Consider the following 72089-nt stretch of genomic DNA (forward strand, 5'->3'; position numbering starts at 1 on the left):
CTCTTCTACAAAATGCAAAGCTCAGAGTTGCAATGCTTAAATTTCTTTCTGAAGCTGTCCTTCAAATAAAATAAAAAGTAAATGATGAGACCAGAGACTAAAAAGAAAAAAATACGAAAAAAAAAACAAACTGAGCTATGGACCCAGCACCACAGACATTCTCCTAGTTGGAATACAGGAAGTAAAAGTATTGAATTTGTCAGGTGACTGTAAAAATGTAACATAGCTTCTGCAAAATGTTTGCATAAATGCCAATGTAGTTCCTATCTTTGTGCTCAAGTCTTCAGTGTGTCTTCTATTCCCTGTTCTACTCAGTAAGCTATCTTTACTCAATGTGTTGCAAGCATTCTGATCTATCCATGAAGGCTTTATTCTGTACCATGGTATATGTAAAAATTGAGGGTAGATTAGTGCCTTTCAGACAACGACAGATATGCAGGAACATCTCCATTCTTTGCCTTTCTTTGAGGTAAGTCATCCACTATCTCTGTTCTTATGATAACCATAACCTCCACTCTTATCATTCAAACTATGATAAAAATGTTGGCCTAACTGGTTAGAAGCATCAGTTAAAATGACACACAACTGTGGAAGTATTTAAATGTACCAAATGAAAAGAAAAGTTTTTGAACATTTACTTTTCTGAATGTTACAAAAATCAAGTCCTGCACCTATATATAAAATATAATATTTATTTATTTATTTATATTATATTCTCCCCATTTTTCATGCTGGGACTTTAAAAAGCTCCTGTGGGTATATTATGTGTCATTCTCACTGAATTTAATGACATAGTTGGTAAAAGAATTAATTAATTATTAATCACTCCTGTAATTTAATGGTATTATCTGGTGAGAAGTCAAGACTAGTTAAAGTAGCTTTCTATTGTACATTTACTACATATATTTCAAAAGACTATTTATTTTCTACTACACTTCGATAAATCAGAAGATAGGTATTAGAGATATATGCCTATCATAGCATATTTAAACTTAAGTATATGCTTTTTTTGTTGATATTGTGTCAACAAATCTCAGCTGAAAGTTACGTACAATAAGAATACTGTGCAAAATGTTGCATTCAGTAGCAAAAGCATAAAACGTGATTTGTTCCTCTGAAGAAAGAATCTGTTCATCAAACTGAACATCTCTACATGCTCTTAATACCAAAAACACTTCATCGCTCATCAGCCGTTATTTTAACCTTGTCCTTACTGAAGTAACAAACATGAACTTGTGCAAATCTCAACAGTTTAGAAGGAAATAAACTGCACCACCAGTGCAAATATAAACATTCTTTGTTGAACTATGCAATATAAGAACATACAGAAACAAAGGACATTAAACACAAAGATTAGTAATAAAATAATTGCAAAGTTAAGCTGGACTTGTTAGAAGAAATGGCTTCTTTAATACATTAGTTGTCAAGGTATTTTGGAAACATAGCAGGATCCAATTATTGTAAATTTTTCTTGCTCAATACAGCTGCTACATATGTGTTTTAGAACAGATATGAAACACAACCTTTTAGAACAGATATGAAACACAACCTTTAATCAGCTTTCTTTTAATGTGTATTTTCTTTTATTTTTTGTTAAAGTGGTGAACTAGTATTTAAAGATCATAACATAATAATCTTTCCCCAATAGATTAAGCATTTGACTGATATGCACAGACAAAGTTATTTTTGTAGTATTTTCCAAGTAGGCAATTCTTAACTGAAGAGAAGCTTTGTCTTATAGCCAAGCTGCTTTATTATTCCTCACCTTAAAAAATATATACCCGTCTATCACCAGTAAGACCAGAATGACCTTTGTCATAACATTACTATGCAAGTTCAGACCTGCTTGCTTAAACTAAGGCCTTAGCTTTGTTCTTGAATATAATTCCTACTATTATCAATAGATGTTACAGTGTCTCACGTAAATGCTCAACCTTGTTCAGTTTCAAGGTTTCACCACATTATGCAAAATTACCACACAACATGAGCAAGTGAGGTGAAGATTCTGAAGCACAGTAAAACTAAATCATAGTTTTATTTAAGGCCTGGTACCGTATGCAGCAGATATCAAAAAAATAATAACGTAAGACTTTCCATTGAAACTCTATCCACAAATCACTTACCCTAACTCAGACACAATGTACTAAATATTATTGCATCAATGATGCACTAAGTAGGAGCAGACCATAGCTATGCACAGTGTTTGGAAGACAAAGCATCTCTTACAGATCTATTGAGACCTACCTTATATGAAAGGTTACAAGTCAGTCTCACACATTTATATTCCTACCATTAGCTTTTAAAAAAATACCCAGAAAAAAAGCTACGAAAATCTGATTGCTCAAGATTCTAACAAACAAGTTTGGAATAGCAGCAAAGAAAGGGACATAGAGTGTAAATAGAACTTAGGCTGGGGACCTCAGGGCATCAAAGCACTACAGAGTATATTGCAGGTTTTTGTGGATATGCCTGTTCTCTGCATGAGTGCAAAAAGGCAAATCCTGAAAGAGACAAAGAAAACTAACATACACAGGGTGTGATATTGACTTTGGAAGGTTGAGCTGATGAAAACAAAATTCTTTTTTACCTTTGTAGTCAGTACTATTAGCAGTGAAAAAAGTATAGCGCTACATTTTTTTACTAGACTTTCAAAAAGTCAGTTTCTAAGAAAGCTCATTTTTTATTTTTTGCTAATTTTGATTGCTATTCTGAATCACCCATAAAATAATAAATACAAGACACTACACAATGACAAGATATCAGAGACTATTTCATGCTCCATCCTGAGTCAGTAGTCCCTGATCTAATCCTTTAGTGGAGTGAATTATTATATGAAACACAAACTATAGAAGTTCCACCAGCTACTGTTTTCACCACCTTTCAGAAGAAAATGAAGTGGTCCCATTTGATTTTTGTAATCCAATAATCAGACTGAATCACAAATAATCCTAAATTGAACACATAAATATACAAATAGGCCAATAAAACATTGTCTGAAAATATAACATACAGAAATTTATTTTTGCTGCCTGTCATTTATGATCAGGTATGCATAAAAGGGCTAGGAGTCGGAGAAGTCAGGTGGTGGCATATGTTAGTCTTCGGTGATGTTTTTTTTTGAAAAAAATAAAACTCTTACTTTACCTGCATTTATATGCAACTAAATCACTCATTTATAAAGTCATAAAAGACATAAAAGAAGGCTGTGTTCTTAGTCATCTATAGCATTTACATTAGATTGACTGATTAATTAGAAATTTTACTGTCACTCATTTACTGAAGATAGGCTTTTCACCTATTTCTTTTGTTCCATTTTCTCTGGGGTGGCAGTTGAGGACAGAGAACCACATACAGGAGTGTAATTACTATGAATTTACCATGGGAAGCAAATATAATAGATTTATTAAAGTATGGAGATTGGCAGGTTTTGCAAAACACTTGTGACTGAACAGTAGAATAGAATAGAATAGAATAGAATAGAATAGAATAGAATAGAATAGAATAGAATAGAATAGAATAGAATAGAATAGAATAGAATAGAATAGAATAGAATAGAACCGAACCGAACCGAACCGGTTTGGTTGGAAGGGATGTACACAAAGACCAAGTCCAACGGCCTGACCTCTTCAGGGCTAACCAAAAGTTGAAGCATACTTTTAAGGGCACTGTCCAAATGCCTCTTGAACACTGAGAGGCATGGAGCATCAACTACCTCTGGAAACCTTCCCAAGTGTTTGGTATATCAAACATATTCTTAGTTATGAATAAATCACTAGCAAAACCTGCAGAAGTATTAATAATGAATTGGGAAACTAAATCTGATAGTGCTGTCCACATATTAAAGGGAAAACAAAACATATAGAAATGTATAAATATATGTATTTTCCTACATACTTTTTGGTAGAAAGCTATGGTTAGAATATGCACATTTTTTAAACTCATTTAGTATATTTTAACACATTTTTTAAGTTTAAGAGTGGATTCAGTTTTGATACACAATTTGCATCAATATCAGTTACTCCTATAGATGAGGAAAATAATTAAATTCTGCAAGTTTTAATTTGTTTTGGTTGGACGCCAAGAACCAAGATGACTAACATGAGACAGTCTTCAAATTAAAAGACTGCTTTAAAAAAGGAAAAGAACAAGCCATTCCCCACATCCATGACAGGGAAGATAGGAAGTAGGTTTCAGTTGTGCCAATAATTATTTGGGGTAACTACCAGAAAAAAAAATCCAAGTAGAAATAATAAAAGCACTGGGAAACACTGCTTGTGTAAGTTACAAAACCCCTCTCAATGGAAGCTTTTGTTTTGTTTTGTTTTGTTTTGTTTTGGTTGTTTTAGTCTGTTTGCTTTTTGGTTATTAAACAATTTAAACAAGTACCTGTGAGGAATAGCATAAGGCTTGATTCTGCCTTAGGGCAGTAACATACATGTAGAATAGATGACCTTGTAATGTCCCTAGAACCCTGCTTCTCTGTTACTGAGACATGTCCCCTGTGACCTCTTATTTCAAGTGAAATAGAGCTGCAGAGATTTTACACCTGTAGCCCTGCTTAACATTACCTTGAAAGATACAATAAAAATATTGCACTTCAGACAAATTCATTTTGTTCCCAAAATGAAATTAAGTCAAAGATGATGATTTTTTTTTCCTCTGGAACACAAATTTCAGAATATGGTATGCCAAATATGGGTGAAGGTTATCCACTGCCATTGCATTGTTGTTCCAGAGGCAAAAAGGTCTCAAGTGTACTGCAGAAAATCAAACCTTCACAAAAGGCTGAAATTATCACAAGTTCCACTGCATAGCCAGCATCTGATTTCATATAAAAAATAAAGTGTTTGAATTAAACTTTATTGCACCATCAACTGTTTTTTAAATATCCCCCATCAAGTCAAATATTAAATTATTTTTATCAAACAAAATATAATGTATTATTTAAAGTATCAAGTAGATATAGTATATGAGCCATACAGAAAAAGAACAGTCAAAAGGAATGACATACATCAAATCAGAGATGACAGAAAATAATCATTATTGTTTCTTTTCAAAGATTTAAAAAAGATTGCAAAAACATTGTGTAGACTATTGTATGCATTGTGTGCATGAAAAGCATCCCTCCTCATTCAAGGTGTTGAAGCAGGCGACACTTTCAAGCTGTCAAGTGCTGCATGAATCCTGAAGTGCAACCTGGACTCCATGGAGTATTCTTTGTAGTTGTTTCTGCGAACAATAAAGTTACTTTATCAGCTAGAAAGCTCTAAGAAAAACATTTTTGACCTGGGCTATTTCTATTTCACACATTCACTGAAGTACCAGAGTTAACAGTCTTTACTCATTCCACAGAAAAGAGAAGTTGATACAGAGATGAATTAAAGTGTTCTGATGCCATTTAAAGTCTTCTCCATCAACAGAGCAGAGATCTATACCAGTAATAAGTTACATATCCTGCTAAACTACAACCATGTCTTAATGTCTCTTTCACTTATTTTGATCCTTCAACAATCCTTTCAGAAGTTTGCTGTGAAAAGACAAACTAAAAAACTATTGAAAAGAATGTTAGCTCCAAATATAATCTCAACTTCAGAACAGAACTCAGCTGGTGTAATAAAACAACAAAGAAACTAAAGCATGTGAGACAAACAAACAAACAAAAAAAGCAAAAAGCTACTATGTTTCTAAAAAGCATTTTAGGAGGCTGTTCTTTCTAATCTATATTTAGAACATTACTGCATGATTGGTATATTTCTCTATTGCATGACTGGTATATTTCTGTATACATAACAAGGGTCAAATTACATCTCCTTCTACAATGTACTTGCTGCAGTACAGTAAAATTTGCTCTCTACCACTCTTCTGCAACAGGATGTAAAAGGAAAATGGGAGGTGGTCAGAACTATACTAGCTTTTAACCTATTCTCATCAACATTTTTATTGCAGCATATATAAGCCCCACAGCTGCTCTCTGACACACAGGTGCTATTAATCCATTCTCTGGATTCTCCAGCTCCATCCCACACCTGCAAAGGAGCCCAGCCTTTTCCTGTCATACAAAGAGCCTCAGCATTTCCAAACACTAATATAAAACAAAATATTTTCCTTTCATAGTCTCTGTTGTTTGATATTGTCTATTCCTCCATGCCTGAAGTAGTACCATAGACTGTAAAACTGAACTTTCTTTTTTTTAACTCAAGAATAAAGATTTATAATTAATTTTATTTTGACAAGGGGCTGGCAGGGAAAAAAAAAGTCCTCATTGCTAAACTTACCCAGTTATTCTTAATTGTTGAAACAACAACAACAACAAAAATCCACTTACTTTGCAGTTTCTATGTATCTTACTGCTTTTTCTCTCTCACCCTGTTGTTTGTACAGAAGACCCAGTTCGTACATGGTGAATGGCACCAAATAGCTATCATATTTTATTTGTTTCTCACTAGGAAATCATAAAAATAAAGAATGGTTAATTACAACATTTTCTCAAGTGAACATTTAACTTTTAAATGCAATCACTACCTGTAGAAGCACATGATCATAGAAAACACTCTGGAACTTCTTTACCAGTTGACACTGTGCATATCAATTAAACTTGTAAGCCATGGGCATAAAATACTACCAATGTGATGTTATGCAAGCAAAGATTTATTCATTCCCAGTTATTATTTGTACTGTGTTGTGTTACCCAAGCTACCATGAACATATTCTCAGGACAGGAGCCCTATTATGTAACTTACAGTTCAAAAAAAAAAGGAACAAAAAGCTGACACAAGATTAAAAACATAGTTAAGTCTTGCAGTGTAATACAAATGCTTTGTCCCTGCAAACAAAATTGAGATCTTCATTCCTAAGCTTGCCTGAACAGAATCAGGCAAAGAAATACAGAAATTCAGTTTTTCTTCAATAGAAGAAATACTTAGAATCACAGTGACTGGAAGGCACCTCTGGAGATCATCTAGTCCAATACTGTCCTCAAAGCAGGGTCAACAACAGAAACCTGCTCAGGACTGTGTCCAGTTAGGTTCTAAATATCTCCATTGTCTAATCAAGTTGGGTCAGTGATTGACCAACTTCACAATAAAGGAAATTTCTTCTTATGTTTAAACAGTATTTCCTGTGTTTCAGTTCACACCTATTACACCTCTTCCTGCCACTGTACCACTGGGAAAAGTTTGGTTCCTTTTTCTTTTTTTTAACAAATAAAATAAATAAATAAAAACACATTCCCTTCAGGTATTGATAATTAATTAATTTATGGTCTACTGGGCAAGATGCATGAGGCCTAGCTGAGGTCCCTTGGTTTGCTCAGCCCCGAGCAGAGCAGGCTGAGGGGAGGCCTCATGGCGGCCTGCAGCTCCCTCAGGGGGGGAGCGTTGGGGCAGGCGCTGAGCTCTGCTCTCTGGGGACAGCGACAGGACCCGAGGGAACGGCATGGAGCTGGGACAGGGGAGGGTCAGGCTGGGGGTTAGGGAAAGGGTCTGCACCCAGAGGTGGGTCGGGCACTGGGACAGGCTGTAGTGGTTTTAACGTGCTATGCAGCTAAACTCCACAACTGCTCTCTCACTCCCCCTGCTTAGATGAGGAGAGGAAAAAGTAAAGTAAAGAACAACTCACAGGTTGAGATAAGGATAATTTAATCAAAGGGAAAAAAATAATTATTAAGGAAAGATTATTATTTAAACAATTTAACTAAAGTAAATAAAGGGGGAAAGGGGAAAAGGGAGGGGGAAAGGGAAAAAAAGGGAAATAAAAAACAAACAAACAAACAAAAAAAAAGGCTATGTGGAAGTGCAGAGGAAAGAAATTACTCTCTATTTCCCACAAATGAGCGATGATTGACCACGTCCTTGAAGCAGGGCCTCAACACACGTAGCCTGTGTTCGGGAGAAGGACCGAGGTTTTCACAATGAGAGCCCACCCCTCCCCTCTTCTTCCTGTTTCCACCTTTTATTGCTGAGTGTGACACCACATGGTACGGAATATCCCTTTGGTTGGTTTAGGTCAGCTGCCCTGGTGATGTTTCTCTTCTCTCTTTTTTGCCCACCTGCTAGGAGAGTTAAAGAGAGGCCTGATGCTGTGCCAGCACTGCTCAGCAGTGGACACAACACTGGTGTGATAACACTGCTGTTCTAGCTACAAGTGCAGAGCACAGCACTGTATGGGCAGGGAAAGTTAACATCCCAGCCAGACCTAGTACACAGGCTCCCCAGGGCAGTGGACTCAGCACCAAGCTGCCTGAGTTCAAGAACTGTTTGGACAATGCTCTTAGACACATGGTCTGATTTTTGGGTGGTCCTGGGTGGAGGTAGGAATTGGACTCAATGATCCTTGCAGGTCCTTTCCAATTTAGGATATTCTATGATTATGTGATTCATACAGATGACCCTTCCAAGCCCCTGCTCTGCACCTTCTCTTCTCCAGGTTGAACAGTCTCAGCTCTTTCAGCCTCTTCTCATATGACAGACACTCCCATCTCTTAACTGTGTTTGTAGTCCTTTGCTGGACTTGGTCTGGTATGATCATGTCTCTCTTGTACTGGGAAGCCCTGAACTGGACTCAGTAATCTAGATGTGGCCTCACCAGCACTAAGCAGGAAGGAGGTATCACCTGCTGATGACACTCCTCCTAATTCAACCCATTGATAAGGCACATTGCTGGCTCACTGTCAACTTGGGGTTGACCATGATGTGCAGGATCCCTAGGGCTTTTTCTGACAATCTGCTTTCCAGTCATGCTGCCCCCAGCCTGAGCTCTGTCACAGAGTTATTCCTCACCAGGGGCAGAGCTTGTCACTTCCCTTTGCTGAACTTCATGAGGTTGCTGTCAGCCCATTTGTCTAGCCTGTCATTGTGTTTTCACATTGGTAGACAGCCAAGCTGGCTATATCGCTCTCTCACTCCACCTCCACAAAAGAATGGGGAGAAAATATGATGAAAAAAAGGCTTATGAGTTGAGATAAGGAGCAGTTTAATGGAAGGAAGGGAAAAAGAAAAAAAAAAAAAAAAAAAAAAAAAAAAGGCAGGGCAAAAGCAAAGGGAGAAAACAGTTATTTTCTAATTTCCTTCAGCTAGCACTGTTCTGCTGTCCCTTAGGAAACAGTAAATGAAACAGTAAATGTAGTGGTTGCTCAGGCCACAAATGTTTTCACAACAAGAGCCCCACCTTCTGTTTTCTCTGCTTTTACTGCTAGGCATGATGCCATACACTATGGAACATCCCTTTGGTCATTTTAGGTCAGCTGTCCCAGTGATGTCCTCCCAACACCTACAGCCTAATGCCTTTTGGTAGGGCCAGCAATGGAGAGCCAGTCTTAATGTTGTGGAGCACTGCTAAGTAACAATAAAAACATTGGTGCGGCATCAACACTGTTCTAGCTGTAAGCACAAAGCACAACACTACATAGGCTGCTGTGGGAAAAGGAAACTACATCCCAGTCAGACCCAGTACACCTATCCAGGTTGCTCAAAATGGCAGCATACTTTTGTATCATCTACATATTTGCAGAGGGTGCACTCTGTCCCATCATCCAGGTCCTTAAGAAATATGTTAAACAGTGCTGGCTCCAGTGTTGAACCCTGCAATATTCTAATGGTGACTCATCTCCAGCTGACTTCATGCTGCTGTTTGCAGCCTGTTTTTAATCCACCCCTCGTTGCAGTTCAGCCAGTTTTCAATCCATCTTGCTGCTCCCTTGTCCAATCCAGACTTCAACAGCTTCTCTACGATGCTATTATGGTAGACTGTTGAAAGCCTTTCTAAACTGGAGATAACCATGCACTGCTTTCCCTTCATCTACTGAGCCAGTAATCACACTGTAGAAGACTATAAGAATGGTTAAGCATGATTCATAAACCTATGCTGACCACTCCTGATCACCTTCATGCATTTGAAATGGTTTCCAGAATTTTCTTCTCCAGCTTTCCAGGGCCTGATGTGAAACTGACTAGTCTGTAGTTACCCCAAGCTTCCGCCTTTGCCTTCTTGAATATAGGGTTGACCTTTGCTTTCTTATGGTCCTCAGGAACCTCCCCCAGTTGCCATAAATAATATGTATCTTTGAATAATATATACCCTGCTTGAGCAGGGGGGTTGGACTAGATTATGTTTGTAGGTCCCTTTTAACCTCAACCATTCTGTGATTCTTTGAACATTGGCCAATTCCCTCATCACTCACGAATATGTACCAGTAGATCCCACTGGGTATATTCAGCTGAGATGGTCACATGCGTGTCTGGCTTGTTTAATGTTTCCTAACCTGACCTTCCTCCACCAAGAGGAAGAGGAAGATTCACAGAATGATGTGAATAAGGCATTGAGTACCTTGGCCTTTCCTATGTCCTTTACAATCAACTCTTCAATTCTTATCTAGATAAAATAGTATCAAACAATTCTTCAGAACAAAAAAGTTTGCAATGAACAAGTGTCAACATTTTGAGAACAACACTTCTAGAGGTATTTTGTCCAACAAGGCAAGTTTTGATGCATAGAAAGCATGTCTTTAAAGCAGGGAGACTGCTTATATGACAAACAGTCTTAATGTGTCGTAGTAGCCCAACAAATGTTGAGACTGAAGCTAACTGAAACTCAGATCTTTAATTTACCAGAAAACTCCTCCTCCCCATCCAAAACATCTTTTTAAAGAACTGTTGTCTGACGGTTTTTGAAGTGTCTCAACCCTAGAAGTCTCTACAGTGTCAATTGCCTTTGGAGAGAGATTTTCAGAAAACATGTAACCATCAAAAGCACCTATACTCTAACTTGCAAAGTGTTTGACCAAACTCTCCTGTAATCTTAGAAATGGCAAGACAAGGCCTGCTGGCAGGAAAGCTGCAACAGGTACTAGAATCATAGATAACATATTCCTTTGAAAGAAAATATTTTTTTTAGATCATTATTGATTAGAAAAATTGTATGAAAATTGTAAAATAACACTTTTTCAGGCTAACTACTTTAAAAATTCCAAGTTCACAATCAATATATGACTTAAAGTTAAAAAATATATATTATAGTAGAAATTGACCTGACATCTAAAATGTTTAATAAGTCCATAACACAAGAAACTAAAATTTTCAACTGAAAATAGCAACAACTTCAATAATTTCTCATCTAAATGTAGTGTTAACTCATGAAGCACTAAATACTGAAACAAACAATAAATCCACATGAATTACCTTCACTTCTATTGATAGTTCTGCAAATATAAAAATACTAATTACAAATGTATATATATAAATGCATTATCCATCAGTCTTACTTGTGTGGTCTAAAACACATCCTATTTATATAAAAGCTATATAATGTCAAATTACTATAGAAAAACAATGGTAAAGTTTTGTGGTCCTCCAACTACTTTCAGAACTATTTTAATTCCAGCTCCCTAGCAGGATGTTAAAGTTTAATTATTTAAAATTCTAATGTGAAGGCTTCTGCAAGAATATCATGTTTCACTCAAACCTACAAAATAAAAGTGAAAAGTCTATTTCTATTATTCTTACCTTTGAATTACTTGATTGAAACACAGTTCAGCTTGCATGAGTCTTCCCAAGTGTTTAAGGCAGAGACCCTTCAGTAGCTGCAACATGCACATGTCATCCGTATAGTATTCATTGTGGTCTAAAGGCAAAAGCAAAATACATCAACCAATTTGAAGACATCATCATGAAAAGGTAACATTTTTCAGTAGTGAATATATACTCAGACTCTGAGGTTTGCTTCTCAGAGTTCTGTATCTCAACACATAATCCACAGGCACAATTTTAAACATTGCTTACTAGAGAGGATATGTTCATAGCTTCTGTATCTTTCTCTTTAAGGATAGAGACTGAGGAAAAGAAGAAATCTAAACATCTAGTTGTTCCCCAGTCTTCTAAATCAGGAAGTCAGTACAAAGTGGGCATAATCTGGCACAAGTTAAAGACTTCTATACATTTAACATCTAAAACAGAACAGAAAACCTGGATTGAGACTGAAACCTTTACATCTTAAAAGCTTCCACTGTTCCAAAGTACTGGCAGAACTCCAGCAGCACCGGTAATGTGAAAAGCCCAAGAATACCCTACAATTCATTCCTACATATCTCTGAGGAAACATAATACTACAACAGAAATTCAAGAAACCATCTTTGTTAGTATTTGCATCATCTCCAACAATTATGAATGTTCACTTGGAAAATTCAAGGAAGTTTTATGTTCAATAGGACTGAAAATATGTGATGAAAAGGCTTCTATAAAGTAATTAAGAAATGTAGCCTTAACCAATGTGGTCCTTTTTTGTAGCATCGGTTTATATCCTTTGCTAGGTGCAGGGAAGAAAAAGAAAGGAAAGAAAACACATATGGATAGACAGATGGCTGCACATACATTAACAATTCAGGAAGCAAAACAACCTCCCTTCAGATCATGTTGTTTACAACTAATTACCAGATCTCTATGGTCACTTTTTTTTTTTCTTAATAGTCTGCCAAAAAATCCTACATAAACAGTTCTGAAAGATGCAAGACTAGAGTATCTTAGGACTCCATGAAGTGCTTTCCCACTACTTTCAGGCATATTTCTGTCTGTGTTTAAACCCAGAAATTCTCTACAGATAACAACTAACAGACTGTGCTTTTAGTGACAGGTAAAACTAGAAGGGATGAGTATTTTGCATTCCTCTAGCCCATTTTACTAGATAAGGTACTAGATTTATGTGGTTATCTCCTAAAAGTCTCATTCCCCAAAATTACTGGAGATAAGCATTGATGTCAATAAAAGAAATAACTGATAGTATCTCCCTGGCATGTCCCAGAGGAAGAAAAGACAGTGAGCTAAATTACTGTAACAATGACAGTAAATGAACAGGCCAACTTAAAACAGAGATCCTTAGCAATAAATGTGTAAGGCACATATTCCTGCAGTACCCTGTACCAGAGGAAATATTATCATGCTGATGAAACACACAAGATAACCATAGGAATATTTTTTTCTTAACATTAAAAATCTTTTTTATATTTTGGAAATGACACAACTGTGGAAAAATACAATACACAGAAATCCTGAGGAAAAGATTATTTCTAAAGTGTCCTTCTGTCATCAATATTTTCAGTATTCTCTACAACCATTTTCAGTCCCTGACAGATTCCTTGCTGTGCCTGTTTACATGAACCAAATGTAGCATCAACAGCTCTCTCTGAGAAGTCTCAATCCCTACATGACCTCTGTGTATAATTAACCTACTTTTTTTTTTTTTTTTTTTTTGTGATGACACCTTAGGAGTCCTTTAAAGCTATCTAGTACTGACAATTGTCTTTAAAAAAAAATACTGTATCCTTGCCTCATTTTGGCTTTGGGTGTACATTCAGCAGCAATTCTGATAATCAGTGCCTTTATTTTGTTTGACTCCGTATCTTTAAAAGTTAACCAGGCTCACAGATAGAAAGTACAGAACAAAACTGTATTTCATTGTAGTTATTACAAAAAAAGCATAAAAAACAACTTTGTATCAGAATTACATTGTATCTGTAATCTGCATGTTTCCATGAGAAAAACATAATGTTTTTAAAAAGGAATACTATTTTGAAACACTAATAAGTTACTTATTCTAGCCACTGTTAACTACAGATTTCCAAGTGCTGATTAAATATTTCATACCACAATCTAAGGCCAAAATACTACAGTTTAGTCCAAGCAGAATGAAATTCAGATTTATATATTTTCATAATACTATAATACAGACACTCATTTTTATCTACATAAAAACATATGCTTTTTACAGTAAATTAAACCATCATCTAAATGCTATAGAGACATATCTCAGCAACTCAGAAAAGCAGCCCTGAATACTCAATCTGATTCCTTTGGACTTCTTGGTTTGTTTGTCTGGATAGTGTAAATAAACTCATTTTGCCATGCAGGAATGTATCTCACTGACAGAAAGCAACCTCATCCTGAATGACCTATTCACTTGAGGTATATTCATAAAAGGGATCCTCACCCATGATTCTCTACCATCCAGTTGTTTACGAATAAGTCACACCAGTGATTTCAAGAATTTTAAAGTAACAAAGACACCACAACTGAACAGACCATTCAGTTTCTCCTCTGCCTTTGTGGGTGTGTAGATCCTAAAGTATTTTTCAGCTACTTTCTCTTTTGAAAGGAATTTACCAATTCCTTTAGTAATAAATATCTTCTATACCTTCTCCAATCATCTACCTATTTCTATTTCAGTCCTCTTGCAATTGCTTTATTCTACTCCTTTTATGTTGATATCTTGAGCATCTCTGCCTAGGACAGTAAATTTACTTCACTGTTCTAACTGATTAGATAGTCATAACACAAACATCTGGATAAAAGATCTCTAGATTCCCTACAGCTTCTGCCAGCATTCTTTGCATTCATGGCAGCATAATTTATTTGGTGCCTTGCCTTTTGCTACATCTTGGTTTTAATGAGGCAAAAAAAAAAAAGAAAAAACAGAGCACCTCTCCTCCCACTGCAATCCAGTTGTCATGTTTGCTTTATAGCTAAATATGTAGTTTTCAGATGAGACAATGGTAGCATATTTCACACCATTTTGTCATTTACTTAAAAGATGCTTCTCTTTTCCTGTGTATCTTTGGAATAAAATAAAATTGTAACATTTAAGATTACCATTACTATCAGTTTTTTTGTGTGCTTACTTCTCATTTTCTTTACTAGCAAGTACATTTCATTGCTTCTATTTCCTGCCTTGCACAAAACACCTCATACTGTACCAGGCCTGCAGCACAGAGCTCAGGGGAATATTTGTAATTCTGCAGTTCAAAATTCAATTTCCAACTGCTTTGGCCTTACTGGAATACTATGTTTTGGGGAAAGCTATACTTCAGCAAAAATGTTTAATGGGCATTTTTATTTGCTAATAACAAACTGAATGAGTTTTGATACTCAGTCATGAATATTGCTCTTATCGATGTAAACAGGGGAAATTAATACTATATTTAGTGCTTCCAAAACTCATTACATGTTTTAATAATGTGGGTAAACTAAGTTTCTAAATTATTGATAAGTATGACTAAAATCTGGGTTCAATAGAAACTGCTCTTGTGAATTGCCATTACTAACAAGCTAATAATTATTCATTTTAGAAGAATTCAAAGGAGAAATATACTGAGAAGCTCACATAATAGATAACAGGAGCAGCCTGATAAAGCCTGATTTAAGGAACAGTAAATAATGCCATGTACTTACCCAGCACAACTTTCTTATTCCTCAAGAAAATTAAGTTCCAGTATGAAGTTATGGACTGATACACTGCATATTACCTTGAATATCTATGCTTCTTATACTTCAAGATCTAAATCCATGGTCAAAGCTTATTAATTAAAAATACATTTTATTTTATAGCTGCCAGACATTAGATTTTGGCAGACGTTAAAAAAAAAAAAAAAAAAAAAAACACAGAATCATGCTTAATACTTTGTCTTCTCTTTCATACTTATATTCTGCTCAGTATGTGTCCTCTGTAGTACAGCTGAAGTATGGCATAAACTGGTTCAGCAAAAGTATTTTTCAGGCATTTAAAAAATCAGTGGGTTATGGTCTAAGGACATTCTTTGAGACTGTAATGTCTTAACAAGATTCAGTTAAGTTATGTAAGTAATAGTCTCAAATTCTTGAGTTTTGTATAATCTAGCCCCTAGCATTAATCAAGCTTGATAAAGGGCATACCGAGGAATCAGCACTAAAGTTTAAGCAGCTCCAAAATTTTCATACCAGATTTAACAGCACATTGCCTAAGTTGGCAACAGAACATTTCTAAGACAGAAGCAAAGCAAAATGTCAACATTTCTTACTACCTTGTTATTTCCATCTTGATCAACTACTTACTAGTTTCATTTTGTAGAGCAGTTTCTTCTTTTTCAATTGTTACCAATAAATTTTCAGTAAGGTCCACTCTTTTGCCCACAATTGCAAAGCCATTCCAGACATACATCATTTCCTGACAAAAAAGCAAAGACATCCACAGAATTGCATAAATATTTAACTGAAGAGTATCCCTTTGAAGGCTGTTATTCAATAGTTTGAGTAAATAAAAATACTGCCTACAAAAACTTTTTTTAAACAATATGAAAGGTTTCAAAGTTTAACACTCACTGTTAAGAAGCCCAAGAACAAAAGTATCCATGTTACTTCAAATAACCTCCCCACAATGTGTACTGGACACTTAGTCAGTTACATGGGAGTTTACAAAGACAATCACATTTGTCTTTAAAGTCATTTAATTACAGTTGCAGTAGAATACCTGTGCATAGGAGAGGCAAATTAACATTGGTCATGTATGGTGTTTTTAGGCTTTTTTTTAGTTTCACTGCTCTAGTCTGTTAGCAATAGGCGATAAATTACATTGATCTTCCTTACGCTAAGTCTGTTTTGCCCATGATGGTAATTGGTGAGCAACCTCCCTGTCCTTATCTCAACCCACATGCTTTACTTTTTTCATCATATTTTCTCTCCCTAACTTTCTGAGGAGAGGAAGTGGTGTGGTCCAGTTTAGCTGCCCATCTATGTGAAACCACCACAGTCCTTTCTGGCACCTAATGTGGGACTCAAGGAATTAGAGATACAGACTGAATGCTGTTAGAGAGAGTAATAACTGCAGTGAATTTGTGTTCTTGTAACGTGGTGAAGGAGTAAGGGGTGAGGTTGTGTAAACTGTCCATCTTTGTCAGTGTTGTGATGATGTTGAGTTTGGTGTAGGGAATTATTTTTGTTGACATGAGCAAAGTTTGTGGAGATTGTGTGATGAATGTTGAGTAATGTGTGTTTTAATGGCCATTCTGAAAAAAGTTTTTCACAAAGGATGGAATATATATTATAAATGTATATATGTGTGTGCACGCACACATACATACATGTGTTTATATAGAGAGATGTTATAATTAATTGGCTTCTATATTCCAGGTGGAACAGCAGTAAAGTAGACAAAACTTCCCAGATAAAAAACGTTTCCAGCATATACATCCAACTGCTTCTAATATATTCCTCCAAATCTTATTAAAAAAAAAAATCAAGATAAATCCTAGAAAAAGCTTCCCAGCTGTTTTAGTGCAATAGTAACCAAAACAATTGTTTAATGTATTACTTAATGTACTATGTGATAAAATTTAAAGAGAATGAGAATACTTATGCAGATTTAATTCCAAACAAGAAAAATCTTTGCTAGTATCTCCACTCAATCATCACAAACACTACAGTATAATTTTGTTTATCACTTTGAATTGTAATTGCACCTATGAAATATGAAATGATGTCATTCTGAAACAGATACATCACTGAAATGTTTCTGCTGTAGCTATGTGTTGTTTCAGAGAGAAAAAAAATGGTTCTATTGAAGTCTAAAAGAAAGTGTTATTGACACTACCAACTAACTACATTACGCTGGACTCATTTCAATTCTTTAGTCCTGTCTAATTTGCATTTATTATAGTAATACCCTGCGTTTTCTTTTACTTAACCCATGGTGGAAAAACTCTTATATTTAAAGATACTAGATTTGACAGCAAGACCAAAAATACATATTCACACCTGAATAGCACTGTGCTGTAGAAGCCCAGGACAACCTTATTACTTAGGTCTTTAAACATAAATGAGTAAACAAAATCAAATACATGAACCACCAAATTTTAAACTGTTGGATGAACTTTCTTTGGACTTCTCTTTCTATGAGCTTTAACGTAAGAAATTCCTTCTCAAATGTGTTTTTTTTTTTTTCCACTTCCAGTAGTTGCTATATTACCCATATTCCAAAATCTCAGCATAAGTGTATATGAAGTATCATTATGGTGTACATGCAAACAGGTTGTGCACTACTAATGCCTTCTGAAGTGAAAAGCATATGAAATTAGAACAGAATTTGTATAGTATCAACTTCTATACCTTTTACTCAGATTCAACACAAAAAAAATGCTTTTCATTTTCACCAGAAGAACAGATGATGATATAGAAAGAACTGAAGTTGTTGTCAATTTCCTAGTGAATCTGTGGGATAATGACTGAGAACCTGTCACAGTAAATAGCATGTGCTTACACATGATAGAAACCAATGTAGATCCGAAGATGACTTTCAGCCCCATGTACTAACAACAAATTATGCTCTATGGGTTTGAATTTTCACATAGAAAATCTGGCCTTGGTTTTGTACTGCTAGTTGATAGCATTACTCAGCCCTTAACTCCATTTTACAAAAATCCCAAGGCTATTCCGTTTGCATGAATGCCAATAATTCTTTAAAAATAAAAAATAAATAAAAATGCAACTATTGGACACATAGTACCCAACGATAATATTCTTTCACTATGTAAGAAATCATAGTCATTTTTCCCCATTTGTCCCTCAAAAAGGACAAAAAGAAAGCAAGTGTAAGTACCAAGGCAGGTAATATCAACTTCACTGGTTGAGAACATGAATAGCGCCGCGCTTTCCTTACTGCAAACTTCTCTGTTGGGATAGATTTTCCCGCAATTCTCTGTTTTAGACCTTCCACTTGTCTAAAAGGAGACAAAAATGGATATGACAGTTCACTTTATGTAGTTTTTCCTCTTATTTCATTTAGTAAAATATTAAGTATTTCCTAAATACTTAGTGATTGCCTAAATACATAATTTCCTTAATATTAGTAAAATATGAAATATTTGCTCTTATTTCAGTTAGTAAAATATTACGTTCTCCACACCACACAGCCTGCATATGCAGGATATATGTTGCTAATAAAGGCAGTGTTTTAAACAATGTGATGCTAAAAAATAATGAGAAAAGCTGAAAAGGTGCTGGTTTTAAGTAGGGAGTAAATGATACAAGACAAAGATATTTAAGTCAAAAATATTTGCAGGGCAGGAATGGGGATGGGACATGACAACTGCATTTTTAGTTATTCTATAAATGTTTACCTGAACAAAGACACAATGTCCTCGCCAGTCTTTTTCAAATCTTCCTCTGGAAGCATACATAAAATTGCTGCTTTCTGGAATACATATATTGCCTGTTTCAAACAAAAAATTCATATTTTACTGCATCTAATTTGTTGTGTTCAATCAATACAATAAGGACTGAAATATCTTACCCCAATTGTTACAGTGAAGTGTTTCCAGTAGTTCTCATGCAAGTGGAACTACTGAAGTTTAGCTACGCATCTCTTTTTTCACATAATTTATAATTTAATTTTCAGTATATTTGCTAATATTCTTAATAAGTTAGTCAATATTAAAGGTCTTTTCTGCAAAGAATATGACAATATACTATCTAAATAACTGATAAAAAAGTTAGGTTAATGGCAGATAAAAGTATTCTGAAGTCCAGAAATGTCATCTGATCTGTTATGTGCAGAGATAAGCTAAAAACAAACAAACAAAACAAACAAACAAGCAAACAAAAATATATCTGAGAATTGAATCAAGGAAAATTCAGTAACTGGACTTTTCAGAAAAGAAAAGAAACTTTTATAACTCTGTTCAAGACATTTACACTTCACACTGAATATACTATTCTCTTCCTCTTTTTTCAAAAACTGGCCATATTCCCTTTTCCACTAAGCATAAAAGAACAACATAGAAAAGAACAGACAAAGGATGCACATTGTATGTTGTGCTGGGGTCATACTGTGAGAACAGTTTTTACAAGGAGAAGGTAGATTACCCTGCATGTCTCCAGCAGCCTTTTATTTCATGTCACAAAGCATCTGCTGACTATGCTTTCTTTTGTCTTTTTATAATTAACAAACACACACAGTTTCTTCTGCCAAGTTTTATTAGCAAATATTAGAAATTACAACTGCAAGTTAACCGCTTTCCTCTCCCTTTTCTTTCTCTTAATTCTGATAAGCACCCCAAGACTGAAGCATTTCTCGTAATGGTACCATAAGAAAAATTCCCCCTTGTCTACACAATATACCATTTGGTTCCATTGTCCCTTTGCTTTTGAGTTCATAAGAAAGGAAAAATTCCACTGATTCCACACACTGAAATGCATATTTAACTGTGGAGCGGCTACTGGTATAACACAGTAATATCTGCCTGCTCATTTACCTTAGACCACCTGTTCTCTTTGCTGAGGAGGTCTGCATACCGATACGCTTGAAGCCAGTTCTGCTGGAATGTGTAGCACCACATTAGTTCCCAGTAACAGAGATGATGAATCTGCTTCCATTCTTGCTGGGCTGCTATGCATTCCTGGAACGTTAACTGTGCCTAGGATTTAGAAAAGTAAGAATAATGAAAATTGGTTCAATTACAGGTTAAATCTCTATGACAGAGCCACATTTAATTACAGAACAAATTCCTTTGTAGCACCCAAGCAGAGAACACTCTTGACTAGAAAAATGAAATAATCTTCTCTCTCAGCTTATCTTAGAATAAAAGCTGGAATCAATATTAACACTAAACACAAACAGGAAAATAAGCATAATTATCAGTCCAACTAAATAGTTACCAAGATGAAACATACATATTTTTTCACCCCAAGCTGAACACTGTACAAATAAAAATCTTAAAAAGAAAACAATTGATTTACCTTTTCAAAATTTCCTTTCAGTATATCTATTCTGGCAGCATAAAAGAGAATAATGGAACCCTTGAAAGGAAAGGAGAAAAAAAGTACTTAGTTACTACTTTAAGCTTAAGGAAATACATTACTATTACAAAATGTATTGAGAATACACACATTTGGAAACTTCTGGAGGTAGGGTTCGAGAAGACTGTCTGCTTCCTCAAGGTTGGTGTCCCCTGTACCTAGAAATCACAATAAACCAACCTTAGTCTACTTTAAATAAATAAAAAAAAAGTGTAACAGATTAAGATTGTGGTTTCAAAATCCTATTTATGGCTTGAATAAATTAAAGAATGACCACCTCTACTCAATATGATCAAATAATATTTCTGTTTTTATGTTTCTATAAAAATCATTTCTTGTCCTGCAAGAAATAATAGTTTTTAAGATAATAAATGCCTGTAAGTAGACAAAGGTTAAAATACATTAATATTCTTTAAACCGTTCCATTATAAATTCCTTTTCCATTTTCAAGTTCCTGTAATTGCTCTATCAAGTTATGAAAACATTCTTCAGCTGCCCCCTTTACTAATTTTGAGCTCAGTTACAAAGTAGGGGTGAACCTGAAAGAAACGAAGTTATCCCTAATTTCCTGATGAGCCTAAGGTACAAGGACTGAAATACTTTGAAACTAAAGAACATAAACATGTATGTCAAAGATGCATACAGAATTAATAGTAACGTTCATGTGGCAAAAGCAATTGTTTCCTCACATTTGAGAAGTGTTTTCTGATATTTTGCTGTTGCATGTTAGGATAGCCCTTCAAATGAAATAGATTGTCAATAGAACAGTATCTACCTTGCTGGTTTTGCAATTATAGCTCTGTTAGAGGCATGACTTTCAGATCGTAACAAAGTACACAGCAAACTCCTCTTACAAAAGTACTAGCCACAGTTTCTAAATTCAGTTCAAAAAGCAGAATATCTTTCAAAATGCGTAGCATGACTGAACACAGTGGGACTCACCAAGGATTAAAGAGACGTAAGTATGATAAACCAGCAGGGTGAAAGTACACAGAATGGCCCTCAAACTGCTGCCAGATGCACCTTCCTGTAGTTGATGGAGGCCTAACTCCTAAGAAAAAATACAAACACATGAAGAATTAATTATGAGTATAATACTATGGTACTCTTAATCATTTCTAGCTCACCTGAATGTTTTATCCTTTTAAATACAAATATTTCATAATTCAACATTTCATTATCTCAGATCCAACACAATGTTCTACCAAAACAGTTCTGACACAGCTGACAGCACTCAGCAAGGAGTAGACTAAGTCAATGCTGAATAAAATTACCCATGCATTTAATTGCTTTGCATGGTCACAGACCATGCAGCCACACGGGTCTAAATCTTTTCTCCACTACTTTCTGGATATGATCCTTTTAGAATAACGTCTTTATATTTGGTAGGGAACTCTCTCAGCTTCTTCAGTGCTACTTCTAGGCAAGAGTCCTCCTTTGGAGAAATCACTGGTAATCCTTAATTTTCTCCTGTCAAGTCAGCCACTATTTTGAGGTTCTGGTCAAAATATTAGCTCTACTAACACATCAACTTCTATACAGTGTTTTCATAAATTACAATTCAATTTCTGATTATTGAAAAAGATTCATGGGAATTTATTCTGTTCTTACATAAGAAAGATTTTCCTATCTATTCCAGTTTATTCCCATTAAATTACAGCTTGACTATTTGAGGATTGTCAAGACGAGTTCAGAGGTTCCCTTCTTAAGAGCAGTTGCTCTTCAGAAACAGATTGTAACAGTTTTGATTAAAAAAAAAAAAAGTTTTACTGTATAGCAACTTGTCGAGTTACACGAGAATTCAAGCACCATGCAAAAAATGTGGTGTTACTACAAAATTGTTCAGCTTTCCTTTCAGCTTTTATCACCTTTTCAGTCAGGGCACTAACGTGTATTGTCAAAGAGCTTCATCATGAAGCTCAGTGAACTAGAATTTTTACTGGAATAAACAGAACGAAAAGGACTCTATTGAAGTCTAATTTTATATAAACAAAATGTACTTGTGGACAACCTACAAGCAGTAAGACCATAAGGTGACTCTTTGGTTCACTAATAACTTGAAATTTAGTTACATATAATTCTGTGGTTATTTTTTGTTTTTTTTTTTGTTTTTTGTAGGCGGCAAAAGGAGTTGTAAAGGGTTGCAAAATATAGAACAATGGGAAAGGGGATGGGAGAAGGGAGAAGGGGAGAGGAGGAATTCAGAAAGGGGAAACGGGAAGGGAACCATCTCTGAAGCATACTGGCCATCTCCTCTGCTTGCTCAAGAGTCAAATATCAAATATGCTTTCTTGCCTGCATAATCTAGCCTACTTAACTTTTTAATAACACTAAAATATTAATCAGCTATGTAGATCATTATACATTTAGTGTGAAATATGTAACAATAAACACACCCAATCATTACCTGAGAAAAGTCTAATTTGAAAAAGCAAATAAAATACCAAATCCCATACCCTATTGCCAGAAAATCCAATAAATTCTAAAAGTCGGAGGATCCTTCCTGGTAACAATGACAGCATCTGTAATACATTTCAAACAAAAATATATGCATTCAAAAAAAGTGTAAAACCACTATAAGCTTCAACCAAAAACTACTATATCAAATGCCACTACACATCAGTGAAAAAGTAAAACACAAAAGAACTCAAAAATAGACATGCATGATCAACAATCTGCAATCAGTTTGCAGCTTAAGGAAAACTCAGACTCTTTATGATCAGCCAGCATAGAAACAGCAAGAAAAAGTCCATCTGTGTTTTTTCAGATAATGATCCTTCTGTGAGGAATTGTTCAGATCTGATCAGAATTGTTCAAAAAATTTGAGCCATATGGAATCAGAAGAAAGTATTATCTATTTTGGTAGCACTTACAATCCACAATTGTTATCTTCCTTGACTCCCAGTTGAATGATACAATGGTATACAAAATTCTACTTGTTCCTTCTTTAGAGGTATGGAATTAGCAGACCAGAAAGCTATTCTTTTAGAAGTATTAGCTATTGTTACCCTCCTTTACATGCACTTTCTGCTCTTGTAGCTGCAATCTTCACATTCAACACAACAGAAAACTTTTAAAGATCACAACCATCTTTTCAGAAAACATTACTGGAAGGTCTATTTCAAGGTTAGTTTTTGTAAGCTCTAGTCACTCTAGTCACTGCCTAGAACAGACTTTTGCTGTTAGGCTTCCTGCTGAGGAAAATTCACAAAGAATAAGTCTGAGCACTTGTGTACAGAGACATCTACCAGCTGCTTGGGTTTTAAAGACTGAGCGGTGCAGGTAAACCTGAGTTCTTCTGACCATACACAGAACTGGCCAGCTCCAGTCTGGAATGATACAGAAATTACAATACCAGCAAAAATCAATTCTCACTGCTGTCATGGCATATGCTAAAAGACAATGTAGTAAACTGTAAATAAAAACACTAGCAGATGTATCCAGTTGTCTCTTGTACAATCCAGTAACTTACTGCTTATTCTCCCAAACTTGTTCACGATCTACATTAATTCACAGTGCCAATCTACAGTATGCCACTGAAGCCATAGAACAGTATACGTGGGTTACCATAAAAATGTTCACTCGAGGATCCTGTAACCAACTGTAGAAGAATCTTAAAAAGTCATAATACACATAGCATGTAGCAGCTTTTCCTCTCAAGAAATACATAAATAAATTAGTCAAATAAAATTAAACATTATTTAAAATAAATTAGTAGAAAGACCCTAGAAGGCATGCATGCAAAAAGCCACTACACTTTTCATGTTGCATAAAAGCTACAAAACATGCATCTCTGTTTCTAAAACATTTTATAAACATTTTTAAAATAGGATTACAGTATCCTATTTGCAAAGAATCCTACAGAATTACTACAATCAACTTTATACAGTCTGAAAGAGTCATACCAAATTGAATGCTCCGATTCCCAGTTTTACTCCTCCTTCAAATTGGTGATAAGTTTCATTTTTGCTTTTGTTCCCCTGAGTCATCTGTAGCACCTGATGACATTCCCTTTTGATATAAGAAAAAGGGAGGAGATGGGAAACATGACTTAGAAATTATACGAAGTATAATCATTGTATTATTTTAATATAATATAATATAATATAATATAATATAATATAATATAATATAATATAATATAATATAATATAAATGTATTATTTAATGTAATATTATATATATAATTTAATGTAATATTATTTATTTATTTATTTATTTATAAAATTTGGAGGCATTAATGCACATCCTTATACCAACATTAAACCTCAGTGTTTTCTAAGGACTTACTTGTATATTTGATAACTCGTCCTAATTTTGAGGCCGCCTTTGATAAAGTTGATCATATTTTCATCCTGAAACAAAAAATATTAATTATACAAAATATGTTTTTAGCTATTGCATATAAACAGACATAAACTTCAAGCTACATTTTAATTGATTTAGAACTTAAAAAGACATTGGAAATTTTAAAAATGCATTTCAGTTATTAGAATAATCTCTAAGCCTAAGTTAGAAAATGCATTAAGTTGTTAGGGAAACATTCTTCTGTTGCATGTGACAAGTTTTACAACCTAAAAAGAAGCAGAGTGGTCAGAGCTACCATTACTATTAACTAGATTTCTAATGCATTTAAGTGAAAAACAGAAAACTCTCCACCAGATGGTGCTGTAGGAATCTTTACAAAAAATTTTGGAAAGCCGTTTCTGACACACACAAGCAAGCCTGAGACCTGGCAGAAGATATACCGAAAAATCCCCTAAACAGATTAATTCCCATTGCTAATAACAGCAACTACACGTACTATCCAACATGTATTTATTCACCTCTAGAAAATCAAAACCACAATCTATTAGCCATCAAAAATAAGTTCCTGAATAGCAAGATGGTTAACAATCAAGCAGGAGAATTTTTTTTCTCTTAGAATTAACACAGAAGGGGAATGTGTACTGGCATTTCAAAAATCCCAAATAAATACTCAAGTACAGCATGTATGACATGAAAAAGAAAAAAAGAAAAGAAAAGTTTTAGAAGGGCATCAGAATCTGGAACTGAAGGAAACATTGGCTTCCATAAATGGATCATCATTTTGAAAAACCTCAACTGTTCTGTCTGTAAGACTGGACAAGCAAATGCAGATGTTTTAGTACAAGCATTCTTGCTACCTCTTTCTGACTGACTACATTTTCATTATCATCATCATCCTCAAATGAATCAAGGCCAATCAAGGATGAAAAATATGGTGTATGGCAGCAATCATCAGAGTAGGGTATTACAGCAAACTGCAGTGGAACTGAAATGATGGACAGGCAGATGCTGCTCTAGAGAAAGGATACACTTCCCTTAAAGGTATTTCATTTCATACAGTCCCATAATTGAAGACACGTATTTAAAAATTCTTTAATAATTAAAAAACAAAATCAAGAAGCAAATAAACAACCAACAAGTGGTTTGCTCTTGTTTTATTAGGAAAAGAGAAAGGCAGTTATAAGACTGGCATTCCACTAACATTTCCTGACACTTCTGGCCTAAGTATTGTATTAAGTGGTTTATAAAGCTGAGCCAAATTAACCTTTTAGGCCCATCTGATCTTAATATGTCTCTGTGCTTTACTTCTTCTTCATAACTTATATCTGAAGGAATTATCTAAAATACGTTAATTAAACATTTGTTGAACAACAACACACAAGCAATGAAAGTATGAGGAAACAACAACTGTTTTCTAACCAATTTTTAGATCACTAACATTAAGTCTCTCAAACACAAGCTAAACAAGAAGCGTAAGACAGCAGCAAAATGCACACCCTTATGTGAACCGTAAGATTACCTCAGCAATGCTAAGGCATGCCCGTTTTATAATAATTCATTACTATATTGTTCATGACGATATTTCAAAGGGGCAGAGAGAGTGGTACTAAATTAAAGACAAGCACATATCAGGTATAATATTGTAAGTTGGAAACATTCTATTATTTTTGTGAAATGAAGAAAAAAAAAAAAAAACAACTGCATTTTAAAATGACATTTTGTCATACATTTCCTCGTATTTGAATGTCTTTTTGAAGTCCTAGACTATTCTAGAAGTGATGCCATTAATTTAAATCTACCATCTGTATGATACCTTCAGTTTTTCATTCCTGGGTAACAATAACATCTTTGGTTATTCAAAGAAACAAAACAAAAAGCAAGAGTTTTGCTGGATAGCATAGCATTTGCTGTACTTTCAATCACTGTCATGAAGTAATATTCATTCAAAAAGGAAGAAGTTTGGTTTTTAAACAACATATCTATTGTGGGGATGATGTTCTAAAAGCATGAACATCCTTCCATTAAACTGTTACACAAAGATACAAAATTAACAGTTGATTTTACCTGTACAAAGGTGAGAGCTGCTTTCTGCAGTAAACATTCAGCATAGCAGATTTCAGCATGCATTTCCTCTATACAAGAAAGAAAAGTTATCTACTGTCAACATTGCTGTTGTTAATATTCTCAAGCTCAATGGAACTAATAAAATGCTGCCAAGAAAAAAAGTAGGATTCTGCTGTTGCTCTTTTGATAACTGCTGGATAGCAGCAGTAACAAACAGATCCCATCAGAACTAGTAATTGAGAAGCTAGCTAAAAATAGTTTTCTGTTTCACCTCTCCTCAGACAAAACCCTTGATCTTGCCAGAGCTGTCTTCAGCCTTACGCAAAAGCCACTTACCATTCTGATGGATGATTTCCTGCACTTTGCATTGACACTACGTTTAAAACTGAGCCTAAAGCAACCAGTTCCTCAAACACTATCTTAGAAAACTTCTACAGATGAACAGTAACATTCACAACAGCTCAGCTGTTTCCTAAGTCCAGTAGAATGTTACGAACATGTTTTTACTGAGTCATGCTAAGCAATCTGAAAGGCCCAGGCAGACTTTCTGTCCTCATGCACCACTAAAGACCATTTGACTTAACACACATGACACAAGTTACTCTGCAGTGAGAGTAACTGCATGCTGCAAGACCAGCCACATGCATAAGGCTGCTGTATGTACAATGCACACATGGTGAGTTTGATGTGTCCAGTATTAAAGAGGGTTCTTTTGTGTCAGGTTAGAAAAAAATGCATACTTGATTCTGCCTGAATCGGAAATAGTAGATCAGCATTTTCAGAGCCATGAACAATGTACTGATACCATTTCCCAAAACACCTTAAGGCAAAACAGACAAGCACAAAACTTGTTAATATATTCAGATTCAAATACAACTAAGGATAAGGACTTATTCCACAGCACCAATGATTCTTAGACCTTTTGGCAATTGTCTTAAGCTAAAAAAAAAAAAACAAAAACAAAACTCTCCTCAGTCCTGTAACTGGTTGTCAAACACATTGCTCTCTTACTTCATCATGCATGCTCAGTCTAACAAATAAGCCTGTATACACCATTTCATGAAACTATGCATTGAAAAGGACACATAAGTGATTGGTCCACACTAATCAACATTGCTCCCAAAGGACTCCACAATATTTGAAGATGGAACATGCAGGGTTTTGAGGGGGGGAGGGGGTTGCTTCTTGTTTTAACTGTAAGACACTAAAGTCAAATTAAAGAGTTAAGCATATTAGTGTGCGTTGGCTGGGTGTTCTTGAGCTTTTTTCATTTTGTTATTTTAATTGTATTATAAACCACTTACCTTCACTCAACTGATCCACTGACTGTTTAGAAACTAGATTGGACAAGGACTCTACCACTGTGTTTCTTTTCCTGAATCTGAATCAGTCATACATGGAAGAAAAGAAACCCATGTAGCATAAGTGACATTTCAACAAGAACTTGAACTAATTTATAATTCTTAACTATTTCCAACCACAAATTGTAGACATTCTTAGGAAGGTCAATAGCTATGATTTTTTTAGTCTAATCGTGGCCGCTGACAGGCCCAGAAGCCTATGCAACCTTAAACTACCTTTCAAGTATGCATTTAATCTATGCTAAGTATACAAGAGCATACCATTCCCCGGTTCCAGCCATGGGGTTCCCACCTAACTCAGCTCACATGCAAGAACACTGCTGGGGAATGAATCACATGCTAAACAGTTTCTCATTGGACCTCTAGCTTTTAAAACAAGACTTTTGAGAAAAAGTCACACACATTAACAAAACTGCTGCAGAGTTCTTTATGATGCTGGGCAAGCCACAATAAAAATTTGAAGTCAAGTTATTCTTCCATTTGTTCTCAAACCTGGTCTCAGAATTACAATGAAAACCAAGGAGCTATGTTTTCAACAAAAATGAGAACATAAAAAGTCATAAAATATTGATGTATTTATGTCAGACATGGAATTTTGCACTGGACATCCCGTATCAGTCACACATCTTAGTTTTAACAAATCTCAATTATTCATATTACAAGGTGATGGTTTATCTTAAGGTATGCCATTATAAAAACATATTCACTGCTATTTACAAACACCTCAGCCTTATGCAGAAGCCGAATACACAACTCTACATTTAGAAAAGGAATGCATTTTACATGCCAGAAAGTAATTCATTACAAATATTAAACATTTGCTTATCATCTGTTTACTCTCTTCTGCATACTGAAAAGGGCAGGGCTCCATCAATGAAATTACGACATTACAATTTAACATGATGCATAGCAAAAAAAAGTAATCATAAATGAGGAACCTCAAAAAGAAGTACCTCAAAAATGTAAATTTCTCAAGTTTACCTTTGGCAGGTTTGCAAAGCTTCTTTCATTGTAGAAATTCCCATTTGTATATCCTGTTGTTCAAAGGTCATAGCCGCTTGCATAACTAAAATAGTGCTGTATCCAAGGGCATGGTACATACTATCTTTAGACCTATGGCAAACATACAAGTCTTGTGCATTTTAACCAAAATTTAAATTAAAAGACAAAATTAAATGCTGTCTGAGACACCTACATGAGTTTGTGTAAGGACAGAAGAATACAGCAAGAAAATAGAGTTAGGGACATAACCTAGTAAATACAATCAGTATTTTCCCCACAGTGCTACTTGTCCACCTCCACAAGGGATTTGCAGCAAGTCCCAGAAAATATACAAACTGGGTTACACAAACATTTGCACTTAATTATACACCCATTTATAGTCCACTGGCATATCTGTTTAATTTAGCTAATTAAGCCTTGACATAAATACTCTTTCAGCTCTGCTTTCACTTAACATAAGAGGTAGGGACATCCTTATAAAATTACTAACTGATCCAGAGATACAACGATCTGCATCTGTGAAAGGCCAGTACCCATGTGCTCAGTCCTGCATAAAAGGCTACATTGAATCAGCCTGGCTTTCACAACATCTAAAAAAAATTCTCACACCATCAAAGCAACTATTGGAAAGGGGAAACTGGAGTGAAACCTGGGTACCAGCTGGGTTTTGGTACCAGCTGGGTTTTGAAAGCTTCAGGAAAATGAAGTCTGCCCACTCCTCTGGTACTCTACTAGTCATTCAATGTACTTTTTCCTAATGACCAGTTTGAACCTCCTAAGCTTCAACTTATGGTAACCGCCTCTTGTTTTACCATCTGCCACTATGGATAAGACCATCTCTATCTTTGCAACTTCCCCTCAATAGCTACAAACCACTATTAGATTAATCCCCTAAGTCTTTTTTGACGAACTGAAACAAGCTCAGCTTGCAATCTCAGGAGTCATATGTATTAGTTTTCTAGCTATCCTGCTAGCCCTTTGCTAGATCCTCTCCAGTTTCCTCAACATGTTTTTTCAATCAACGAGCCACACCACAAGCACAGTTTTGAAGACAGAAAACTTCAGCAGATGAAAGGAAGACAGATCCTTGGAATGTTTATTTTTTAAAGATGTCAACTCTTTCGCTTATTTTTATTTAGGTATTTTAAAGACTCAAGTCTAACTTTCATTAAAAGGCAATTTTTCTGTAAAACAATTGGGCTTTTACTTTTTGAAAGGTGGCTTTCTGTTTCTTTGCTGGGCTAAGTCCTCCTTTGCAGATTAGCTGAATACGCTGTATAAGAGGCTCAGAGTCTATTAGCTGCCAGGGACTCAAAGTACTGAAACCATGGAGTTTATAGTATTTTTCTTCATAGAATACATCAACTAAAACAAACACTTCACTATCTGTAAAAAACTGCAGTATAAAATGGGGTATGAATTACATGTTTTTTTTATTTCATAAGGCAAAATAATATATATAAGGAAATATATATACATATTAAAATTTTGGAAATATATGTGTGTGCATTTATTAATACACACAAGCACAAACCTTGCATGTGGTACTAAGTATTTTGTGATAATACCCCAAAATAAAGTTTTTGCATACAGATGCGCAGCTGGGAGTTCTCAAAATGTTGCTCTACTACATGTAATTTTGTAGTCTACCTTCTTAAAATCATCAATACATCATTTTTACCCCATCTTACTATTACCAAACAATAGAGCAAGAACTTTATGCCACTACCTACATGTGCTACAGAACCCCCTCACTGAAATACCCACAACATGCATCTTCTTCAGGAGGCAGACAGGAAAAGGACCATGAATTTGCATCTGATCCCTGCTGCCTGTATTTCTTTTCCCCACAGTCACAGGTCATCTACCTTCACCCAAACAACCTTTCAGTATCCTCTAGCTACCTACACTTGTAATGGATGCAGATATGGAAAGAGTCCCAGCAGATGATTTGGCGTGACTATTAGCAACACCTTCCAGAACAAATTAGTTTGTACTGTTTGTTATAGGCTTCAGCACTACTACTAAGGGATCTGCCCCATCTGTATTTTATCTCAGTGAAGTGGTAAGAGAGTGCTTTCAAAAACTTGAAAGTCAGAACAAACAGAGCAAGCAGATAAACCATTGATACTGTTTATTTCCAGGTTTATCAGCACTGTTCTTATTACAGTGATAGTATGAAAGGAAAAGTACACACACTCTCTAGAACATGCTACATAACTGTGTCCTTCAATTTATGAAGACTTAGTTATACTGACCAAATGCAACAGGGCAGAAAGACAGTCATTAAATTGAAAGGTTTGATTTAAAAGTAAACACTACTGTCACACAGATGTAATTTTAAAAGCATTTGAAAGAGAATTTAGAGTTTTCCTAATTAGCTTTACTAATCTGCTCAAAAAGCAGCTCCTTTGCACAAATTCTCTGATCAAAGATATATTGGATAAGGTCCTGTTCTTCCATTTTTTCATTATGCACTAGAAAAGACAACTTGAATGATAAACTATAACAAACCAATTAAGTGCTTCATTAACAGGTCTGTGATGGAATTAAGGAGAAATATGTGCACTGCTAAAGGCCCAGAATATTGAGAAATGTTTTTGGACATGAGGGAATAAATGAAAGCTATTATTTTCAGAGCTATAAATTAATCTTCAGCTACCACTTATCACATTTCACACTATCTGTTTACAGTAACGTAAGCAAATAACATGATCTCACCATGGGCGAAGTAATTCCAGGGCTTCAGAGAACTTATTGTTTAGAAATAAATTCAGTGCCATTGAACATTCTTCCAGAGCAGTCTTGAGATCCATTTTGGATGCCCTAAAAAAAAAGAATGTTAACTTAGTCAAACTGTAAATGTATTTTATATATTTATAAATATTTTTCTTATATAACTCCATGGGTCTTACATAGCAATTTTATTGTTCATTTTTAAAATCTGACCTTACAAAACCAAGTCAGATTCTTATCACTTCACCCATGCTACATAGGAATACTCTCTTTTCTTACTAAAGTGATGTTTATGGCTTTGTCATCCTCTGTTTACCAGTCAATACGCAATGGAGTCATTTTTACTACTACTTGTACAACAAATACACAAGTTATTGTGCCTAAGCTCTCATGGGTCAGTATTAACACAAATGTAATGTCAGATTTTGTATTCAGATCTAAGTCTGGAGAGAGATGACACAGTAATACTCTTGTTCGAGAAAGCTAGTAAACAGACATTCACTCTGTAAACAGCTATGCCCAAAACTAGACCTGTCAGAAGCTTGCAACCACGCAAAAAGCTTTTGTTCTTCCTGATTCACTTCAAGCAAAGTCACTTGCACTTGCTTAAGAGCAAAGCATCTAACAAGTGTTACCTCAGCCAGTTTTGTCTGACATTGGGAGCACTCACAAATTGCTCCACGAGTGGAACAGGTAACACACTGGGCATTCTTGGTAGTAAAGAACAGCTAGCAGCTACATAGCCTTTAATCAGCACAGCTGGATCTGGGAAAGACAATCTGTCTACAGCTTTAAAACAACAGGTTTAGGCACTATAATGGGCTTTATTCAAGAAAGGTTAAGCAGTGGTAAGCAACAGATCATGTCAATGAGATGAATATTTAAGTGCTGACCAGAAGAGAAGAATCCTGAAGGAGGAATTTATGAAAGACAAACAACAGTGAATGCATCTGTTCTAAATCTTAATGTAAAACACACACATGAAAAAAAAAAGGGGGGAAAGGGGGATATCAGAATATGATTGGACAGGTTTTCACATAGAATAATCAAACTCCTCTCCCCTCTAGCACTCTGCATCACCAAAAAAAAAAAAAAAAAAAAAAGCTTTAAATTATTAGTTATGCTTTTTGTATTCCGTCAGGGGCAGAAAATTACCTTAAGACTAAATGACCTCCAAAAACACTTGTTCAGCTTTCTGCTCTTTTTTTAGAGTAGTACTTGAAAAATTAATCCTTCTGTAGAGATATAAGATCTGTAACTGAGTACTTTGAAACTACTAAAGACGTATTATTGAGCCTACCAAGAGGCAAATTTTGCACTTCGTAACAGTGAATTGCAAAGTTGTGAATTGCCCAACAGATCACTTCCTTCCCAATCTGTCTTGAAGATACTGTTTAAAAACAAACAAAAAAGTGCCACACATCCTGGGCCTTGAGCCATGGTATAGTTTGGCCAAAAAAGCATACTAGTTATTATTTAGGGACAGATTTTTTGTTGTTCTTTTTTGATGGTGCTCTGCTGATTATAATATTGAAGCAATCCCTAAGGAAATAATACAGAAGGTTTTGGCCCACTGACAATACAGATCACATATACACGATCACATACTACTGTGATTTTACAGTAGCTTTTGTCAACACAGGAAAAGTAGCCCTTGTTCAAATATTTTAATAATTTTACAGTTTATTTTACTTTTTGTCTTTTATAAATCCTGTAAATTAACAAAATATTACAGAACAGTCAAAGCAAGTAACAAGGCCTTGATGAACTAATACCACTTTAACCATTTGTCTAAGAACATACGGTTTCATGACCCTCAAAGGCCCTTTTTTATTTAAGTGATGAGATAAAGGTACAGGTCCTCTTTATATCCTGGCTCTAACTCGCTTCCTAATGCAATTATTTCAAGAATAATTTCACAAAATTAAGGCCCAGTAGAAAGCTTATCAAAGGCAAAGTTTCTATTTGCTTGACAGTCTTTGTTTATGCATGACAGCTTGGTTTTGGGGATACCTATGGTTGTGATATGTTATCAGTCCTTGCACTCTATTGCTGGTCATCTAGAGGCTTCTCCTCACCTGAAAATTTACAGTACTTATTAGATGTCTCACTGATTCTGATATTCCTAGTACCTTCTGACAACACTACAACTTTCCAGCAGGTCTGCTTTATGAAAGAAGGCATAACATAGTTAAGCTACAGAAGTCCTGACAAAAGGACACAAAATATAATACTGATTGTCGAGATGTATTTTTGTAACTCTTAGTTTGCTACCTGTACCAGACAGCAAAGTCTAGACTTCAGCAAACTCCTCATGTTCCAGTCTTTTCACTGCTCTTTGTCTGGTTGAGCTTTACTGAACTTCCTGTACAGATATTCTCCTTGGGGCATGCTGGGGATCCAGGCAAACAGAACAAGAGTCTTATCAGCACAGAAGCTTTCTCCTTCCCCAGGTGCTTAAGATTCTCTGCCAGAGGATCAGACTCCCAGATTTCACCCAGTATCCTGTCCGAAGCCTGGGGAACAAGGACTGTAATGTGGCTCACGACTGCCCTGCTGTATAGGTACAGGTAACTGAAGTCTTTATTAACCAGTACTTATTAGTAACATATGGCAAGCAAATCTAGTTCATATGTGTTCTTTTTATCTCTAGCCTACACGACCCAGTGTCCTGTTGCCTGTATTCATTTATGTTCTCTTACTTAGCTATCTTCAAGCTAGACATCTAACTTGCCTTCTATTTAAAAAAAAAAAAAACAAAAAAACTCAGGGAAGTTGTTGCATGGAAACTTTATTTAGGTCTACATAAAAATACATAAGTAATAATAACAAAATGCAGATGAAAAAGAGTCAGCATTTTGTTGTTGTTCACATGCTGCTCTTCATATAAGATATAAAGATACATATACATATGAAGATGCATATAAGATACAATACAAATACAGAATATAAGGGTACAATTCACAATTCATACTATGCTGGCTAACTGTACCCAATCTTTTACCTAGACATTCATTTTTTACATGTTAGTTACATTAATTACAGGAGTGTATTATGATATTTTATCTTTATTCAGAAAGTTTACAGTATGCATTTTCATGTAAATTCTTTGGTTTTATAATAAACCATAGCCTTGGGACTACTTCAATTGAAGTGTTGCAAATGTACTGTAAAAAAAAAAATGATGGTTGTTTTGACTTCTTTCTTCTTCATTTTCCAAGTCCTAAATCTTTCAGTATACAAGTTTGTATGAATTATCTTCACTGGACTGGTGATAATAAAGGCTACTCAATGATAGGAGTGTATTTGAGTAAATCCATACATTTATTTTTCGGTTCCCCCTCTGCTACATATATACATATATACATACAAATCTCTGAATCTCACCTCTCCATGAAAAATGGTGGGGTGGGAGGGTGGGGGAAGCCAACATAGTAGCATTATTGCAAGATGGCTACAAAACTAGACACCATTTTCTTTATGACTTCAACAGGATCACGTACAATTTCTGTTTTCACCTTTTAATAAGGTTTGCTTAATCTCTTTGATTTCGGACTCTCTCCTCTAAGTCTTTAACACCCTGATTAATCCTTCCTACCAGCTCCTCCTTGACTAGGGGAAAACGGAAAGTGGTATATTAAGCATTCAGGTTTGTTTGTTTGTTTGTGTTTAATTGGGAAACAGCAATTTACTATTGGTCACACAAGGCTTAAGAACTTTCTTCTCAAAGTTTCAGTGCACACACACTTTTTTATCTTTGTGAGGCTACTTGCACTGATATTAACAGAAGATTTGACTTCTCAGATCTAAATTTGAAAAAAAAAATCTGTGAAGAGTTAGAACATCAAATACAAAATCTTAAATGTAAATTTCTTTGCCTTACAATTCTTATACTGAAGACACTTTCCACAATCATTCCTGAAGGAAAAAAAAAATTCATCCCACAGACCAAGAAACCTTTATGGGAGACATACAGAGTATTTCTCTCTTCACACATTCACACTTTCTGTATCTTTAGTTTAAGAAAAAAAAAAAGTATCAAAGCCAACCACAAACTTGTTTTGTATTTTTGCATACTGTAGCTTCTAAATCCCGAAAAAATAACCCATTTGAGTACTTAGTTTGGGAACCTGCCAAGGCCTGAGATCTTAATAACTGTTCATACTGCTGAAATAAAATTCTTTCTAGATTCTGGCTGGAGAAAACCACTGAATCTAGGCTATGAAGCACCCTGCCTATTTGGCAAAACAGTGGACTTTAAACTTCGTTTAAATTTGTTCAACTGGATAAATGTTTCCCATTAACAAAAATCATCAGAAATAAGTATGTGTGTGATCCCATCCTTGTTAATCAATATTTTCTTGATAAACATTTTAATTTACTAAATATAAGCAAAGAAAATATATTTTACTGTATCTAGACTGCGTATTAATATATGAATAAATTTGTCTAAATTAAAGTATTTGTATGGGTAATAAATGTACATGTGTTTACATGTCTTCGTTAAAAGTCTTAAACATCATGGTCTCAAAAGAATAGCAGCAAGAAATATAAGAGTAATTCATAATGAAAGTTTTGCAAAATACTCAATTTTATCAGCTAATTCCAATAGCATCTGTAAATAGATCGCTGTCAAAAATTCACTTTTACTTGCCTACATTAATAGGCTCAGTTTTGTTTCTGATATATGAGGAAGGAAAAAAGTTAGTCCCTCAGTAACTAACCATTACTACCACTGTGTACCAATGCTTCTGTGTTCATGCTTCACACATGTTTTTTTAGGAAACTAATTTCATTCAGTACATGCCTGCTTAGACTACACATTCTATTTGCTCTATCTTTCCAGCAAATGAAAATAGCTAGCTATTTTCAAAGATCTCAAATAAATTACTTTTCTAAAAAAAAAAAAAAAATCCTACACTGATAATCCACTGATTGCCATCATTCCTGCCTCAGGACATGATTTCTTAATGGTAAATTGCAGATGAGCCTCACTTGAATCTGTTCAATTGTTCCATTTTCTTGGCTAGCAAGCTCACGGTCTTTTTGAACACCGCTTTACTTTAAATGTATCCATCCTCTGTAATGTCCAAGATCAGTGATGATTCTGACCTTTATCACCTTTAGCTGATAGGATCCCTCTTCCCCTCCCACCTGCACAGGATTACTGCACAGAGCTTCCTCCATGAGGTACAGATTTCTGTGCTGGTGTGCACTACCATACATACTTAATAAAGTAAACTCAAGCCTTCCAGTCTCGGGGTGTTGGAATCCACTGTCTCCCTGGAAGAACTTCTCTGAGACAAGATCAAAAGCTGTACTGCCACTACAGCATCAAATGTCACAGTTCATGGAGAGACGATAAAATCATCATTTCATGTTCACATCTCACGTGTGTTCCCCAAGGCTCAATTCTTGTTCCTCAGGACTCACATCTACAGCCAGTTTTGTTCAGTGATCTGAATATAGGGTTGGAGTGCATCCTTAGCAAGTTTGCTGATGATATTTAACTGGGAGCTGATGATGACTCACAGCAAGGACAAAAGGCCTTGCAGAGGCATCAAGATATGCATTGCAGCATTGAGCAATCATCAAAGGCATGAAATTCAACAAGGGTATACATCAGGTACAGCACCTGGTATGGAGTAATGCTGTTCACAGGCACAGTTTTGGAGACCATTGGATGGAGAGCACCCCTGCAGAAAGAGACCTGGGGATGCTGGTGAACAGCAGATTCAACATGAGCCAGCTGTAGGCCCCAGCAGTCAGGAGGGAAAGCTGTATTTTGGGGTGCATTAACACAGCACAGAGGTGATTTAGCATTGGTGTGGCCTCGCCTTGACTATTGTGTGCAGGCCTGTGCAGGAAGGTGCCAGTCTCTGCTCCTGGTCACCGATGGCAGGGCACATGGGCACGGCACAGAGCTGTGCCAGGGGAGGGCCAGGCTGGGCGTTAGGAAACATTTCTGTGCCGTGAGGGTGGTCAGGCACTGGGACAGGCTTCCTAGCCGGGTGGTTGGTGCCCTGTGCCTCTCAGTGTTCACGAGGCGTTTGGACAATGCCCTCAGTAACATGCTTTGGCTTTTGGAGAGCCCTGAAGCAGTCAGGCAGTTGGACTCCATGTTTTTTTTAAGTTCCTCTCAATTAACTTCTTTATTTTATGTACTAACACTCCAGAACATTCCTGATGGTCTCCGCTGGTTTTACTATTTAGCAGGGATCCAAAACACTTTAAAACTGCCACATCAACCCATCACTTATTTAACTCAAATGACCCTGGTACTTTGTGTAATTGCAGCAGGAAGGCTTTCTGTCCCTGGCATCCTCTTTGACACATTTTTAATTCTGAGCTATGCCTCAGATCAGCAGCGAATTACAAGAATGCATTTGGCCTTTGTTTCATGGATGCAGCTAGCAACTATAAAGATTTCCAATCTCCTGTGGTAACTGCTTTCACATTGACAGTAACATACATCTATGTATGGATGTATGGATCACCACCAGAGGGTGGTGATCAGCAGTGCAGAGTCCGGCTGGAGACCTGTGACTAGCAGTGTTCCCCAGGGGTCAGTGCTGGGTCTGGTCTTGTTCAACATCTTCATTGACAACCTTGATGAGGGAATAGTGTGTGCCCTCAGCAAGTACGCCGATGACACAAAGCTGGGAGGAGTGGCTGACACGCCAGAAGGCTGTGCTGCCATTCAGCGAGACCTGGACCGGCTGGAGAGATGGGCGATAAGAAATCAGATGAGGTTTAGTAAGAGCAAGTGTAGAGTCCTGCACCTGGGAAGGAACAACCACATCTATATCAGTACAGGCTGGGGGACGACCTGCTGGAGAGGAGCTCTGAGGAGAAGGACCTGGGGGTCCTGGTGGATGACAGGTTGACCATGAGCCAGCACTGTGCCCTGGTGGCCAAGAGGGCCAATGGGATCCTGGCGTGCATTAAAAGAAGCGTGGCCAGCAGGTCAAGGGAGGTGATCCTCCCTCTCTACTCTGCCCTAGTCAGGCCTCACCTGGAGTACTGTGTCCAGTTCTGGGCTCCCCGGTACAAGAAAGACAGGGATCTCCTGGAAAGAGTCCAGCGGAGGGCCACAAAGATGATACAGGGCCTGGAGCATCTTCCCTATGAGGAAAGGCTGAGAGACCTGGGTCTGTTCAGCCTGGAGAAGAGAAGACTGAGAGGGGATCTCCTCAGTGTATATAAATATCTGAGGGGTGGGGGACAGAGGGATTTGGCCAACCTCTTTTCAGTGGTTTGCGGGGACAGGACAAGGAGTAATGGCCACGAGATGGAGCACAGGAAGTTCCACACCAACATGCGAAAGAACTTCTTCACGGTGAGGGTGACGGAGCACTGGAACAGGCTGCCCAGGGAAGTTGTGGAGTCTCCTTCCCTGGAGATATTCAAGGCCCATCTGGATGCCTACCTGGGCAGCCTGCTCTAAGGAACCTGCTCTAAGGAACCTGCTTTGACAGGGGAGTTGGAGCCGATGATCTTTTGAGGTCTCTTCCAACCCCTTCAACTCTGTGTGTATTCTATGTGTATGTGTCTATTATATCTGAAGAAGCATTCCAATACCTCAGTTATTGGCTTTGTGATCTGAAGATCTTTCTCGAGTTATTTTCCTTCACATTTTGAAAACACAGTTGACCTCACTATTAAGAGAGCGACTGAGAAGAAAAACCTGTTTCACCTTATCCCTCTCATTCATCACTTATATATGAGCCAATAGTAATACTCTGCTCTTCTAGTTTGGTGTACCAAAATCTAGTTTGGGTAATTTCCTAATACGCAAATGTTATTTACTGACACTTACAAATCTCTCAAATGAAGGCTATCATAAAATTATCTCACTGCCTACAGAAGAGTTTGGGCATTTACCTTGTCTTCTTTAAAAAAGACATTGTGTTAGGTGTATGTTTTATGTCACAGATTGTTCTGTTAAGTGTAGTTGAAGGTTTGAAGTCTCCTTGGTAAGTACAGTTGAGATTCACATACTGTGAACATTAGAAAATGTTCATAAAAGCAAAGACTAGCTTTCTTGTAATGAAAGCAAAAGCAAAGCTTTCTAGTTATGTTCGATTTTTTTTCTTATTCCAAGAGAGTACTCCTAAACACTCCTAAGTGTGGGATTCTTTTTAAAAACAAAAAAAAAACAAACAAAAAAAACAACAACAAACCTGTACTTCAAAGAATCTTTTGTGCATCGCGCTTGAGCATATTAAGAGCATGCAACTCCCTCACTGAGAACTACTTATTCCTCTATAAGTAACCACACACACCCTTCACCACCACAAACTTTGCTAGTGTTGGTAAACCTCTTTCGGCATGTGAAAAAGCAAGGTTTATCAGGCAAACCTCCATACAGCTGAATTTTCTCTTTCTACATATGCTAGGCGTTATTCACATTTGGAGAACAATGCACGAACGTAGAATCAAATTGTGTAAGCTTTCTCACACTTAAATGTTTCTCACAGCTAACAAATGGAAGTAGCTTAAATCATTTACATTGTAAGAGATCTGAACATTATTAAGTTGTCAATCACTTCCAATTCACAAACAAGAAGGACTCTTAACCCAATGTGTTATTTTAAAAAATCAGCAAGGAAGGATGTAAGACCATATGAAGAACAGTTCTTTTTACAGTAAACAAAAAGCTTATTGAAAACTGTTTTAAGATTTCCTCTAAAATCCAAATGGCATGCCACTTACAATCACACACCAGAAAAAGGTTAGATACTTGAAATGAGTTCCAATTAACATAAGTCACTTCCTATCCTAGGCTATTATCACTACTAATATAAAAATTCTGCAAACTGCAACTATCTGACCAGTATAGCAAGGACACAAACTTCTTTTCTAGCCCATAAAATAAATCCACTATTGAGTTTATCTCCACAGCAAATGCTACATTCATTCTGCACACATCCTTTTTATGAGAAGCATGAATTTTGCATACATAAAATGTCTGCAGTTTATATATTCAATGGAAATGTTATCAGCTTATGGGAAACATTCACAAACATTTCATTCTGATGCAAGACAGACTTGATAAAGTAATTTCTTTGAAGGCGTAGTGTATTCGCTGTTTCAGAACTTCACCAACGCATGCTTGTAGTCTGTATGCTAAACATTCATTTAAGGAAACCCCACTGGCAGCAAAACTACCCAGTGCTGTTTTAGCCAACGAACAGACGAATTACTCTGAACGCTTACTATACTGTGATCTATTCTACAACGCATGGTTTTCTGAAACGAACACAAATAAAAAAAAAAAGACCACACAATGCACACAGGACAAACACACTAACCCCAGATGTCTGTTGGGAATACTGAACAGCCTGCTGTAAGCAATCTAGGAGATTCCTAGAGTACTTTGAGGATAACTTCCAAGTCCAGGTATTAGACAAACCAACAAGAGAAGAAACATTACTGGTCCTGGTGCTCAACAACACAGAAGAGCTCATTAAAGAGGTGAAGACTGGAGGCAGTCTGGGCTGCAGTAACCATGCCCTGATTGAGTTTGTGATCTCAAGGAGTATGAGCCTGGCAATGAGCAAAGTTAGAACCCTGAACTTCTGAAGAGCAAACTTCAGGCTATTCAAAGACCTAGTGGATGAGATCCCCGGAACACTGTCCTTAGAGACAACGGAGCCAAGAAGAGCTGGCAGCTCTTTGAAGATGCTTTCCTTAGAGCACAAGAACTCTCCATCCCCTTGCGTAAAAAAGTGGGCAGGGAGGGCAGACAACCAGGATAGCTGAGGAAGGACCTGCTGGTCAAACTGAGGCACAAGAAGGAAATTTGCAGGCACCAGAAGCAGGGACATGTGGCCTGGGAAGAGTACAGGGATGCAGTCCAGATTTGCAGAGATGGGATCAGGAAAGCCAAGGCATGGATGGAATTGAGCTTGGCAAGGGATGCAAAGAACAGGAAGGGATTATATAGATAAGTTACTCAGAAAAGAAAGTCCAAGGAAAGCGTAGCCCCTCTGATGGATGAGAAGGATGAACTGGTAACGACGGACATGGAGAAGGCTGAGGTACTCAACAGCTTCTTCACCTCAGTTTTCACTGCCAGTCAGACTTCCCAAGTCTTTTGTTTCCCTGAACCCATAGATGGAGACTGGGGGAGCAAAGTCCCACCCACTGTAAGAGAAGAGCAGGTTTGAGACCACCTGATGAAATTGAACAGGTACAAGTCTATGGGGCCTGATGACATGCACCCCAGGATCCTGAGGGAACTGGCTGATGTAGTCACCTCTTTTCATCATACTTGAAAAGGCCTGGCAGTCAGAGGAAGTCCCTGGTGACTGAAAAAAGGGAAACATCACTCCCATTTTTGAAAAGTAGGAAGGAGGACCTGGGGAACTACAGATCGGTGACCCTCAGCTCTGTGTCTGGCAAGATCAAGGAACAGATCCTCCTGGAAGCAATGTCAAGGCACATGCAAGACAAAGAGGTGATCCAAGACAGCCAAAGATGGCTTCACCAAGGGCAAATTGCGCTTGACCAATCTGGTGGCCCTCTATGATGGAGTGGCTGCATCAGTTGACAAGGGAAGACCAACCAATGTCATCTACTTGGACTTCTGTAAGGTGTTTGACACAGTCCCATGTGACATCCTGGTCTCCACATTGAAGAGATGTGGATTTGAAGAGCGTACCATTCAGTGGATAAAGAAATGGCTGGATGATTGCACCCAGAGAGTGGCTCTATGTGTATAAGTGGAGGACAGTAACGTACCTCAGGGGTCTGTCCTGAGACCAGTACTGTTTAGTATCTTCATCAGTGACAGACAGTGGAATCGAGTGCACACTCAGCAAATTTACAGATGACACCAAGCTGAGTGGTGCAGTTGTACAACAGAAAGAAGAGATGCCAGCACCTGGACAGGCCAGAGAAGTGGGCCCATGTGAATGAACCACATGAGGTTCAACAAGTCCAAATGCAAGGTGCTGCACCTGGGTTGGGGCAATCCCAGACATGAGCACAGACTGGGAGAAGAGCTCACTGAGAGGGGCCTGGGGGATTCTGGTGGATGAAAGGCTCGACATGAACCAGCAGTGCATGCTTGCAGCCCAGAAGGTCAACTGTGTCCTGGGCTGAATCAGCAGAGGAATGGTCAGCAGGGGAGGGAGGTGATTGTCCCCCTCTGCTCTGCCCTTGTGAGGCCCCTCATGTAGTGCTGTGTCCAGGTCTGGGGTCCCCAGCACAAGAAGGATGTGGATGTTCAGTCTACAGAACAGAAGGTTTCAGAGGGACCCCATTGCAACCTTCCAGTACTTAAAGGGGACTTAAAAAAAAAAAAAAAGATGGAGAGCGACTCTTCCTCAATCAGTTAACAACAGGACAAAGGGGGAATGTTTTTTAACTACAGGAAGGGAGATTTAGATCATTGGTTAGGAGAAATTTTGCCTGGCAGCAAAGGACCTGGGGGTGTTGGTCAACAACCGGCAGAAATGAGAGCATCAGAGACAGTGGGGCTAGCATGACAAGGAAAGTGACTGTCTCCTTGGCATTGGTAAGTCCAGACCTCAAATACTGGTCTCAGTTTTGAGACCCTCACTACAAGAAGGGGGCAGAGTTGCTGGAACACATTCAGAGAAGAGTAGCAAAGCTGGTGAAGGGACTAGGAAACAAATGAGTTCAAATGACTTCTCTCAAACATACCTCTCCTGAAGCATTTAAAACTCATCAGTTTCAAAAAAAGTTCAGTAGAGTTCAACTTTTTGTGAAAACGGGACTTAGGGAGAGAAAAGGGATCCAGAAGAGTATTCTTGCAAGCAAAGCTGCAGTTTCACTAAATTGCTTTATTTAGACACTGGAGAATTCGTACAAATGAGAGCTATGTAAAAAAAAAAAATAGTTTTCATTAAACTTCACAACTTATCAGATACATATGATCAAACAATGAGATAGACGGAAGCCAGAGAAGACCAAAAGTTAGGGTGAAGTGACAGCATTTTAAGAGGGTGTTCACCCTCTATTCCTTTTTAAAAGAGGAAGTTCTTAAAAGAGGAAGTTCTACAAAGTTCTGGAAAGCTAAAATTAGATACATGCTACAGGAGAACACTGCTTTATTTTAGGAATTACTACTGTTCACATCGGTAGAAATATTTTTAATATTGTCTTACGAATCAAGTGTGTTCAAACATTCAAATAAAACAAAAAATGTCAAATAAAAATTCCTTCTCATAATTCTCATCTGACATCACATTTTAGGTGTCAGACCACCACCTTTCAGAAGACCATTAATGTGCCTTTGCTTTACATTCTTCAGCTGAGTCTTGTCAGATTTGAAAAAGCAGGTGCTGCTCTTGTGACTTTTCCAAAAGAAACAACAGTTGTTTAACTGAGGACTAGAGGTTTACTAAACTAGGAGGCTTTTTTCCCTTTTCTTCTCTGAAAATTGTAAGCAACTCTACTAAAATTTTCAACAGGATATTAATGCTACCTTGAAGATCTAATACTTCAGAATTGTCCCCTGCTTTATATGTACATCATGTCTTCAGTGATCCCCACCTCCACCCCCCCCAGAATCTCAGGTACCATGCTGCTATTTAACCTTCTCAATAGTAATAGATGAATAATAGGTTAAAATTAGTATTCAATCAAAAAAATTTTGCAGCTCTTTGAAGAGAGGCAGGGAGAAGGACAATGAGCATGAGGCCATCTCGCAGCCAGGTTTGGGCATTCACTGAAAACAATTAAGGAATTGTCATTTTCTTACAGCAAAAATATGGAAAACATGCGATGTGTAGGTGTGATGTTTACTATTCGCATTGAAACAATGCAAATATTTTGGGATATGACTAGAACTGTGTTTGTTGTAGTTAAAAAAAAAACAACTCAGTGCCTACAGTGGACTCGATGATCTTGAGGTCTCTTCCAACCTAGGAATTCTGTGTACAGCACTGCTTCATGAGAACCTGGTAACGGAGCGCAATAAAGCTGTCAAAAAGATTTTGCATGCAAATATTTGCTCTATTTTACCTCCACAACTTGAAGGGGTGGGGGAGGCAGATAAAAGGTTATCTGATGGTGTTTCATATCAGAAACACCGCATTAATAATAAATATCTAGACTGATACTGCATCTGTACAGCACAAAAAATACCAATTGCTCTGTCCTCACGTATGCTCTACAGATGCAACAAAACTGGGTCAGCACAAAGAAAACTGAGGTAAAATTTTTCATCCCCCTAAGTCTCAAATAGCATAGAAAATAAAAGGGCCAACACTAAACTCATCTTATTGGCTGATCAGCATCCACCACTCACTGCCAATGCCACCAGTCCACCCTTCTGAAAAAAAAAAAAAAAAAAAAAAAAAAAAAAAAAGGCTACTGTTGTAGTCACTTTTTTTTTTTTTAAGAAAATTAGAAGGTCGTATTTAGATTCATCATTAATCAAATTTGGTATCCCAATAATCAAATTATTTTCAGGTGTTTTTACAATTTAAAAAGAAAATGAACATCAGCAGCTTTATCTTACTTCAAGTTCTTTACTTGTTCAAGTTCAACTGCAAATGGTACTGCACATGCACAGTACGCAAGATTTATTACGGAAAATTTGCATCAGCCATATTGTGAGAACAAGGCACACTGCAACTACCTGAGCTTCTACCTATCTGAATATGCACATACAATTTATCAAGAGAATGACTGTGAAATAATCCTAGTCAAGCAAATCAAGCCCCTATAGCATGACTTTGACACAGCCTTGAAAAACATGTAATCCTAAACGCCATGAGTAAAACAGTTAGATCATAGGTATTTAAAAGTGACCACAGTTTGACTAAGGGGAAAGAAAAAAAAAAAGGCACCATGATGGTCTGCAGTTTAAAAAAATTTGCTTTACGCTGTTCTGTTGGACACTATGGGAAATATATACCACTATTAAATGTTAATTGTTATCAGATTTATTAAAAGAATTCAGTGATTCCACAGTATTTTCAGATGTATATTTTAATATGCAATCTTTGCAGGTAAACTGAGAATTTCCAATGTTTGAAAACCCCATATCAGACTAACAGCTTTTATGAATTACTCCATCTGAGGTCAATATAGGCTATGCTGATTATAAAAATGAGCATCTGAATGTGCTAGAGAACAATACAGTCGAAACTTAACATACAACATGTATATAGAAATAAAATTATTTTTTGTTTGTATTCCAAATTTCTGATTGTTTAACGTTTCTCATAAGGTGTAGGGCATAGGACACACTGACAAGGAATTACGTTGAAAAAGATCCTCCTGAACTGAGCTAGCATATATAAGTAATAACCACAGCTTACTGGCAGTTTTACACAAAATGAATAAAAATTCCACTTATCTTGCTATGGAAAGGACAAGAAATAAATCATTCAGCAAGTAGGACACCAGATCAGGCCAGATGTTTATGGGACTTGCACTGCGTCACACAAATATTGGCTCTGATCCAAAACAGAAAATTAGGACTGAGTAGTTCTACCAATAAGAGTGTTCTACCTAACTTCACAATAATTTATTGGAATTTATCACACAGTGAACTTATAGCTGAATTTGGAGACCTTAAATTGCTAAAAATCTCTCAAAACTCACTGCATTATACTTAGCATTTTGTACTTTAAAAGCACAGAGCTGCATTACATTAAAGTCAAAAAATCATGTAACCTCAAATGGTTAATTAGAGTATATCTTCTTCTCTTGGTAGGTGTATTATAAATGCAGGAAATGATTACAAGTCAGATACTATCCTTAAATTACCACATATTAAAAAACAGCATCCAAAACACATACCTTGCGGTGTTCTACAACCTACAGCATCCTAGCTGATTAAGCACTGACATCAGCATAGATGCTGCTGCTTGCTAGAAGCATTGTTCACCACAGCAAAGTGCAGAGGAGAAACAATTAGTTCTTAAATCCGTTCCAAATACAATTTTTTCCCTCCTCTCCAGAGAACTTCATCTGAACTACAAAATGTTTTTTATTAAATGTTCAGCATACCTGCTAAAGTACATTTTCACAGATAAAACTCCATAAATCTGTCTAACACAATCACAGTTTCAGGGACTAATAGGCAGAGATAATGTACTCACAGGGTTAATTTGGTTAACTTCAGGTAAGTAAATATATTCCTTATACAAAAATAATTGCTTCTTCTTTCACTCTTCTTTTTCCACCGCACAACAAAAAGACAGGAGAAAAGCATACAGAGAAAACAGACTATTTCACTCTTCAGCATCCATGAGGTTTCATTAATGAGTTATCAAGCAAAAAGAATAAGAGAATAAAAGTTCACAAGCCAGCAGCCGGCATCGCAGGCACTCTCCATTGCTGAATTTAAAAGAAATGTCAGAGTGGCAGCAGCTACAGTCAACGCTGGAAGCTGATGCCTCTGCAGGAAGAGGATGCTGGGAGATTTTCCCAATCTGTGCTGCAGCCTAATTCTAATCCATCACTCCTAACTGCAAGGAGAAAATGGAGACAGGAGGAACGCAAAGTGATTTATATTTAAAGACAAAAAGGGAGTTGCCACAGCATTCCCTGAATAATTATACCATCTTTTCTTTTAAGTCAGACAGAAACAGACAAGTATACTAATGCAACCACAGCAAAAATAGAACAAACACATAGGAATTGATAGCAAACAGCACTGAAGAAAAGTAACTGTCTTGTGTTTGATTTTCATATTTATGTAGTCCTCAAGCAAATGAGCATGGTTTTTATTAACCCTTTGGCACTTTCTCCCTGTAAATTCAAGTGTGTTTTTTTTTTGTTTGTTTGTTTGTTTTTTTACTTAAAATCTTGTGAGCAAAATAAAATAGCACAGAGAGGCAGTTAACATGAATTGGTTATATTCATGAACATTAGTACCAATGGGAGAAAGTAAGAGTCAGAAGCAAAACAGCTGCAACAGGAATAGTTTCATCCCCTTGGTCTAATCTCTCCACATAAGAGAGAAAGGGAAAGCTCAGCACATGGGAGCTAAGCAGCAGCAAATTAAACTATGTCCTCTGTTGTTACCTTATAAAATTGTTCTTTAATGCTAGAACACCTAGGCTAAGGGTATGTGTTCATAATTATGTCTACAATCACAAATTGAGCTTAAATCACAAAAAAAAAATCATCAGGAAAAGCCTGTAAAATAGTGCAGGAAACCATAGGTTTGCATTCACTAAAGTTTACCATTTCAGACGGGTGTTAAGTAAGTCATACTTCAAGGCTATCTACTTAAACAATTTACTTTTCAAAATACAAAAAGTAATGCATTTTGCATCACACAAATATTGGCACACAAATATATATATGCATCACAGACATAGAGGTGCACAGTATTTCCTAAAACACTGGAGGCAACCAAGGACTGTGAACAGGAAGAAACATCAGACAACACAAAGGACTTTAGTAATATGTGTAAGTAATAGGGCTTTCTCAACCAGAAGAAAAAAGAAAAAACAGGAGTTTTGGCTCAGTGAAGCATAGGTAGTGAATGAAGCCACTCATGCCAAGCATCCACGGTGAAAAAAATAGAAATTGTTTTAATACATACCACCCTGACATTAACTTCCAAGCCAGCAATGGCTAGTTTGTAATTTCTTCTGATCACCTGATCCCACCACAGTTATGAGCAATTCCACAAGCTCACCATCAAGCTACCCTAAAACACCCAGACGGTCGCAACATGCCATTGCCTGCCTAACTAACCCACAGCGTAACCGTGTGCTAATTGAACTGTTTCACTTAGCAGGTCAGGTTCTCCAACCAAATACAACTCTGTTGCCAGCCCAGTTTCACATCTCTTCTGTTCTACAAATCTGAATGACACGATGCAACAACAGTCCTCTGTTCTCCCTAGCCACACAAAGCAACAGCAGAGGGAATGTGGTGTTTCGTTTCTGAAGTAAACACAAATTAAACTGGAGTAATCTTACATGCTGTGGCTGATTAAGCACTTTCACACCTAAAACTTCCATGTAAACCCCATTTCTTAAAATAAGTCAAATTTCCAAAAGTTTGAAGTATAAGATTGAAACCATTTATAGAGTTCAAATACTGCTTCCCTGCATAACAACAGTATCCTAAAGATGTCAAACTGTTCATTGGGCTGCACCAAAACAGACACAACCACTCGTACATACATGTGCTACTCCAGGGTTTGCAAGGCAGAGATGAAACTGACAGCTGCCTTGACTAATACAACTTACTGACAACAGCAACCTTGAAATCAGGATGTTTCTCCCTGAAGTTGTTCCTGATAGCATTAAAGACCAAGGATCTCTGAGCTCTCCACCACACAACTTGGAAATAGCATTTATGTGTACTGTCAGTAATTCCATTACCATTATTTGAGGCAGGGAGAGAGGACATGACAGGAATTCTCTCACCTTGACTGCACGCTAGAGACAAGACAGTCTTGAATCAACGTTGAGTAGCCGCATAAAAACCTACCCAGTTCACACAAAACACAAACCATGTCCTGTCTTAAATTTAGGCCATGTTTGAGACCTCAGAAAACACCTCCCTGTAAAAGCTGAGAGAGACAGGAGCCAATTTCCACAAAAATGCAGCAACTTCCTTTAACTGATAAAAATGAGCCTTCCACCTGCAGATGTCAAAAAAAAATGTTTTCCTGAGATTACCTAACAAAAAAAGCACAGACACACACGAGCTGCTCACACAAGCCACCTTCACAACTGTTTCCCAAAATTTTCCAAGACAGTTTTCAATTATCTGTCAAAAGAAGAGAGACAGTATTAAAGATCAGAGAGCGGTTTTTAATAGTTTAAAATAAAGCATGTGGCAGAACTGGTTTTCAGTTCCCATTTCCTAAGAAGGATCATCCTTCTCAATATTTGAAGAAGTTATAACCTACAAGTTTTTATTTTTTCATCTGTTTACGAGTCAGAGCTCACTTTTTCATTTCCTTATTCAAAATACTCATGATTCAAAAATTGTGACACCAGTTTGTGAACACAACTAAGTACTCTGAGATCACAGATTGATCACCTAACTGTAAAAAATGAGGAAAGAATATTCACATTCCTCATTCCAGCAAAATATAAAAAAATAAACATAAGAAACATTTCAGTATAAATCCTTTACCACAGAACTGTCTGTGGTAACAATCTACATCCCTTTCAAAGTCCCTGAAATATTCAGAGAAGAAAACTCTTGAACTGGATGACTGCAAATTATCACAGCATTCTTCATTAAAGCACAGGATAAGATAAACGCTAATTTCCCAAAAGCAATTTAAAGAGATAACATATGGATGTGATCAGCAGATCACACATTCTAACATCAAAACTAACACAATAGGCTCCAGAAGTCTATTATTATCCTGAAGACACCAGGAACCCCTGACCTAAACATAGTATCTGTGTTTACTACTATGGTGTTAATTTGTCTTTCATGGAAGAGCTAACCACAAGCAGCTACCCAAACATTTAGCCTCAATGAAGACAAGCTTCACTTGGCCAGCACTGGGTCATGTAAAATAGGCTGTTCTATCCTGCACGGGAACCTTTCAGTGAAGGCTTGCAAGGAAGAATGGCACGGGAGAGATGCAGAGCTTTGGGAAGTTCTGTGCAGAATGTCCCAGTGTGCTCCAGCATCACGGTTCCCCTTCAAGCCAGGACAATTCAGACTGTAGAGTTCGGTTTGAGGGATTTTTTGGTTTGTCTGCCTGTCTGTCACTGGTTTCCCCCACACATGCGTTTTAAGCAGCTATGGACACATGGAATTGCACGTTTCAAAGTCACCAGAAGACACCACAACAAAAAATTGTAAAATGTATCCTGAAAGCATCTACTAAAATACAACAAACAAGTCTTATGCTAGAGGCAAAAGGTTTAGTTGCAATAAATACAGAAGCTTTAACAATAATATAACCATTGCCCACTCAAAACCCCTCAAATTTACAGAACTGTTGGGGTTAGAGATTAGGGGTCAGATTAGGCTGCTTTCTTGACTACTGCTGTTCCAAATCTTGATACTGACAACAGAAAGTAGTTAGTGTGTCATATGTGCATAGCTATAAAAATCTTATTTACTGGATACAAAAATCACCTTTACAGGACCACTTTTTTCCCTGCCTTGAGGACCAAGCACAAGAAAATACAACTTTGATCACAAGTTGTCATCGCTGTTTCTCACCATCTTGAGACAATGTGTGAATATGAATTCAAGCATATGGAGATCAAGATTGTTCTTACAAGCTTTTGGCTCCCAGAACTCAGATTTGAATTTAGGGTCACTTCCTCAGCTGTTCAGTTTCCTTAACTGACAAAACACACACATGTGCAGGTATAACCGAAATCTTAACTACACTTCTGAGATTACAAGGATAACCTGCTCTAACTTCCTTAAACACTTCTGGCCCTTAATCTATCACCCCAGTAATTCCACACAGAGCTGCTTTGGTAGGATCAAGGATTAACAAAATCCAGCTTTGGGTAGGAAAAGGAAATGCAGAAGAGGAATGGTAATATAGCAGCAAAATATCAGCATTTCTGCTGCAAAAAAAATATAGAAAATCCTATGAATTCCATTATTCATCAAAACTCATTTGTCTGCTTCTCTTTGGAATTGTGGCTTAGATCTTTCCCCTATTTCATTTTTGAACTGTATTCACAGGAGATTTCACTATCTTTCCAGATCTCCCACCAACGCCAGAACTGGAGGTTGGGCGTCAAAATTTTCTGTACAAATAGAGCAACACGAAGGTGGCCCCTGTATGAACTGTTTTGATCAGCCAGGCAGACAACTGCATTTCTTCACAAAGACAACTACCAGTAATCCTCTGTAAAACATGCCCAGCCAGTCACCATAGTATAACCACTGTGAATGTTATTAAAGGAATCATTAAGGTTCGAAAAGACGTTCAAGATCATCTGGTCCAACCATCACCCTACTACCAATGTCACCCACTAAACCTTGTCCAACCTTCCTTGAATACCCCCAGGAACGGCAATGACACCACTACTTCATGTAAAGGCAAGATGGTGCTTTCAAAGAAAAAGACTGCACACCAACTAGACTACAGGAAATTATGATAATCTGATGGTAACCCATTCCTGTCACATACTAATGAAATTTTAAGGAATAATTAGTAAAATAAAACAGGAGAAAATTAAAATATAATTGAAAGAGCATTTAAGTTCTTAACAAGTTTAAAGCTTCAGAGAAGATGTTAAAAAAAAAAAAAAACAGCAATGACAAGGTTAATACAAGATTAAGCATACTATGGTTAAAAACTAGAAAGAGCACATACCTTACTTTTTAGTCATCTTGTAAAAACAAAGACAAAATAACTTCCAAAATAATACTCTGACAACAGAAAACATAGGTCTCCATATTCAATAGAAAGAATTTCTGAATAATTCAGGGGAAAATTAATGTAGCAGAAATACATAAGGAACAAATTGCAGAATTTGGTAATTACCTTGGTCGCTAAGGTTAGAACTGTATTTGAGTTTTTACATAATAAAATTCAGATGCTAACGAAACATTTTAGGAAGAATTAAAGGATAAAACCAATCTTTTCTATCTATACATCTTTTTGAGCTTATAATTCTATTACCCAACAAGAATCTAAGTTACCTTATGAAACAGACTTGTACAACACTTAAAGTAAGCCAACACTCAGGTGAAAACATGCTGATACATTTGGTAAGCAGCAGCTTAGCACCAGAAAACTTAATTATTGCCAAAGGCTTGAACTTTAAAAACAGAGATTTATTTCAAGCTATTGAGTTATTTTACCACAGGGGATACCAGTGCAGAAGTAATGTAGAATTAACTGTCCCATGTAATGGCAAAATTTAGTTTCACACTGATCCCAGCTATCCTCTTCATAAGGTTGAACATGCTACATCAAAAATTATGGCCAAGACAAAGTACTTACAAAAATTTAATAGCTAGATTTGACAGAGTAAATAACGTGAAATTCTATGGCTTGTTTTAAGCAAAATAGCAGACTGCCTGTAACAGCCGTACTTTGACTTTAGCGACAGTAAGTAAAGAATTATATTTACACTTAATGATCCCTCCACACTTCTAATAGAACCATGAAATTTGTGATCATTCAAAAAATTGTCAGAGTTGCTGAGTATGCATACAGTACCTAACACAAGATCACAAAAGAGTGTAGATAAATAATCTAATCCATTTAGACAATCGGAGCAAAGACTGATTGCCTCCTGGACTGGTCCTCAGTTACAGCAGCCAGCACTAGAGATTTAGGGAAGGATTTTAACCTCTTAAGATAACTCATTGGTCTTTTAGCATCTAACCTACACAACCTACCTGTAGTTAAGTAATAATAATAATAATATGGAAAACAGACAGTTAAAGAAAAGTTAAATTAGTAAAATTGTGTGTTATTTACTGGAGCAATATACACAGTACTATTCATTTATAAATATTTTATGTTACTGATACACAAAACATCATGATGACAGGTCCCACTTGTTGATTTAGAGAATTCTAAAAGAATAAGTTGATCTGATATAATTTGAATAAGCTCTTTCCTTGTAAGTAAACAGAAAAAGCCCTTATATATAAAAAAGATTCTACCCAATAAAAGGGTTAATTTCAGCTGAATTCAAGTGAGTATAATCAAACTGCAATAAATCACTCAAATAAATGCCAGATATACTGTCACAGAGATATAACAATTTAAGTTTCTTATCTGATTAGAAGAGATTGAAACACAGATACATTAGAAAATTCCAAAAGGAATTTTATCAACAGCAAAATCAAAAAAACTAGATACAGCTTCCCGAAATGTTGAGCCTCCAGTACAATGAAGTGAACAAGCATTCACTGTTTCAATGCAGTAATGCTTTCAAACTTCTATTACTGTATTAGTAACAGAAAGAAATACCATTAATTCTAGACCGAATAAGGTGAAAAATAACAAGAATGGCTCCAGATTGAGGAAAAGCTTCCCTTAGGCAACTTATCAGTATTATTTGAAAACTAAAACAATAAAAAAATTCAAGGAATACAAGATTAAAAACTTTCAGGAAAAGTCTGAAGGCTTGCTTTTTGTAGTTCTTATGCACATTGTTTAAATAGCTGTACCTTTTGAAAAATTTGAGAATGGAGTCTAAGTAGTGAATGCTGCCCGGATACAGAATGTATGTATTTTCTACATAATCCCCAGAACTGCGAAGCAGCTAATTATCTAAACACCAAGCAAGTCATCAGCAGCAATTATTTCAAATGAGATTGTCCTATTCTTATTGCTTAAATCTCATAAGCTGAGCAGTCTTCTCAACAAGCCTCATTTTCTACAGAAATAATGTACATGGTTATGCCAACTGTCTGGTCATGCTCTTAATATCTTAGCCTATTCGCAGTTTCAGTCAATTGCATTTAACAAAGAAGCTGTAAATCTGAGAGATAATTAAAATCAACACCTAGATAGTGCAGAAATACCTGAAATATGTACCTACTGACAGAAAAGCTACAGAACCATAGTTAACTGTTTTGTTGGCCTGCTGAAAAATGAAACCACCACCCAGGAGCAAGGAAGATTCAGATGCAGCTGGGGAAAGGAGAGGTATGTAGATGCAGAGAAAGCTTGAGTCATCTGGTAGGGGAAGGTATAGGTTCGTAAGACATAAGGACATAAGGCTCAGTTCAGAGAAATTGGCCATGAGCACTGTCACCTACAATGAACACAATCCAGAAGAAAGTAACAACGGAAATGCTCAAGACTTACTGTGGCCATTAGCAATCAATAGAACATTTAAGTGTAAAATAAAAGCTGACACTGTAAGTCATTTTAATGACTCACTAAATGCTTACTAAAGCTAACACTTCTCAAAAATCTTGCGAAGCTTTAATTGGTTTACTTTTCATTCTTCTAAGTATTATGGTTAAGATTTTACAGGCCTTTTACACTTTCACTAACCAAAGCCTACAACAACTTCCCCACCTGCAAAAATTTGATGAAAGCAATTCAAGGTCAGTAATATTGTGTGAAAGTAACAAAAGCCTTTCCATATATCACAGGCCTCTACAGTCCTCTGATACAGAAACACATCAAATTCTGTTTTCCATTAATATTACAGCAGCTGAATTAAAATTTCTAAGCCAGACTGAAAAAAAATAATAGTCTTAGCAGTTTGGAAGAAGAGTGCTGTTCAAACATATATTCTTGACATCCTCTGTCAGTTAACCATCACCAGACAACTCCAATTGCACACACTGCATATCGAAACTACTAAAATGGAGCTTCAAATTTTTCTTCCAAAGAGGAAGAATTAAAAGAAAAAGAAAAAAAAACCTACAGGATTCCGTAACAATTTTAAAACACAAATTGTAAAGTTGGAAAAATTGTAAAGAATTTAGAAAAAAGCATGGAAAACTAGAAATATTTCTTCTCTCAAAGATTACTAGTACTTTCACTTATACTATCTGTCAGTCTAAAAATGTACTCAAAAAATAAAGGCATTCAGAATCTGATGCTGGAAACTCACATACTTGTTTGTTCATCTGTACATCCTGTTGGGTTTCAGAGTCCTATTGCTTCTTTACCTTCAATCAACTAATATGAAAGTACATGCCTCTTTTACAGTATTATTTAAAAGCTGTCTATCTGGGGACACACCTGAGCAACATTTATGAGTCCAAACATTCAACATAAGATTAAAGCATAGTGCATTTTAGTAGATACCTTTTTCAACATCTACAGAAAGTGAGGTCTTTACTGGTTCGGTAGCCTGCCAATCAGTCAGACAGGTTAATCCCTGCATTATTTCAAGTTTAAAGTTGGTGACTTATAATCACGTTAATCAACCAACCAAAGAAATAGAAGACATATTCCGTGAAGAACATTTAGCACATAAATGCACGTCTCATAACAGTCAATGAGCTAGGCTTCCAAATAATAACATATACTGCCCTTATCATCTATGGAAGTTTTACTACCAAAGAAATAGAAGACATATTCCGTGAAGAACATTTAGCACATAAATGCACGTCTCATAACAGTCAATGAGCTAGGCTTCCAAATAATAACATATACTGCCCTTATCATCTATGGAAGTTTTACTACATCTAGTTCAGCTTATTTTAACAGTCTATGCAATCAACTCAAATCCTGCAGGATACTTTCAGAGTCTGTTCAAATGCCACTCTTACACAGCCTATATAACCCAAGTTTTTTGATGTAGCTATTCCCTAAATTGAAACAGTTCTTGAGATGTGAAGATAAATTCATTTTCTGCAAAAACAATACTGGAATAATCAGATTCATTATAATGACATTTTCTTTTAGAAAAACGAATAAGAGCTCGGTGAATGCAGTTAGTCACATTGTGACTTCTCCTAGGGTTGAAAAATAGAAGCTGTTTTAATACAACACAGACTTGCCAGCTCTTTTCCTTTCCTAATAACCCATTTAAGATAGATAATAAGTCTCATTTTATGATCTCTCTAATGGTACCCCACAAGAACTGCAGGTGGTCCTATGCTACTGAAACACAGTGAACTAAAGGCTGTGAAATCTGAACAAATGCAAAAACAGTTTTAGAATACACATCCACCAGAATCAATCAACAATGTAACAGCACAGGGATAGTATTTTTGGCCAGTAGAAGACTGCTTCTGCTACAGACTGCTTCTGTCCTACTAATATTCTCTCTACCACCCTACAGGAGGACATTTATTCTTTTACATAATGGTTTAATACAGGCAGAAGTAATACTAGCAAGAAGAAACTATTATCAGCCTAACTTCTATAGCTGTAACAAGTCTCTCTATATGGCAGCTATGAGCACTGAAGACATACACACAAAAAATTACCAGAGTTTTGCATACTTTTGCATAATAAATATCCATGCCCATGTCTAACATCAACAAAAACAATGAAATAACCTTCTCACGGAATTGAGTGAGTGTTGGATAAATATCCCTAAAGTAAATATTAGAGTCACTTTCTCTCCTTACCCAGGGGAAGCAAGGGCCAAAGAAAGAAGTTACCTAATCATACAGCACCTGCTAGTGAGCCTAAGGAAGGAGTGGTCATTAACATGAAAAAGTTCTTGACACTAATGTACAAGATTCTTCTTCATTTATTTCTGACTACAGGAAGTTACATTACATTTTTCATATAGAGGGCATACCTTACTACTCTAGGTATTATACAAATGCTTCAGCATTAAATCTAATGCTCGAGAAGTGACTATACCTAACTTCATCAGGAAAAAAATACCTGTGCAGCAATTGGTGTAGCAATCTGCATTCAAAAGTCTTGTTTTGATGGTCCTATCATCTGAAATTTTTCCACTAATACTAGGTTATGATTTTTCACTATACAAATATTTGCCTATAGCTATCAGTATGCAACCAAGTTACTTTTTTTTTTTTTCTTTACAACTTTCACATTTGTTGACAAGTACTTTATCACACCCACCAACCTAATTACACTCACTTTTCCCAACTCTTGGGACTCTGAAAACATGAATACAGTCAGTGCATAAAAAAGCTACACTGCCCTGAGAAGATATGCGTATAGTACTTTATTGCTGTATAAGTAGCTTTTAAAATATTTGTTTTTATTAAAAATATTACTTACACAGGGATGTTTTCAAAGGCATCTTCAAAATTTTCCTGGAAAAGAAAAAAGCTGTTTTAATTAAATGTGTATGTGTATTTTGGGACTCTTTCTGTAACACGTCAGAAAGTTACGTTTACCAGGTAGCATTTATTATGCAACATACAGTAATACTCAGAATATTCATAGCCTACTGGCTTTCCCTTATGGTTTCACTACAAATCATCACCCAAACATATACATTTCCTATGGGCCTACCATATCACACTACAGTCTCAAGTTAAACACAGACGACAACTTCTTCAGACTCACGAACTTCTACCATGTAAACTTCTAAGAGGAATACAGGCTTACGCCTCAGTAATTTCTGCACCACATCTAATGCATTCAGGATGCACCAGCTTACTTGCACAGAAAAAACAGCATGTAAAATGTTCTGAGCATATAGCTGATATGCAGATGGACCAGATTATATATGTCAAGTCCAAAATGCGTAACAGATAGTGTGAATACACAGCCAACTCAGGCATTAGTAGGGCTTACGGGAATTACTTGGTACAGACATCAGGATGATGTCTCTTCTTCTTTTAGTTCAAATTAAAATAGAGGAAGAGATGCATGAACATAAAATGGTCAGAATGATTCAGATCAAAGGACACCTACTTCTATATCCAGTTTCCAAAACTAGTCTTCAGAGTCGTGTAGCAAACAAAGAACAGAATAAACATCTACATTCTTCCATCCACCACACGTTTTCCAGCCATTAACAGCTCAGGCAATTTCCTGACCTTGTTGTGGTTTGTCCATCTGGTAATTTTCAGCATCTCTCTGTTCCATATACTGATCCAGTCCTTCCTTGTTCATTTTAAATTCATTATGCCATAACCTCATTAAGGAATTCAACATCCTTGCATGATACTTACCTTAGAATCACAGAATCATTAAGGTTGGAAATAACCTCCAAGATCGTCTGCTCGAACCACCAGTATCACCCACTAAACCGTATCTCTAAACACCAGATCCAACCTTTCCCTAAACTGCACACACTGTTGTGGCCAAAGCGTGGGACCCAGCGCTTGGCTATGTTGAACCTCATCCCATTGGGTCAATTGGGCGATCAACCCAACCTGTCCAGGTCCCTTTGCAGAGCCTTCCTACCCTCCAGCAGATCAACACTTCCCCTCAGCTTGGTGTCATCTACAAACTTACTGAGGAAGCACTCAATTCCCTCATCCAAGTTATCAATACAGATTTTAAAGAGGATGGGCCCCAACACTGACCTCTGGGGAACGCCACTGGTGACCGGTCACCAGCTGGATTCCACCCCATTCACCACCACTCTCTGGGCCCAGCCCTCCAGCCAATTTTTAGCCCAGTGAAGAGTGTCTCTGTCCAAGCCATGGGCTGCCAGCTTCTCCAGCAGAATACTGTGGGAGACCATGAGAAAGGCCTTGCTGAAGTCTAGGTAGACTACATCAGTGGCCTTTCCCTCATCCACCAGGCAGGTCACCTGGTTGTAGAAGGAGATGAGGTTGGTCAGGCAGGACTTGGCTTTCATGAACCCATGCTGACTGGGCCTGATCCCCTGGTTGTCCTGTATACACTGTATGATTGCATTCAAGATGCCCTATTCCATCACCTTTGTTGGCACCGAGGTGAAGCTGACAGGCCTGTAGTTCCCTGGGACCTCCTTACAACCCTTCTCATAGATGGGCGTCACATTAGCACATCTCCAGTCATTCAGGACCTCTCCAGATGACCATGACCAGTGATAGATGATGGAAAGTGGCCCAGCAATCACATTCGCCAACTCCCTCAGCAGCCTCGGGTGGATCCCATCTTGCTCCATGGACTTGTGACAGTCCAGGTGGAGCAGCAGACCTCTAACTATTTCCACCTGAGCTGTGGGGAGTTTCTTCTGCTCCCCATCCCAGATTTCCAGTCTGGGAAGCTGACTACCCCAAGGATAACTGGTCTGATTATTAAAGACAGATATAAGGATGGCATTAAGAACCTCAGCCTTTTCCTTATCCTCATGTTCCCCCAAGTCCAGTAAAGAATGGAGATTCTCCTTGGCCCTCCTCTTATCATTAATATATTTGTAAAAACATTTTTTGTCATCTTTAACCATAGTGGCCAGGTTGAGCTCATGCTGGACTTTAACCTTCCTGACTTTCTTTGTGTATGCTGGCAACTTCCTTGTACTCTCCCCAAGTTGCCTGTCCCTTCTTCCACCAGGCAGTCAGGAAGAGAACTCACCTTAAAGGTAACATGAGATTGAATCTACCATTCAGTAAATACTTCAGAAGACACACCAATGCTGCACGAATTTTATATTTCTAGGCAAACTTACCAGCAGAAAACAGCTAATAAATAATCAAACATTGTAACAATTTCTCTGCTAATTCAGCAATATACTGTGATACTATGATCTACTTTCCTGAAAATAATACTTGTTTTATCTACAGGAAAATTTCTATTCATAATAACTGTTGCAAAAGGACATGACTTTTATCATTCTTTACAGGTAGAACATGCAATTGCAGTAGCTTGAAAGAGAGTAATAGCACGTTCTTTATTGTCTGCAGCTGCCACTGCCAAGGAGTGCCATAAATATACTTAAAGATATGTTATTAACAGACTGCCCAAATGCTCTCTTTCAAGCTAAATTTTCTGGCTGACAATGGTATAGTAGACAGGATAAGGGATACTCTGAAGAGTACAGTAGTTAACACAGAAGACAGTAAAACGATGTGTGATCTGAGGAAAGATGAACTGAGTTTGTAAAAGCTGAAGAGATGCCAACAGGAACAAACATCTTAAATAAAAACTGTGTTACCCATGTCTCACCCACACACTGATAAAAGTCATCAGCCTTCTAGTAACTTGCCTCTCTGAAGACTGCCTCCCTGAGCTATTTCCAGAAACAAGAGGAGAAATTCAGCAAAATAAATAAAACATACTGACAGTTTTTGAGCATGTTTCCATTTTTCCTATGAGGACAACTTTACATGCAAAAATTAGATTCAACTGTCAGATATTTACAAATAACAGTAATAATCAGAAGTGTATACTGACATGATAAAACTTTCGATGTCAACCTCTTGCCTGCTCCTAGCACATAAAGCTCTTTTAAACCTGAGAGCACCAGCCATGTACAAGCAGAAAGAGATAACTCACACATTGTATCTACGTGGACCTTCTCTGTCCAGCTCCTGCTGATTTTTGTTCCTTACTATTCATAACAGTTAAATGCATGTCTAAACATTTAGAAGGTGAAGAACAACAATATCTTTTCCCAATTCTAAAGTACAGGTCACAGTCATGGCCTCTTAAGATTCCTCATAGGGGTTAAAAACATTGCAGAAGGGGTTAAAAACGTTGCATTTATTCTATGCGCCCTCACAGTCCCACTGGATACAGAAGGGGAATTAAAAGGTATTCAAGTAAGACATCTTGTTCTGTCTTAAACAGTCTCAGGCAAGCTCGTAGTTGACTTTATAGTATCTCAATGATTCTGTATATAGTGAAGAATGTTGAAGGCATTAAGTGAGAAATGTGGCCATTTTCTACTCCATTCCATGTCTCCTTCAGGGAGGAAAAAAAAAAAGTCATCAAAAAAAAAAAAAAAGTGTAAATGGAAAGACTGCAACTGAGGTACCCAAAACAGCTCTTCCCAGATCAAGTTATGAGATTCGTCATGTTCCTACAAAAACATGAAAGACTTCAGAAGTATTCAGGGCACAATCACTTTTCTCCAGGTAGCCTGTTACAATTAACTTGTGAATTAAACCTGTTCTACGAAAGAAAACATCAAGTTGTTACATCAAGTACATTTTGAACACGTGAAGTTATGTATTACATGCATACCTACATGTGTTTCAAAAAAAAAAAAAAAGAAAATCAAGTGGTTTGTAATATTTATCAATCCCTCAAAGTACAGAAGCAGCCCAAAGACAAGGACAGACATTCTTGCACATTTGATTAAAGCCTAGCAAAGTTTCCATCTTTAGTTGCTCATCACAGTACCACAGCCTACAGACAACAGATACAATTGAAATGCCATAACTAACTTCAGGAGGTGCTTGTTCAAGTCAGTCTACAGTGAAGATTACTTAATTCAAGATAGATTATTTTACAAAGCACAGATGATGGTCTGCAAACAAGTTCCTTCAAACCTAATGCCATGTGTAACTAAATCAGCCATATTTGTGACCTCAACATTTTATGAGTGTTATTGGATGAATATAATTTCCTTTGTTTGCATGGCTAGAGAGACTTGCCAGAGACTTAGGATAATGCAGTCCCTCATCCATTTCTTTCTGCTGACTTGGGTCCATCCTGCAGCAAGTCCTAAAGTATGTCCTTATTACAACAGCCACAAACACTCTGCATAAATATTCAGGAAATAGAATTTGCAGATGGGTCCACAATAAGAAATAATCTCTTTTTTCCTGATATTCTACTCAGGAAAAAAAATACATTAACACTTTATTCAGTACTAAGTGAAACAGTTTAGTAATGTTTCTCAGTACATAACACTGAGTAACAATTTTTATTGCACCTTTTCCAGAATACCTAATAACTTAACACACGAATGTAAATTAAAGTGCCACTAGATGGCATGACGAAAACTGATTTAGATTTTCCCACAAATCTGGAAAAGAAATTGGCACAACACCTCAAAAATAAAGCTGTCTGGAAGAAAAAAAAAAAAAAAAAAAAAAAACTTTTATTGAATCACATAGTCACTTTTTCTCAGAGACAGACAAATGAGACAACGTAAGATAGTGGTGAAATAATACTAGCCAGCATTAAAAGCTGTTGATGTAAGACACTTAGTTGTCTATTTACAGCTTTATTTTTAGGTATTAATTGGAGGACTGCTTTAAGTCAAGCTGTGGAAAACCACAGTAGTAACTCCCCTCCCCAGAAAGTAAATAGTAATGGCAATCTATAAAAAGTAGCATATTTAGTAAGCACATACACTTCAAGATTCTTTTTGTCCTGATGCTTTTTTCCGAACTTATATTCAAGTATGGGTACATCTAATTATTTTTGTCTTCTTCTACCTTCTGTAATTCACTTCAGTGCTGCTCCTCCCCTCAAGATCAAGGCTGAGACAAAAGGATGCATAGAGAATCAGGCCTTTGTCGAAAGCCAAGAACACTTCATACCTCTACTTGTCCATAAGAATTTGCCTTTTTGGATGTCAGTTGCTGGATTCCCCATACACAGAGAGAGAGGTCTAAAATACCGCAATAGGAAGAACAACAGAGTGAGAGAACACTGCAATCACAGAACAACTATCGTTCTGCAGAGGAATTTGTCCCATAGGACTCTATGGAGTTTAAACAAAATTTAGTTGACACACTCAGCAGCCATTTTCTAAAATCCAGAGAGATCCACCCTATTCCCTCTAACTAAAACGGTGCAGACCAAGCTGAAAGGGTACTAACACGCGCATAGCATGTAGGAGTAAGTATTGTCTTGGTGGAACATGGGCTATATCATTTTTTCTTTTTAATGATCAATACTCAGTACAGGAGAAAAGTGTGACTATGAGAAGATAGGGAAAAAACGCTGATCTGAAATATCCACCCTATGGACTGGGACTATCAAAGAGAAGCCTTCCCGATAATCTTAATTTCTGACCAGAGCAAGTTTCTAGAAAACAGTAATCACCACAGTTTTATTAGCAAACGGAATAGAGTATTAAAAATGTACTTGGAAGAGAATCCAAGTAAATACAGAAAAAATACATTTTTATTATTACTTGTTATGTGACTTTCTACGTATTCATTCCTTTTTAGCCCGAGTCAGGAGTACATTCATAATAAATTCAAAGAAACTGGTGGCTACACATTTCAAATTCCATAGCCCCAGAAAGGCCCCTTAAAATGAGCAGACAGTGGAGCTTGCACCTTGCTCAAGGATACAAGAGGACAACATACCTCCGTTCAGTTGACTTGAGTGGCTTGTATCAGGAATAGTGCAGCCAGCAGAACCAGGGAGGTGACCGTCCCCCTGTACTCTGCTCTGGTGAGGCTGCACCTCGTGTACCATGTTCAGCTTTGGGCCCCTCACTACAAGAAAGACGTCAAGGCCCCGGAGTGTGTCCAGAGAAGGGCTACGATAGCCAGTGAAGGGCCTGGAGCACAAGCCCTATGAGGAGCAACTGAGAGAACCGATGTTGTTTCAATCTGGAGAAGTGGAGCTCAGGGGAGACCTTATTGCTCTCTGCGGCCACCTGAAAGGAAGCTGTAGGGAGCTGGGGGTTCTCACAGGTAATTAGGGATAGGACTAGAAGAAATGGCCTCGAGTTGTGCCAGGGGAGGTTCAGGTTGGAAATTAGGAGACATGTCTTCTCAGAAGGAGTGGTTCGGCATTTCGATGGGTTGCCCAGGGAGGTTGTGGAGTCAACGTCCCTGGGGGTGGTGTTTAGGGAAAGGTTGGACCCAGTGCTTAGGGACATGGTTTAGTGGGTGACATTGGTGGCACGGGGATGGGTGGACTAGATAATCTTGGAGGTCTTTTCCAATCCTAGTTATTCTATGATTATGTGATTCTGTTCTATGACTAAGCTGAGAACTACGAAGAGAGATCTGATGAGAAACATCAGTGAAATTGGGTACATTCTGAGACATGCAGCACAGGAGTATGACTGACCCTAAAGCAAGAAAATAACCGGGACAATCCCATTTCAGTGGGATTGCACCTTCAAATCTCAGCAATACACTGATTCTCATTTTAGGCTTGTTTTTCTGTTTGTTGTTGTTGATATTTTATTTGGTTTTGTTTGTTTTTAATGCTAAAGACAGGACATATCAGAGACATTTTTCTGCCAACTTTTTTTTTTCCATTTATCATGCTCTGTACTTTGGAGTTCTCCTTCAGGGCAACCGTGTACTCAGCATTTAATGAAATACAAATCCACTGCATAATCCACTGTCAGTTGTCTACTCACTTATTTTGCATTTATGTAAGAATATTGAGGTGTTCTTACTCTGTCAAGTACACTGAAATAATTTTAGCCAAAGAACTGCTACAGTACCACAGAGCTACTGTCACAGCAAGCAACTGAAAAAACAGTAACTAGTTACTAGTTAAGTTACTATAAGCTGCTTAATATGAAACCAATCTTAAAAAAAAAAAAAAAAAAAAAAAAACCACGCAAAAGTTACAATTAATAAAGAATTAATGTATAATTATGAAAGTTGACTTTTTTATATAAAAAATGATTTGAGGCTACTAAACATTTCTTGAATAAAAACAGACACTTCTGATTTGACAAACCTTCTTTCATATTGTAGGCTGATCTAGTTTAAGCGGTCTCCCATAAAACATACTTTATATCAACAACTAGCCAACTAAACATAAGGAAATACAGGTGTCAGTGGAATACTATCATTACATTTTTTCTAATAAAATACCCTCATGGCTTCATTCAAAACAATTTTTAATCAATATCCTAGATGTGAACGAAATCTTCAGCTGTGAAGAATTATATTAGAGTTAGAGGAACACAAATCATAACAAGAAAACACTGCCTTTAGTAGACTAGCATCAATGAATATAACGCAGTCTCAAGTGAAGAGCTGTAAATGTAAAAACAATGAAAGAAATCATACATGCTGGCTGGGTTTGTATTATGGGAAGTAACAACCTGGAATAAGGCTAGAAGGTCATTTTGACAAGTAATTCAATATGAATTCCTATTGTTATTGTGATCCTTAAACTAATCTGAAAACCGTAGAAAAAAGTTTTAGCAAGCAACACTGAGAGGATGAAAACAGTAAAACATTTTACTTCCTTAGAGTTCAACCATCCTAAAGGTTGGTTAATATGTACAAATACAGAAGATTACCCAAAATAGTCCAAGAGCTAGAACACGACTTAATGTAAAAGCTATTTAAAAGTTTAATCACTTCGATTTACCAAGCAGAAATATTTAATATCTCTTGCTCATTGAAAAAGTTTTAAAAAAATCACACACAAACACAGTATCACACAAGCACAAAATCAGTACAAAGTAAAACCTCTTTGGTTTCTTGTAAACAATGGTTTTCATCACGTCTTTTTTTTCCTGCTGAGTCAAGTTCACATTTCTTCAGGCAGAGTGTTAAGTAAGAATAACAATGGATGCCATCTTTCATGGATCCAGATGAAGTCTGAAAAGTACATAACACTATGACTCAGATAAGCACAAATTACTAGGTTCAACATCAGCTAAGTTTCATGAAAACTGGTTGCTTTTGTTACACAAGGAGAAATTATCTGTAGTTCTGACAATACTTTGTTCAAATTAACTCATAGCCTGAAATTTGAGCTACAGACAGTGTTCCACTACAGAATTTACTGTCAGAATTCCACTGCATAGGATCAAAAGGATACTGAGGTAGTTTTAGGTAGTTTCTGAATACTGCTCTTTCCCCTTTTTCCCAGAAGCGTGCATATTCTCCACATAACATAAAATACCTTCATAATGGATTATATGCGCATTATTTTGCTGCTTCTCCTCCCCTCAAAAATTACTCTCAAAGAATCATATATCAGAAATGACTACTTCAAGAAAAAAGAATGATGGAGATGAACAATACTGCAAGCTTTACTGATTTAAAGTTGTGAAAGTTCACTTCATAATACTGCTCAGTTAAAAATAAATTCACCTAAGCAAACTCATTTGATTCATCTAAAGTAAGAGAAGTCTAACATGCCTACACACACTTCAAAACGTTAGGTAGAAGCTGTATAAACTAGAAAAAAGTAACCAAGAACTTGACCTATAAAACAAACTGTTGTGGACACCTTTCTTGCATACTAACAATCAGATGATGGTGTCACCTACGGACAGAATTCAATTGTCACTTAAGTGGGCTGTGGCATTAGAAAGTAAGAACTGAACTGAAACACACAAGTTCTGTTTCTACTCAGTGCAACTTTTTTTATTTTTTACATGAAAATAACTCCTTCTCTGAAGGAAAAAAACATGTATTTTTGTGCTTACGCAGTATTTCAAGTTCATTGGCTTGAACTCTAAATATGATCCATCTGCTTCTTTAAAGTTACTCTTCAAAATACTTGGAATAAATAAGTCTGAACTACTGAGCTTGATCTTTGGCTTCTGAGAGCTCAAGTTTTTCATCTGCTGTGGAAAACTTTTAGGATAACACAGCTCCTCCAAAACAGACACCAAACCCTCCACTCTCCTCTTTGGAAAAACACTGGTATTTTATGTAGTCTCATCCACGTGGAACATCATGTCATATTCAAGATCTTTACTAATGTGGGTGATTTGATTTATATATATATATATATATATATATATATATATATATATATAAACTATATAAATATATAACAGTGGTCATGTGCTAAGAAAAAATAAAAAACACAACTTTCCACACACAAAGAGAAAACAGGAGTTGATAAGGTAGAACCCAGCTCTACTGTAAATTTGGCTAAATAAACTGTAGCTAAATACAAACTTCATTGTCATTTAGCTCAATGATTAGATATCAGTACCCACAAGAACAAAGGTGTCTCCATTACAGCCTGGAAAGCAGTGACCTTTCCATGCAAAGCTGGTTACCTCAAATTTACCAAAAGACATGTGAAAACGCTGTCTTAAAAGTTCCATACTCAATTTTAACAGAAAACAGATGCTTTCAATGAAAGTACCTGCTGTAGTTCAATGTTAATTATTAACATGTTCTAAAAAGGAGACAACTCTGGATTTGCACTCAGCTGCATGTAAGCAGGACATTTATAAAGCAGCATACCAGCCACTTCACATAAAAAAGGTCAGGACTGGGAATGATTATACTCAGCGATATCAGTCTTTGTGGGTCAGACTATCTACATACCAGAGTGAGCATCAAGATGAAGCCTTTTCTGAATCTACTTCTAAACACCAAGCTTCAGGCAGTCTCACATTAGTACATTAGCATCAGTCTTGCCTGTTGTGACTGCAGCTGGCTGAGCTTGCACTGTTTTAAACAACTGCTCTCCCCTATGACTGAGAAGAGGAAATAAGCAGAATCGGTTACACCATCAGCAAGGATCACAAAATACTTCATTATAATTGACATGCAAATTGCTGCTGTCAACAGTTATTTGTATTTGCATTCATATCTGACATTTTGCACATAAAAGTGAGAATATAACTGAAGTTAAAGTTGGCTGAACACCAGTCTGGATCCTCTTACAGTTTACACTGGCACCTTCCCGCTATTTGACCTGTTATTTGTCAGTTTGACCTGCTTTTGCTTTTGCACAAAGAGCATTTTTAAGAGTCAAAGGAGTAGGGTAGCAACAGAACATCATTGCTATAATAAAGTTTATATATACATATATAAACAATTAGCCAACTTTCCTCTCACACATCCCAACAAACAGCCCCAAGTTCAAAGAAATATCAGTTAGACATATGTTTGTTAACAGCACCAGGAAATTAAAAAAAAAAAAAAAAAAAACACACATTGGGAGTTGCTAGTCCAGTACAGAGTATGCTCCTAAAGGGATCTGAAAATATGTCACTATTCTTAGTCATTTTTATTGGACAAGACTGACTGCCAAGCAATTCTACAGTCAAAGATAAATACACATATTTAGATGCACTTTGACTGGATACATCTGCCTTTCGATACCATCAGAAAAGTGACTTGAGAAGAAGGGGAAGGTGACTAAACAGACTGAGAAAGTAGGGACTACGCAAAATCATCCTCCTCAAAGGAGATACTCCAGAAGACACCAGAAGTTCGTCCTCTCTAGCAGGTAAGGATGATTGTTCTGTCAGCTTAGTTCTTCTTTAATTAGACATGCCTGAGAGTCTTGCAAAACTTTGTTCCAAGCCCATCAAGATTTATTAGAAACTTGAGTATCATGTAATTTCTATGAAATGATTGAATGAAGCCCTATTAAAGTCAAAAGAAACCATAGCGTGCTATTTATCATGTCTGTAAGCTGGTAAGACCATCTTCACATTTTTCTAGACCTAATTCTTATAATGCATAGCCATATGCATTAATAATTAGGTGTATCTACATCTTCCAGGACAAAGCTGGTGGAGACTTTTCTACTGTCAGTCCAACCAACCTTCTCTAATCGGTTTCCAAAGACTGTTGAGAGGTCATTCTTAAATTAATTAGAAAATGCAAAACATTGTGAGATGTTTTACAGAAAGAAAATTAGAGGGAAAAACTAACTGGAAGCAAGTCATCAGCTGGCACTTGACAGACATAACAAGTATTTATTCTCTTGATTTGTTTGCATGCAGTCAAGGTATCAGCAATCAATGTCACCAATCTTTGACACAAAGAAAGAAGCATGGTCTTACTAATTCTGGCAAAGTTTCACAGCTAGGGAAATTTCACCCACTCTCATTCAGATTTGTCTATCCCTCATGAAGTTTAGCTTTCCACAAGTGGCAAAACTTCACAGAAACTTTAGCTCAGTCTAGGCAAATGATCATTAGATAATCTGCTGCTAACAGAACAGGTATTACCTCAAAACATACAATTCTACTGCACAAAAAGTTAAGGTTGCACTCACTTTACTCAGCCAAACCCACCAAATAAGATAAAAGCCATCATGAAAAGGGAAGCTGGAAGATCCATCTGACAAACACCAGATGACACATCTGTATGCACTTTGAAATTGCAGAATCTCCATTCTTCCTCTCTCACAAGGGTAGATCTGCCCAGCTGCCTCACACAACCTTCCTACTTGTATTTCCATATTTCAGTACGCTTGATGCAGAACGTGAAGCAAAACCTAACAGTTCTCACCATGTTATCACAGGATGCTCAAAGTAAAATTAAAAAAGCATAGAAAAATTGGAAGCAACAGGAGCCAATGTAACAAGGTATTTATTTTACTTGTAGAAGATTTTCATTTTGCTGACCAAAATGATTCCTCATCAGCTGAAAAAGCAAGGAATAGAATGGGAAAGGAAAATTCCTTAAATTGCTTGTTTCAAACTGCCTTGATGGGAAAGAAAGGTTATAGTTAACTTGAACCTCTTCCTATTTCCACTTGGGATTTATTTCCACCATGATCTTTTACCAAACCATTTGACAAAGTTATTTTGTGGTGAATAAAAATTCCTTTCATTACTGTTTCATAATTTGAGTGCTACATCATTTTTTGTGCTGCTAACTTGTGTAACTATTTGCTAGTAAAAAAACTTCTCAAAAACCTGAAATCCACTGTTGTCAAGAACAGGTTTCTTCAGACCAAAGAAAAAAAAAAAGAAGTCTCCCCTTCCTCCAAATTACATGTTTTTTAGTGGGACTACTATTAGCTGCAACTGAACCTAGCTGTTGATTCATATGATCAACATTAAAGACAGTAAAAACCCATCACCAATTAGTAGTATTCAAGAACAAGAACTAAAGAACAGAGGTAAAACAAGAAGCACTGACAGAGTGGTAAAGACACTATCTCTAAAATGGATTACAAATCAAGACCCTTTTGAAGTTCTTAAGCTATCAGTCAAAATACATAGTAGGAAAGAGCTGTACCCTTCATGCAATGCAAAAACATGCACAATTCTTGATATACGGGGCTTAATCTTGAACTAAACAGCATGGGCAATCAAAAAGACTCAAAATACATGTTTATGTGGTACCTTTTGTTTTGTGAAAGCCATGAACCAACTGGAGAATTAACCTGAATTGAAAACCATCTTCCCAAACTATCTGGCTATCACGGTAAGGAATTAATCACTCATTTTATCCCATTATCAATGTTCAGAAGTTGAAGTGAATGCCGTCACCTTCACTAGATGCAATAGTATCAGATATTCTTCGATCTTGTAATGCTGGATGCCACAGCTATAAACTTGGGAACACTTCCAGAATAATTTTTTTCCCAGGACAACTGGTGTCTTGCCTACCACACAGAATTTCATAGCCTATGCAAGGAAGCCTTCCAAAGACCTCATTTAAATGCATCCTCAGGTGTCATAATTCTACAGACTTCTGCACCTCCTTCACAGAGCAATTCATTTTATGGTTTAAACACACACACACAGATAAATAAGAACAACTCAAGTCACAGCTAAATTACAATCCATGGCAAAAAATGACTGTGTGGTAATCATAAGGAAGTGCTGTTGCTAGAGAGTTCACGTGCTTCATAGAGGTAATCTATTATCATTGCTTGGCATTTGGTACAACTGGAAGCAGTTTAAAGAACAGAGCTCAAATAATTTCATTTTAAATAATAATAGTAGTAAACCTGCAGTTTTATCTTAGTACCATGAGACTCCAACCGCATGTCTGAATAGAATGCAAGGTGTCTCAAGTGTAACATCAACTGTGCTTGTAACGTAAAGAGAAATAACTATTTCTGAAAGTGCAAGCAAGAGGAGTATCAGTGCTTTCCGGCAGTCTGTCATTAAAAGAAACTTGAAAAGTGTATCAGAGTTACTAATAATAGTGTATGTTCTCATTAAGACATCCAGTTCTGTCAGTCCTGGATATAAGAGGTTTGCCACTTGTTTGTTTGGGGTTTGTTTTTAATCTACGCTAAGTAAGTATTTATGGCTGAGATTTAAGTGCACTTATTAAATTTCCCAGACCTTCTCCAGTAAAGATCGTGTTATGTCACAAGTTACCAAACTCTGGTGAGGTCTCTACTTGCATAATATAGTTCATATTAAGCATGGGTAGCTTAGAGCAGGATGGAGCAGAACTGCAATTCTGTGTCTCTGTCCTTACCCTACAAAATCTGTCTTCAGCCATGACAAATAGTCACAAAAAAATAAAAACAGAAAAATCTCACACATTTCTGGAAGCATAAAACAAAGACAGTATTTGTATAAATCAAGCTGCAATCATACATTTTTTAAAAAATATGTCTTGATTCAGGATAGAAAAGAAGTAGATGCAGTGGAGACTACATCATAGTAAAGAAAAAAGGGTAAGATAGAAATAGCTAAGAAAAAGAGTACATCATGTACTTGGGCAGAGTGACCATGAAATGGTGGAGTTCACTATTCTTGGCGAGGCCAGGAAAGGGACCAGTAAAACCACTGTATTGGACTTTCGGAGGGCTGACTTTGAGCTGCTCAGGACACTGGTTGGTGGAGTCCCTTGGGAGGCGGTTCTGAAGGGCAGAGGGGTCCAGGAAGGCTGGGTGCTCTTCAAGAGGGAAATCTTAACGGCGCAGGAACGGTCTGTCCCCACGTGCCCAAAGACGAGCTGGTGCAGAAGAAGACCAGCCTGGCTCAACAGAGAATTGTGGCTTGATCTTAGGAGGAAAAAGAGGGTTTATAAGCTTTGGAAAAGTGGGCAGGCCACTAGGGAGGACTTTAAGGATGTAGCGAGGCTGTGCAGGGACAAAATTAGCAAGGCCAAAGCTCATCTGGAGCTCAATCTGGCTACTGCCGTTAAAGATAACAAAAAACGTTTCTATAAACACATCAACACAAAAAGGAGGACTAAGGAGAATCTCCATCCTTTACTG

At 36.9% G+C, this 72089-nt stretch overlaps 1 protein-coding gene across 2 annotated transcripts; it reads right to left on the bottom strand.

Annotated features, from left to right (window-relative positions):
- Positions 1-3543: 3543 nt before the first annotated feature.
- Positions 3544-57669, bottom strand: TTC39B (tetratricopeptide repeat domain 39B). Of its 2 annotated transcripts, none has more exons than XM_032205765.1 (18): positions 57639-57669; positions 32045-32149; positions 29303-29434; positions 28265-28341; positions 26961-27028; positions 24879-24943; positions 24494-24599; positions 23045-23110; positions 21531-21639; positions 20679-20746; positions 20529-20588; positions 20045-20206; positions 18911-19002; positions 18391-18511; positions 15852-15963; positions 11499-11616; positions 6326-6442; positions 3544-5229 (listed from the first exon to the last, which is right to left on the bottom strand). In XM_032205765.1, exons 2-18 carry the CDS (start codon positions 32137-32139, stop codon positions 5133-5135), a joined length of 1665 nt encoding a protein of 554 aa, XP_032061656.1. In that variant the 5' UTR covers positions 32140-32149; positions 57639-57669; the 3' UTR covers positions 3544-5132. The 2 variants fall into 2 exon arrangements, with proteins under 2 accessions (XP_032061656.1, XP_032061655.1); XM_032205764.1 differs by lacking the exon at positions 57639-57669 and adding an exon at positions 47146-47455.
- Between the last annotated feature and the right edge of the window lie 14420 nt (positions 57670-72089).

Source organism: Aythya fuligula, chromosome Z (assembly GCF_009819795.1).
Source record: "Aythya fuligula isolate bAytFul2 chromosome Z, bAytFul2.pri, whole genome shotgun sequence".
Classification (NCBI taxonomy): Eukaryota; Metazoa; Chordata; class Aves; order Anseriformes; family Anatidae; genus Aythya; species Aythya fuligula.

Excerpts from the sequence above, each read along its gene's own strand:
- TTC39B (XM_032205764.1), bottom strand. The coding sequence starts at position 47,291 with ATGCTGAAGAGTGAAATAGTCTGTTTTCTCTGTATGCTTTTCTCCTGT. Across the intron at positions 24,600-24,878 it reads ACGAGTTATCAAATATACAA|GGAATGTCATCAGGTGCTAC; the intron begins GTAAGTCCTTAG and ends TTATATCAAAAG. Across the intron at positions 6,443-11,498 it reads TTCAATCAAGTAATTCAAAG|TGAGAAACAAATAAAATATG; the intron begins GTAAGAATAATA and ends ATGATTTCCTAG.